Source organism: Homalodisca vitripennis, unplaced genomic scaffold (genome assembly GCF_021130785.1).
Source record: "Homalodisca vitripennis isolate AUS2020 unplaced genomic scaffold, UT_GWSS_2.1 ScUCBcl_5016;HRSCAF=11520, whole genome shotgun sequence".
Classification (NCBI taxonomy): domain Eukaryota; kingdom Metazoa; phylum Arthropoda; class Insecta; order Hemiptera; family Cicadellidae; genus Homalodisca; species Homalodisca vitripennis.
Genome location: NW_025781135.1, coordinates 1 through 58,397, shown reverse-complemented (window position 1 = coordinate 58,397; position 58,397 = coordinate 1). Strand labels below are relative to the sequence as shown.

The 58,397-nt window shown below is 34.7% G+C and overlaps 1 protein-coding gene across 1 annotated transcript; it reads right to left on the bottom strand.

Moving 5' to 3' along the window:
- Window positions 1-13,263: 13,263 nt before the first annotated feature.
- Window positions 13,264-45,493, bottom strand: LOC124373188 (glutamyl aminopeptidase-like; the record flags this gene model as incomplete). The annotated part of the gene is made up of 14 exons (XM_046831590.1): window positions 13,264-13,446; window positions 19,514-19,622; window positions 22,863-22,976; window positions 27,074-27,203; window positions 27,644-27,789; window positions 29,857-29,936; window positions 32,046-32,249; window positions 36,266-36,390; window positions 37,416-37,501; window positions 39,471-39,769; window positions 40,989-41,123; window positions 41,860-41,957; window positions 43,049-43,219; window positions 45,202-45,493. Coding segments are annotated over 14 exons (2,130 nt in total), but the record flags the coding sequence as incomplete, so codon positions are not given.
- Between the last annotated feature and the right edge of the window lie 12,904 nt (window positions 45,494-58,397).

Sequence of the window (58,397 nt, the reverse complement as noted above, 5' to 3'; positions counted from 1 at the left end):
TTTGCGTAATGCTTCTTAGCTGTCATCCGTGAATAAATGCAGCAGACTCATGGTGCTACATGAACATAAAGAAAATACTTGTAATACTACTGCAAGCAAAACACTATTTAAAACAAGTAAAATAATACATACGATCCTTGCTGGTCGCTGGCTGGGGTTCGAAAACATGATCGGGGGACAAATACCCCTATTTCAAATGGATGGCAAAAAAGACCATACCGGGGCTGGGGGATTTTTGGTTTTTCAGATGATAGAGAAGGAGCTAAATAGGTTCCAAAAAACAGAAGCGGAGAAGGCATTCAGTAGTTCTTAGAAAATGATGAGGTTACCACCATCCGGTTGAATGAAACCTGTGATGGGAGACCCTCCTACTAAGACACCAGAGAAAGTGAAAAAGGCTGCAGAAGTGCTAAAGACAGCTGAAAGAACGACTGCACAAGTAATGCCAGAGAAGAAGAGTGGGTACGGCACTGATGTAGGATATTGTGACATTATTGCCAGGAGATCCTAGAGTTGATTCACCAGGTCACCACAAAACAAAAATATATGTCTTGTGAAGTGAAGAACGGTGTTCTGATGCTGTGTGACACCATTGGTTGCTTGCAATATGACCAAAGAGTGGATCAGAGAGAGCAATTGGAAAGAAAAAGAACAGCTGATGTAGCAGTCTAGGTCACACATAAAATCGAAGCCTCGTTCACTCAAACACCTGTGCAAATGGCCTTGATGGTGGGATTACCCACATCTGTTATGAAACGAGGAGCAACTAGCTCAGTTAATAACAGCAAAGGTTTGAAGAAGAAAAGGACAGATGAGGCGAAGTGGAGATGATAGCGTCTCCTGAGAAATTCCCACAGCAACCTCCCTCTGACTCTCAGGTGTAATCACACCAATGGCTGGGCTACCCAACAAAATAAGAAGAGTTGGCAGAAGGCCAAAAAACTCTTGGTGATGGAAAAGCTCAGATCTCTGTCGCCCAGCCCCATGATGGATATTGAAAGGACCACTCTGGACATAAAGAATGCTTTTAATTCGGCAATATGGATTCACATGTTGGAGGCCTTGGACAAACATTTCAGGATCCCAGGGTATCTGCTTAGGATGGAGCAGAACTACGTGACAGATCGGCGGTTGGTCTTTTCTTTATGACATTAGATGGTGAACGCAGGATAGAGGACACAAGCGGGGCTGCTCAAGGTTCTATCTTGTGGAACGTTTCCTATGATGGAATTTTTTAATTGCAGATGCAGATGCCAGAGGCTTTCCTGGTGGGATATGCAGATGGCTTTGTTACAGTCATTGTTGCTCTTTGCACAGAAGTTGCAAAGTTAGTGCTGAACATGGTAATACGACACGTAAGCTCATGGCTACAAGAACAACATGGGGTTTAACAACACTAGTGACTGAAAAGACTGAGTTGGTTTTGCTTAGAAAAAAAAGAATTCCTACAGCCATTTGACTCCAAGTTGAAATACGAGGGCCATCCGGAAAGTAGTACCCGTTTCCGCCGCGTGAGGCACTGACGACGCGAGTAGCCGCCGGTCAAGGTCAGATCGCTTCAGTGGCTTGTCTGCCTTCTCTGTTACAAGTTCCGTGACGCTAGCATTGCCTGTGTTGTGTCTGTGGCAGTTCATAATGTTTAAAAAAATTGAAAACGCCGCCAGTTGTGAAGTGAGGGCTGTAATAAAATTTCTCAACGCAAGAAACGTTCGACCTTGTGATATTCATCGCCAATTAAAGGAAGTGTATGGAGACAATGTGATGGAAGAGTCATCTGTTCGGCGCTGGTGTCGTAATTTTAACTTGGGGAGGGGGAACACACGACGATGAGCGTTCAGGGAGACCATCTGTCATTACAGATCAACTGCTGAGGTCAGTAGACGAATTCGTGAGGAATGATCGGCGTGTCACAATTGATGACATCTGTGAACATTTCCCTAATGTTTCTCGAACAATTGTTCATGAAATTGTCAAAGACCATCTGCATTATTCAAAAATTTGTGCAAGGTGGGTCCCTCGCATGCTTACAGATGAGCACAAAACCAAGCGTATGGCTGCTGCATTCACATTTTTGGAACGTTATTCTGATGAAGCAGACACGTTCTTGAATCGCATAGTTACTGGTGATGAAACGTGGGTTTGTTATGCTTCACCTGAGAGTAAACGACAGTCAATGGAGTGGCATCATACTCATTCACCAAAGAAACCAAAAAAATTCAAGACTGTTCTGTCCACCAGGAAACTTATGGCAACCATTTTCTGGGATCGACGTGGTGTACTGCTTATTGATTTTATGGCCCGTGGAGACACTATTAACGCTAATGCGTATTGTGAAACATTAAAGAAATTACGGCGGGCAATACAAAATCGACGGAGAGGTTTATTGTCTGATGGCGTCATTCTCCTCCATGACAATGCCAGGCCTCATGCAGCGGGGATAACACAACAACTTCTGCAGCAATTCAATTGGGAAATTTTCGACCATCCACCATATAGCCCGGACTTGGCCCCTTCAGATTTTCATCTCTTTACAAAACTTAAAGAGTTTTTGGTGGGAAAAAGATTTGACAGCGATGAAGAACTTAAAGAAGGCGTGACTACGTATTTCAATCGGCTGGCGGCGGAGGAATATGACGCTGGAAAACAAAAACTCGTCACACGTTATGACAAATGCTTAAATTTGCTTGGAGATTATGTGGAGAAGTAGTTTAAGGTATGCTCTTTTCAATAAAAATGTTTATATTTGTTAATATTTACTTCTGTGTCTTTATTTCACAAACGGGTACTACTTTCCGGATGGCCCTTGTACCTACAAAGCCTGCAGTGGAGTATCTTGGTGTGTACCTGGATACCAAGCTCTCATTTTGGGAGCATATCTGGTATTTATCAGAAAAAGCTACCAAGGTAACTGCAGCGTTGAGCAGACTTATTGTGAATGTCGGGTACCTATCACAGGGCGAAGGCGACTCTTGATGTCGATTACCGACTCCATCCTACTCTATGGATGTGAGGTTTGGGCCGACACTCTAAGGAAAGGAAAGTATCGAAAGAGAATGGCTTCTGTTCAGAGAAAAGCCGCTTTGAGGGTCGCTAGCTCGTACCGGACAGTCTCTGAGCCAGCGTTCAGGATTTTTTGGATCTTACCTGCACAAGATGGGAAAATGGGAGTTACCCGCTTGCGTTTTTGGACATTCACTTCGGGATGATGCGGAACACACCTTCTTTAGGTACATACGAGGGACAGAAGAAAGGAATGAGTTGATGACACAGTTGCAGGAAGAAGATCTTCAACTGCAGGTTATCATTGGAGTTATGTTCCGAGGGAAGGAATGTGGTGGGCAAATACATGGAGAAAGTCCGAAGGGCAAAAAAGGTGATGCTAGGTCATGAACAACTAATTATAAAATTACAGGACAAGGAAACCGGATGAAAGCTCAACAAACAGGCCTAGCCCGAAGTATCGGGAATACCATTTCCAAGCTGGTCCAAGAAGAGGATGGGGTGTTCTTTTAGTGAGTATGCCTTCAGGAATAACCTGTTGGAGAGCCCCACAGATGTTCGCTTGGTTACGGTAAGGCCAAGCGTTCATGTAAAAATGCATTTATCAGATCCCCTCCAAAAAATAACAATATTTTGTCACTTAGATTATGTATTTACGTTTTTTTAAAAAACAAAGCATGGCAAAAAAGGTGTTATAGCGATTGATAATTTATGTACTATTGATCATAAAACATATCAAATATACCTGAAATATAACATATTATATATTTAAATGTTCACTATAATATGTACTAAATGGTAATGATACAGAAAAACTTACCAAGAAAATTTTTTCATTGTATTATTTACTAATGACCTTGAAGAACAAATTTTTCCAACAAAAATTATATTTTTGAGGCTATTTTTCACAATTTCCATAGTAACATATTTGAAATTCATTATATACAAAAGATTCACAATTTAAGTTTGAACACAAAGATGTATAACACTTGTAGTTTATATTTACATGAAAATTGATTCTGAATATGTTTTTCACCAGCATAAACAAATCGAAAACTGGCAAAAAATGTACTTTTCATCAACAAGTTCCATATAATGTTTATTTGTATCTGCTTGAAAATATACGACATAGAGTATCAAGTAAAGGAACTCTTTCTAAACCGTTTAGTATAAAATATAGCTGAATTCCGATACTAGTTATTATTTTACGTCGTTTTTCACGAACGGCTCGGACCGAGCCGTTATCGATTCAGACGGGGTCCCTAATGGCTCGGTCTGAGCCGCTATCACTTGGAGGGTTAATACAATTGTAATGATGTGGCGGATCTCTGCAGATTCGGTTTTCAAATTCCGTCAATGGATTCTCGAATCCAAATCTTTGTTGAAGATTCAGTGGATTTCAGATTCGAAAATGGCAAGTAATTAAATAGCTGAAGAAAATACCATGTAAGTACAAGCAATGCTCATGTTACCTAGCGGATAATATTGTGAATTCAATCGAGTGCTTGATCAACTTGAACATAATAATATACTGACGTAATCTTTTTGAAGTGTATGGTTTAGAAGCAGAAATTTGCAAATCATTTTTATATATTAAGTTGGTTAAAGGGTGTTGGATGATTCTCTCCCACCAATGTTAATTTGTTGAAGTTTATGTAAGATATCAATATAATTTTTATTTTATTTTTTGAATACACTTTTCTTAGGTTTTCACTTGGGGAGTTTAAATTTTTTTCAAAAATTACTAAACTTTTGAATTTTGTAGAAAATGCCCTATATACGCACTTTTTTACAAAAAATTAAATAAAATATTTCACCAAAAGCTCAAATCGAAATGTCTTAACATATCCACAGGATAAAAAAATTACAAAGATATCTTTAGTGGTTCTTGAGTAACAGGTACATAAGCGATATAAATCAAAACTTATTGGAAATTGAATTCAAAGTTAAATACTACACAAATGCAAATCATATATGTACCTCAGTGCATTCCAGCTCCATATACTGATTTTTCTGGGTCTTCCTCTGCTTCGTCCTCCAACTGCTTTTAGCTAGAACAGACTTTTGACAACACTTCATCCCCATTCATCTGTAGCTTTTCCTTCTTGCCTCGTTAAGTTTTTTGAGCACGCTAACAAAGTTCACTCCTGGAACAATACCTAGCTTTGCCAAGACTTTTCACTTAGCAATGTTTCCCAAATTGAAATAACTTAAAGTCTCATACACACCAAACCCAAGTGTATTCCTCGTGACAAATGTTTTGTTCGGTATGCAAGAGTAGATCATATTGTTTAGTGACTCGCTCGGGTTTTGTGTGGCACCATTTACACGTTTCTTGAGGAGTTCTGGAGACCAGTTTGTAAAAATAAGCTTTATTTCATACATGATAGTAACAGGCATATGAAAATGTTCATTATGATCATAACTAGCATTGTTTACTTTTTATTTCTGGAATTTGTCACTATGCAACCACTAAATAACTTTGTGCACTGCTTTATAAAAAGGTATGTAAAATGTATACTCAACAGATTTTCATGAAACTTAAAATTATTATTTTAAAATATCTTTGAATAGATCTAGAACAAATTTCTGCTAAAAAACTTGATTCATTACAGGGCAATGGTTCTAGGCAATACACTACAACAAGATGATGTACCATTAAGCGATCTGTAAACATTTTATGTATAATTTTTTTTATGTTTTTTCAGTTTTTAAAAGTTTATTCAATGTATTCTGAAAGAATGGTGAACACAGGACTTAGGTGTTCTTTATGCCTACACAAATTGTTTTTGAGATGTTTCACACGCTTTGTATTGTTCATGAATTATATAATTACACCCGTATGAAAATGGTTAATAGCATTAGCATTCTGAAGCTGTCCTATTCGCATCTGTGACCACATGATTCTATCTCCAGTTAAGATATATACAGTTATGAGAGTGTTATTTTATGTATATATAAAATATATAATATATTTTAAATATATATAACTTTATATATATATATATATATATATATTATATATATATATATATATATATAAATTTGGTTGTAAACCTTGCCAAAAACCTCATTGTGGAACCTGTAAGATCATGTCTACAAGTCAAAATTTCAAAAGTAATGTAACCAATCATGTACAGGGTGACAATTAAGTCTGGAACCTCTTTTTTAATTTTTGAACCACAATAGAAAGAAATACCAAAGTTCACACGTGCTTACTGGTGATAGTAACGCACACATCTGCCCAATTACCGAAGGGATAATACCTTTGGGGGACGGTCCACAAGGAGTCAGACAAAATTCTTAAATAGCAGCATAGGTCAAGTTTGGTATCAAATTAAAGGTCTTACTTAGCAGAGTACAGTGCCGCAAACCGGACTTCAAAAGGTGGATTCATTCGGTAGTTATAGCTATTTGAATTTTAAAACAATTGAACAATGTAAATTATTAAGTATTACAAGTAAACACCAATTTTTAAGTACCTGTGATCAAAGTAAGTGTTCAAAATGGTATTTGCACTGGGGTGGAACTTATCCTACAATATTGATGCCCTTACAATTAATGCAGAGATTTGCTGTTAGGAATGTATGTAATATGACTAGATATGAAAGTGTATCACATATGTTTATGGAAATAGGCATCTTAAATTTACAGCAACTCTATGTTTTTTTCTGTATTAATGTTTACAGTGAAGAATAGAGAAATGTTTGAAAATAAGGTTTTTCTCAGAAATACTCGAGCATCCGTTACAAATACTCTGGTTATGCCATTCTATAAACGGGAAATTTCCAGAAAACAACTGAATTATAAATTGTTAGAAATATTTAATAAATATTCAAATGTTCTGAATGTTGTCCGGGGCGGTACCTTGCCAATTCTGAAGAGGACAATTATTTAATTAAAAATTGATTTTCTTAACGTTTACGTACAATTTTTACTGGCTTATTTTACATCATTATCTTAAGAAATTAATTCTTTACAAGTTTTGTTAAAGAATTTTACGTGTTTGTTACACATTTAACAAAGTTAATCTACTTGAAACCTAAATGAAACTTGTTTTTGGACACCGAATTTTGCGTATTTCTTCAGATATCTTAAAAATTACTGCAACTAGAGGTCTGGTACCAATTTTATTCAAATTTTCAGTTCAATTTGCATAATATACATTAAACTTTACGTCCTGGGTAACGCCCAAAATAATTTAATAGGGCTCCCTTTTAACGGTGGCATTGAAATCTGGGCGAAATCTTTCACCCTGTATAGCTCGCTAACTAAGCGTTTCTGGACCTATGTGTATATGAACTTTTTTCGTTATTTTCACCGTAAGAGCAAGTCCTGACAGTTTCTCCGTTTCTTCACGGGACACCTGTATATATACACCACCAATTCTAAAAGAAAACTAAACTATATTCATTTTTACTATATTTGTTTCCAGGTATCTATACACCAAGAACAGAAGTTAAACTCCAGATCAGGCAACAAAAAGCATTCAAATCACCATAAATCTGAATGTAAAAGGAAGCCAAGGATGATCAAGAACAGGAAGAGAAAAAGAGCGATCCTAACAAGTTCTGATGATAATAGCAGTGATAATTCTGATTTTTAATTTTTAAATTGTAATAACATTTATTATATCAAATAACCAAAGTAGTATTATACATGTGTAAGATATACAAAGAAGTATACCAGTTACATGTTTAGTTTAATATATTGTAGACTTTATAGGTATGTATGGTTAACAAGCTCTAAAGCAGTAACAGTTATTTCACTTTATGAATAGCATGAAATGTTTATTCTCTGAATAAAACAATTTAGGTTCATAGTCAGTCAAGTAACATCTTGCAGGTAGTATCTAGTTATAGTTTTTTAGTAATTCTTTCATTTGTATGAGTAATAGGTTGTAAAGCAATGTTAGGTTATTGTATGAAATGTTCATTCTCTAAAGATAACAATTTGGGTTCATATTAAGTCAACTGACATCATGAAAATAGTATCTAATTGTAGTTTGTAGTGATTCTTTCTGGATCAAAATACAGCACCTGTAATGTCTGATTTCTTGTTTATAACATTTTATGAGATGTAGAATACTGTGTTGTGATTTTAATTTTCTTTTCTAATAATTAGATTTAAGACAATATTTTCTGTTATAAATTTGAGTGCAAACTTGAATGGATTACTATTTAAAATTAACTATATTACCAGTCTTTCAGATTATTAAGTAAAGAAATAAAGTTTGATTACAATTAAAGTCTAGATCATAATACCATTTTAAATATGTGCTACAAGATACATTCTTAAAAATATTTCTTTATATAAATAATAATGTAATAATTATTTATTATATTATCCTCTTTATCATGTATCTAGTACCCAATACAAAAATTCAAGATTAATTGAAAATAGAAGTGTGATATTGTGCATTTATGTATGAGTAATATTTATTGTATCTAAGAAAATTGTAATAAAAAGTAAACAATAAAAAAGTTTCTTAGTGTTTTATTTTAAAGTATGTAAAAGATTTGTATAGTAATCTTAAGTAAAACAATGAAGTTAAGTGGTATATTCAACTGCTAAAACCTATCAATACACCTGAAAACTGAGCCATACGCATAATAGGGGACAGTATTTTGATTTTTAGTGGGAATATCCTCTAGATAAAATTATAATCATAGTTTTACAAAAATAGACATTTGTATGCCAGCATCATTCAAGCTTACAAATTTCAAAAGGTTTTAATATTTTTTTTCTTAAATTATTAGTTTTTTTTATTCACTAACAAGAAACTGAGAAACCTCTCATTGCACTACTGGAGTTACTGGATATTCAGGATGGGTAAGGGTGGGGAGTAGGGACTGTTTCCAATTGAGCGAGCTCTGTTCCAGCTTCTCCAGTCAAAGTGGGCAAGATACAACACTACCTTGTTGGGGCTAGCAATAGCCTGTAACATTAAGGGAGCCCACCCACCCCAACAGTCAACTAAACCTATAAATTTACCCTTCCAACCTAATATCTCAACATTTGCGGTTCTCCTGGAAATCCACAGGATTATCCAGATAAGTGACACATCTGTTTTTGCTGTATTCATTTCAGTGTAGGTTCAACTAGAAGTTATAAACCAGCCAGAAGTGAACATTTCTTATGGGGAACAAAGTGTTCTAGCAATTTTGATTACATTTTTACTAATAACATCTCCTGAAAATGATCCTTAATGGCATGCTTAATTATACTGTCTCATCTGCCTATACAAATAACTATTCTACATAATTAACGATCTTGAAACAAGTTTTCCCTCAAAGTTTAGTTGGCAAAATAGAGAATTAAATGCCTTAATTGTGTTTGGAGTCTGGCAAAATGGGAGCTCTCTCTTGTAAGACACCTTAAGTGTACTTAATTGAAGATATTGTCTTTTACTGTAAAAGATTAAGGTGTTATTTTAGGGTTTAAACGAGTTTATTTTGGTAAGAATTAATAATTACATTTCATTTGCCATTACTGAGTATTCCTATACTCAACAGTCTGAATTTGAAGGAAATGAAAATGAGTTTGATATGGACTTAGAACATCCTTCACATGATTTATCAATTAATTAGACAAATTACTACTTGATACTGCTGCACCACCAACCTCCAGCAAAAACTTAACCCTTTGAGGGCCAGAGCATCGCTATTTGCGATCCTGCATTATATGCAAGAAATGCCAGAATTGCTATTTGCGACTTCTGCAGTAACGCTTATATTTTATATAGTATTTATCTAAATTGACTCAATGACTATACATATGCATTCCAAAGGCTTCAACGTAACTTTTGATGCAGGTTTTGTTGCATTCTGGTTAGATTTTGATATTTATGGCGGTTGTAGAGCGCCATTACATACGAGTTTAGAATCGACAGCTACAGGGACGAGCTGGCACATGTTTTGTTTGCGCTGGTGTTTATTTCACAAATGATTGTAAATATTGAAAGTTTTTAAGTGTAAATGGATTTGTAGTGTCAGTATCTTCGTATTATTTCGTTTGTGTATGTTGTTCTAGTCTGTGTGTAAGTAGAACAATGACTTGACCATGAGTTACAGTGATCGTAAGCAGTACTAAATACATACTAGTACTTTACTAAATACATTTGTATAGTTTTTATGTTTTTTGTGAGTCGTAAAAAACATTGCTGACAATGAAGACCTAGTATTTCAAGGCATTAGCAGTGTAGACAACACACAGTGTTGGGTTAGGTTAGAAAATTTCTAGTTTTGTAGCGGTTCATATTTTCATATTTATTTTCCAAAACTTTATTTATAAGTATAAAAAAAGTTTTTATACGTCATTTTGTAAAGAATTAAATGGAGTATAAGATAGAATAACTGAAAGTGAGTGAAAAAACAAAATATTTCAATAACTCTAAGTTGGGTCAAAATAAAAAACAAAATGTTTTTGCTCATAAAGTTTTTGTTTATGTTTTTGTGATTGGTATAAAAACGTAAAAAAACTAATCAATGTATTATATTTATAAAGAAAATATATTTATTTACAAAAAAAAAAAAAGAAAAAACAAAACACAGGACATTGTACCAATAAATAATTTTTTGATGAATTTTTAACCAGACCCTTGCAAAATCAGGCATTTTCGCTCAGCATTTTATGCATACTATGCTATATGTAGCAAAATGCTGCTGCACTCAAAGGGTTTAAACAATCATGTAATTGACATTAATGATAGCATTAGCCCCAATACAGATTTAAAAAAACAGTAGCAGTCGTGGGACTGCCGATAGAAGTGAAAACGGAACTATTAAGTTGAGAGTAATTAACAATACGTTATAGTAGCAGTACATCTGTAATTGTAAATGTGACGCGTTTTTAATTTTCCAATTTTAAAATCTACGAAAAAATATTATCAAATAACTAGAAATCTATTTTACCACGCTAGTAAGATAAATCTTATACCGTAATAATACTCATTTCATGATGAAGAGGTTAAATATTAAAAACATAATTAAAATGAATAATGCTTAATTTTAAATACAAATATTCGTACAAATATTAAAAATGTTTAAAAATATATTCGTTGTTTTCATTATTCATTTATCTGTATAAAAATATGTTGTAATTGCTCAATATTAATAGTTAGTTAAACATAGAATACAAGTGAGTAAACACCGAGTGAACAACAGTGAGTTGAACACCGTTGTAAATAATACAGTTATTGCTACGGATAAAGTATATAATTGCAATAACAATTAAACCCACAATATTTTTAAAACTAATAAATTAGTTAAATTAACTTGGTTCTTTCGTAAAGGTATTTTTATTGCACAATAAACTAATTTATTGAGTTAATACGGTATCAGTGAGCCAATGCGCCAACTACAGTTCCGGCAGAAACGTTCACTCATCACTTCATACGCTACTACAGGCTAAACTAAACTTCCAATAAAAAAATGATAAATTACAAAAAAGAATATTCATCTATTTTCACACAACTTTCTCGCTGACAAATTTTGTCTGACCAAAAAATAAAAAAAATCCTCGCTTACTACTTTTTTCTTGTCATTGTAAACGCTATGTAAAATGTAAACAATAATCAAAATTATTTCGAAATTTTTTTAATATTTAAAAAATGTAACCAATAGATTGCCCAATATTAAGAGCTTTAATTTGACGCATCTTACAGAATTGTACGACATTGGCTTCACTTTTAAATCGCGAGAGGAAGTCGTAAAGGTCACTGATTTTCGCAGTCTGTTTTCATACTCCGCCGGACAGTTTTAACACAGCGAGACTGACTTTTTCATGCAGGTTAGTAGTCCGCGGCCAAGTCTACGGTTAAAAAACACAGCGAGACTGACTTTTTCATGCAGGTTAGTATCATTAGCATGTCGGTGACGCGAACCGAGGATTTTACCCTCTACCAAAACGCGCCCTAAAGAAGTTTTCACTTCAAAAATAGTATTTATGGCGATGTAAATACTACTATTGATTATGATATGCAGATTGCCTATGACGACACTTCCTTTTTGGATCCTACAGTTGAAATACAGAGGGACAGAAACATACACAAAACAAAATGTGACTTACAAAAAGATTTCTTTGCCTATTATACAAAAATTCTAGATTGATTTACCAGATGACAGTGGACCAATTAAGTGTTATAACTTATTTGTCCCCAACAACGTTGTTAGTAGATCAGCTAAGGGTGATGACCTTATTTACTTGCTGAATGATGCTTACAGCAACATGAAAAGAGCAAAGAATCTTAACATAGATGAATCTACGATACCTTTTGGAGAGCAGTTGTACTACAGGCAGTATCTGCCAAAGCACTCCCATAAATACTGTATAGTATTAAATTATTTAAGCTATGTGACCAGCCAGACTATAAAGTCAAATTGTACTTCAGCAAAGGATCTAACCTACTCCCGAGTAATATTTGGGTACCTCTGTAGTTTTAGATCTACTAAGCTCTAAAACGGCTTGTTCAAGTCACATAACAATGTGACTCAAGTCGCTGTACTAACATATTCAATGGGCTTGGTTCTCGAACATTTTATATATGCCTTCAGATGATATGCAGTATTCAAGAATACAATTAAGGGCCTAAAACAATACAACTAGATATGTAATTCGTATGTGACTAACAGTAAGTACATCACTACCAGATAAAAATGACATCTTATGGATAAGAAGTAAACAGAAGAAAAGAAAGAAGTGTATGGAAGGCTGTGGTTTGGATTACAACTTGTTGATCATAGTCATGTACTGTGAACAGCTATGTAGTGATGCGATGTAAAGCTAGGGATATATCAATTCCACTTCATTAGTGGAGTCAAATGTTCAATTTACAACCGTCACAGGGCCTGAGTGTACATCATCAACTTGATCATACCATAGTTTGTCTCAATCAGGTTCACTGTCAATGCACTCTTGATTCATGGTGTAATCAACCACAAGTTTTAAAATACAATGACTGAAACTAATAAAATGTTATAAGGGGTGCTATATATTCCTTTTTAGAAGTTCTTGTAGAGAATGAAAATTATTTTTAAGATTTTCTCAGACCTACAATAGATTCCTAGATTATTCTTACTAGTCAGGTGGCCACCCTGTGAAATATCCAAATTTTATGAGAGTACTCAGTGTAATAATTTTGAACCTCATGTATTATTTAAGCATGAACGTCCCCTTATACAAATGGTAAAAATTTTACTAAACTTAACAGTTTAATTTTTATGTATATCCAAGTTTGAGAGGGTAAAAATAAAAATTGAAAGATGAATAATAAAATATATTTAATTGACACGGAATAATGTATTTTCATTGAGTTTCCAGCCAAGTAGTGAGTGTTGGCAAGTGTTTCTCAAGCCAACGGATGTTCAACTTGATGGCTTCGATAGCAGACTTTCGACCAGCACCACCTGCCCCCACTTCGGGGTTTTGTTCTAAAAATGTCTCCACCTGCAAGACATTATATTAGTATAAACAACCTTTTAAAACCAAGAGACTTGCATTGAAATCTCAAAAAAGTCAATACATATTGAAATAGCTACTTTTAACCTGTCCAGTGCCACAAATATTGCAAACATAAGCCGTCATGGTATAAAAATTAAGAGTCAACAATCAAAATAAATCAAAATTATACATAAAAACTATTGAAGATGAATCTTTTGTACTAGGTGAGTATGTTTAGAATGAGTGTGATGTACTGCGTGGTCTTGTAATTAAGTAAACTACAAAAGCCTAGTTGTGATTAAGTTACAGTACGTGACTTTTTAATTGTTTTAGATGAGATAGATATTTACAAAATGTTCTATAATAGAAACTTTTATTAGGGTTTTTAATGTATGTTTTATATATATATACATATATATATACTAGCAGTTACCCGTGGCTTCGCACGCATTTTCCTGTTGAAAACTCGGACAATATATTCATGTATTCTTTATCTATGACATAATAAACACTCCTGAGATAATCAATTGTTACTCAAAGCTATTCCAATCTCCTGATCCATTTCAGATTTAAGTTTAAAGAACAGTGTTTTGGGGTTAGTCTAAGAGCTAGTGGTCGGCTACCTGTATGTATTTGACGAGACCTGGGTTTTTGTACAGTGAGGCCCCTGTACCCCCTGTACATGAGTTGGGGAGTCACTAAGCTCCATGTGGCCGACTTGGCGGGCGCTCAGGTAAGACAGGTATCAATTTTTGGGCAATTTCGTAAGTATTTGATGATGTCTGCCGTTTTGTAATTTGAAAATATATTATTATTATTATCGGAAAATAACAATGGCAGACCATTATCGCGCGGATTTCATTGCGCAGACAATTTTGAAAGTGCTCAAAAAAATAAAATTTTGAAAGTAATTGACGAGATCTGCAATTGATATATTTTATTTATTAGGGTCTTAAAAACTTATATTGATCATGGCAGACGTCTATATAGCGGACATACTGTAGTAGAAAAGAAAATCTTAGCTACTCCCTGATTAAAAATATTGATTAAAAAAAAATTGGGTAAAGATCATCAATTGTTGAAATACCAGTTGGGGCAACAACTTTTTTTTGTTGGATGTCAAAATTTGAATTTTTTCGCCACATTTCTTGCTAAGTTTTTCTTCCAAATAAGATGCGTTAAATATTGATGCTGGGTCTGAGCTTTCACTTAATTCTTTAAATATTTCAAGATACTCTTTCTGCAAATAATTCAGAAAATAACAACGTCCTCGTTTTATCACATTATCTTCAACTAAATGACATATTTCTTTATAAACAGTTTCATGTACTTCTCGGGAGATGTGCCATGCAGTACGAACACGACTTTTCACGAGTGATCTTTATTGATACCTAAAATTTTGCCCGACAAATTTCATGGTAATGTACTTCAGATGCAAGTACACTTTCTATTTTTGTTTAAGTTTCTTGGTAAATTGTAGTATCTGGCTTAAAGTTTAATAGGATACTCTTTTTAAATTGATCCTTCTCTGAAGTCCGTAATGGGTCAATTTTATATCGAAATTGTTTCTTTTTTTGTTACAAAAAAAACACAGATTTGAGTTTGCAGAAGCTACAGTATCGGAAGTTACAGTATTCGAAAATTGAACATTCGATGATTTTGTTGAATCTGAAGATGATCCCTCCTCCAACGAAAGTTCAGCTTCAGCGTCGATTTCTTTTTCTGCTTCTTTTGTCTCAAGAATGTTTGCATTGTTTTCAAGGGAATCATGTACACGTGTATCCTCAATTATTGAACTATCAGCTGATGTAGATGGCTGTTCAATTGCAGACAAAGACTTTTTAGACTGTGATAGAACCTTTTTTTTCAACATCTGTCGTCAAATACTGCCTTTTTAATGCTGTAAATGTCTTATAACAACTACTATGATATGCTGAATCATAAGTTTCGTCCGGTAAAATAATTTCTTTATATTTTAATATGTGGAATTTTCTTAACCTCAAAATCCTTTTACATTTTGATATAGTATCTGATAATGAAATCCGCGCGATAATGGTCTGCCATTGTTATTTTCCGATAATAATAATAATATATTTTCAAATTACAAAACGGCAGACGTCATCAAATAGTTACGAAATTACCCAAAAATTGATACCTGTCTTACCTGAGCGCCCGCCAAGTCGGCCACCTGGAGCTTAGTGACTCCCCATCTCATGTACAGGGGGTACAAGGGCCTCACTGTACAAAAACCCAGGTCTCGTCAAATACATACAGGTAGCCGACCACTAGCTCTTAGACTAGGTCCTGAAGTCGTAAAGTGAAACAGTTATTATAAGATTCATACTCCCTCCAACATTCCATGATCATTTATTGAATTGCTCCAACGATTTCAGTAACAATAAGAGTTAGCCTTTTTATCCCAATGACGGAAGTGTATCGTCCAACTAAAAAGTTGCTGCGGTCAATATGAGTCTGTTCTGGCCTTTTAAATTCACTCCCGGTCTAATCTATTAATAGTTCCACAATTGATTTATGCTGTTGCACTAACCAAAACAATGGTCTCATATGGTGGTTTCGGAATTCAACTTATATAAAATTTTGGTGATTAAGTGATTTTTTATATTTTTACCGATCAATAAATATGTATAAGGGGTATATGCTTCTAGTATAAGGGCAAGAGTGTGTTATCCCCATTTACTTTTTCAATAACTACATTAAAAATACCAGACAAAATGTTAAAGGAGCTAACCAGATTCGATTACTTTATGTGCAAACATTCACAGCTTTGTTTAATGAGGTAGTTTTTATAACAGCATATAAATAGCATTTCCATGGCATTAGATGGATTATTGAGCAATGGCGCAATCAAAATTTAGAATTAGATAATAACTTCGTATCTGCAATCTGCATTACACTACTGATCAAGCAGTTTACAGTAATTTAATAGTTACTAAAATTTCAATGTAAACAAAAATGTTTCTGCCTCTTTGATGAACTTCAGCTGAAAGTGTTAACAGCTGAAAGCATCAGTTCACTTTGTATTACGTGTCGTAGCGCAATCTGCTGGATCCAATATAAAACACTCTAACATCAACAACAATTTATAAATAAAAAATTAATGAAATAAACTATTTAAATCGGACCAAATCATGAATCTAAACCATTCTCGAATCCCCTTCAACAGACACAAAATTTCATGAAAATCGGTCCAGTCGTTTAGGAGGAGTTCAGTCACATACACACGAACACAACAAATATATATACAAGGTGATTCAAAACTAAACGGCAATCTCTCGAGAGCTTATTCTATAGCTAAAAACAAGTAAAAAAGTTCATATAACCATATGCCCGGAAACGCTTCGTTAGCGAGTTACGCCTAGCGAAAGATTTCGCCCGGATTTCAGAACCCTTGGTGAAGTCAGGCCGTATAAAAATGGTAAAGGTAGTTACAAAGATACAAATACGATTGTTTTTTATGTTTTTATATCTGACAAATTTATTTAAATTCGTCCCAGAGCTGTAAATGCAATACTTTCAGAGATATCTTACGTAAAACACAAGAATTGGTGCAAAGAAATAACACATTTTTGTGTTTAACGTAAGATTACTTCCATAAATGTTAAATAAAGGTCATTTTTTTCTTAAACGGATTTGTAGAACATTTAATTCTGAAAAGATTCATGTGAATTACTTAGGAAAAAAATTAATAATAGGTATTGAAATTTAGCTTTATTTAAAAATAAAACAGACACACAAAAATGCATATTCTTATCTGCATAAAATATTAACTAATGTTTAGGTTGTGAGTAACAGCTGATCATTTATTCAACACTTTTTATCGTCATATTTTCTTTGCAAAGGTTGGCCATATCAGCTGATCAACAATTAAGTTCATGAAGTAATATTTGAATAACCTTTATGGAGGTTTTTGTATTGTGGCGTGTGAAGATTGTATTTTGTGAGATCCTGTGATTATTTGTGGATTATTTGTGATTATTATTTTATACAAGTGTATAAAATATTTTATTCAATATTTTTATAAAAGTGTATGTAATTATCTTAGTAAATAATGGCAGATAATGTAAATGGTATGTATTCGTTTGAAGAGTATACGGACATGATACCGATTTACGGCAAAGTTAACAAGAATGGTTTAGCTGCAGTTCAGGAATATCGTGATACTTTTCCACATCGAAGAACACCTGATCGCAAAACATTTGAAGCTGTGGAGAGACGACTTAGAGAAACTGGTAGCTTTAAATCGAAGCGAATAGATACTGGTCGTCAACGTAGCGCAAGGAACTATAATAATGAACAAGCAATAATAAATGCTGTAGAATTATCACCAACCACAAGCACCAGACGATTATCACGTCAGTTAAATATTTGCCAGTCAAGCGTATGGCGGACACTTCATGAAGCACAGTTGTATCCATTCCATATAACACGTGTTCAAGACTTATTACCGCAAGATCTTAATAAACGGAAGATGTTCTGCCGCTGGTTAAGAAGAAATTGTTTACGACATCAGTATTTTCTTCGGCGTATTCTCGTTACTGATGAATCCTGTTTTACTAGAAATGGAATTGTAAATTTTCGTAATACCCATACTTGGGCGTACGACAACCCACATGAAACTGCGACGAGGCATTTTCAACATACATTTTCAGTCAATGTATGGCTTGGTGTTCTGGGTGATAATTTGATTGGTCCATTTTTTCCTCCCTAATCGACTTAATGGAGTAGCGTACTTAAATTTTTTAAGAACAAACCTGCCTACCCTCTTGGAAGATATTCCTGTTCAAAACAGAATAAATGCATGGTTTATGCACGACGGAGCACCTCCACATTTTTCTAATGATGTGAAAACTATTTAAATGATACATACGGTAGACAATGGATTGGTCGAAATGGACCAGTAAAATGGCCACCACGTTCTCCTGACCTCACGCCAGCAGACATTTTCTTATGGGGTTGGATGAAGTCAATTGTTTATTCAAAACGGATTAACACCATAGAGGAGTTACGTAATCGCATTACAGAGGCGGCAGAAACTATCAAGAATGCTCCAAACGTTATGAAACGCGATAGAAAAGAGTGGATTCGTCGTGCGAAAACGTGCATTGCTAACAACGGAGGACACTTTGAGCAACTATTATAGGTGATTATTACAGTTTTATAAAGGTAAATACATTTTATATTAATGTTCAGTCTAGAGTAAATGATCAGCTGTTACTCACAACCTAAACATTAGTTAATATTTTATGCAGATAAGAATATGCATTTTTGTGTGTCTGTTTTATTTTTAAATAAAGCTAAATTTCAATACCTATTATTAATTTTTTTCCTAAGTAATTCACATGAATCTTTTCAGAATTAAATGTTCTACAAATCCGTTTAAGAAAAAAAATGACCTTTATTTTAACATTTATGGAAGTAATCTTACGTTAAACACAAAAATGTGTTATTTCTTTGCACCAATTCTTGTGTTTTACGTAAGATATCTCTGAAAGTATTGCATTTACAGCTCTGGGACGAATTTAAATAAATTTGTCAGATATAAAAACATAAAAAAACAATCGTATTTGTATCTTTGTAACTACCTTTACCATTTTTATACGGCCTGACTTCACCAAGGGTTCTGAAATCCGGGCGAAATCTTTCGCTAGGCGTAACTCGTTAACGAAGCGTTTCCGGGCATATGGTTATATGAACTTTTTTACTTGTTTTTAGCTATAGAATAAGCTCCCGAGAGATTGCCGTTTAGTTTTGAATCACCCTGTATATATATATATAAAGATAGTAATGCTTACTTTAAAACTAAACTGTTGTAAAATTTGGGTAACAGAGTAATAGCTCAATATTATGTGAACACTGACATATAATGCGTAAAGTTACCATAAGAACAACTTAGTATGTGCACTATTCCTAATAACCACTAAAAAACTCCCATTACTAGATCAGGAATAATGAATAAATATGCAAGTTCCAATTATGAAGATTTCTTCACGACGCTTCAAATGATTAATTTCCATCGTCTCAATCTATAGATCCATACATTTTCTCTGTTTACCTCTTTCAATTTTACATCCGTTGAGTATGATCCAACAACTGAAGGCAGCAGCCGACCAAGCATTCGATTGTTGAGGGTGAAACGATCCACCAAGTACTGCCAGTTAGCCCTGAAACAAACCACATTAATGCTATCATACGGTACAAAGTATTGGTATGATAATATACAATTTTGGTTGTATCTGAATGCAAATATAGAAGGGTATTTAGTTTGATTAAGCACTAGAAAAATAATTTATAGTTTGATTGCTAAGAGTTTAATTCTGTTAAAAGGGGTCTGAATTTTTTTCAAATTTTAAGTTTACTCCCTTTTCTTTATATAGACACACTAAATTAACACCAGTAGATCAAAATCATGCCCACTGGGCACTTTATCAAACACAGAAGAGAGATTAAATAAGTGTGCAGTGTTGCTTAATTGTAGGAGCAAAAACGCCGCACTTTCACTCATGTCTACTCACGTTAGTATTGTATATAGTGATATACTATACTAAAAAACAACACTACACACAAACGTGATTAATGTACAGTCTTAAAGTTGATGGTTTGAATTCTTAAGTAAGGTTACAAACAAAGGACAGCATCAGAAAAATGTTTAGGATATGTGGCTCTTTGGATTTGGTTATCCACTGGTAGGCTAAAGACCCGTCCAAGCTGGACGGCAAGGGCGACGCGATCAACATGGATGACGAACGCTGCAGTCAGCGGCAAAATATGTGTCCACACTGAGCAGCATGACAACTAAAAATAAATTTTCTTCAACGTTAAGTAGTTTACAAATGCTATAATTTACAGTGAACATTAGAGCAAACAACGTATGGTATAATTTTTTTGTCATATTGTTTTTGGACTAAAACAGTCTCAGTCTTGTTTATCATACATTCAATGAAAAAACTGAAAAATGAATCAATCACTATTTTTCTACATAATTTCCACTTTTGTTTAAACACTTGTCATAACGATCTACAAGTTTTTGATTGCCGGTGTCATAGAAGTCGGCCGCCTGCGACGATTACCAGTCTTGTACTGCTTCTTTCACCTCGTCATCAGTGTCGTCAAGCGCTTACCGCCTAGGAACTCTTTTAGGTAGCGAAACAAGTCGCTCGGCGCCAAGTCTGGGCTGTATGGCGGGTGTTCTAGCTGTTTCCAACCAAACAATTTGATGAGATTTTGGGTTTGGTTGGCAGAGTGGGGTCTGGCATTGCCATGCAACAACAAAACTCCAGCTGTCAATAGGCCACGTCGCTTGTTCTGTATTGCTCGTCTAAGGTTAGTCAGAGTGTTGCAATAAGTGGCCGCATTTATTGTTGTTCCTCGCTCCATGAACTCGACTAGCAATATCCCACGTCTATCCCAAAACACTGTCGCCATAACCTTGCGTGTGGACAATGTTTGTTTTGCTTTCACTTTAACCGGTGACGTTGAGTGACGCTACTCCATCGACTGGCGTTTCGTTTCTGGGGTTATGTGGGAAACCCATGTCTCGTCACCCGTCACAATGTGGTCTAAAAGGTTATCACCTTCCTGATGATATTGGATCAAAAATTCAAGAGCAATACCCATTCTTCTTTTTTTGTGTTCCTCAGTAAGCAACCTGGGAACCCAACATGAGCACAATTTGCGAAAATCCAAAATTTCAGAAACAATTTTAAACAATGTGGTTCTACTCACGTTTGGAAATTCTATTGCTAATGAAGAAACAGGGAATCGCCGATCTTCACGAATTTTTTCATAGACGGCTTTCACCAAATCTTCGGTGATCACTGACGGGCTGACCAGATCGTGGTTTGTCATGGACATTTTCCCGTCCATCTTTAAAAGCTCTAAACTTCCGCACTTTGCTGTCACTCATTGCATTTGGACCGTACACTTCACTTATCTGTCGATGAATATCCGCTGCTGAAAACGTTCCTTGCTGTCAAAAAACCGTATCACAGACCGTATTTCACAGTCAGCGGGACGTTCAATAGTTTTAAACATTTTAAAAAGGCACAGACAACAGCAGACTACAACGATTTCACTGCAAATGGCGTCGTTCGTCAGGGTGCATGCGCATTTCGCTGCTCGCTTACTGTTTGTCTGGTTAACGCGAATCGGACCTTACTTTCCAAATTACCCTCGTATTTACTGTATAAGAGTGTTTTGTTATTTTTACTGCCATAGCTTAATTATTAACCGAGTTTTTCTGTATCAGAGGTAGTGTCATTCATAACTACCACAGATAATCATGCATCAAACTATACAACCTTATCTCATTTGTAATAAAATCAAATAACTTGGTAAATTCACTACCTCTCCCATTGAAGCCCAAAATCGATCATTCATCAGCATGTTTTGGTAGTTTATGTTGTTCAAATTCCATAAACTGGGGTGCTTCTGCACGTCTGATATGAATAATTCACTAGATATAACCAGAGCCATAACAAAACGACTCACACCGAAGATGATGTGACAAAGACTGAGGCAGATGACGATGTCACTCTGTCATATCACAGGTGTAGTGCTACCAAATAAAAACCTGTTTTGTATCTGAAGCGCTTGTAGCATGACCGACAACAGCGACTGTCGCCCCTGCTGCTCAGGTAAGACACTCACATTACTTACTATGTGTTTGTATCTGTCGTGCTAGTCGGGTCGCATCGCTCTTGCCGTCCAGCTAGAACGGGGAACCTAACTCAGGGTAGGTCTTTAACTACTTTTATTCTGAAACTATTATTGAAAGAGGTTATATAGTAGGCTTGATAGGTGTTGGGTAATATATTCGTCTTTGTATTTGTTTTTTACATCTTCTTGTCCATTCATGATGCATAGGTCTTTGGTTATTAAGCCTACTGGTACATTTGATGTACCTTTATTTGGTAGGCTTACATCGTAGTAAAAGTATTTGGACTGCTGGGGTGACAGAGCTCTTAAACTACCTTATAGGCTCTCACAAGTCTTAATCGGGATTCTTACTCTCATAGGCAATTGAAGATAGATTAGATTTTTATTCTCGATTTAATGCACGACTGTACAAAGAGAGTTGTCTGTTGTTCCATAGTTTTGTGGCAATAGTTCTGTACGGTTCGGTACCTAGCAACGAAGATTGTTATTAGTAAGACAGTTTGTTTGTTTACTTCGCAATATTTCAAACAGTCTATTATTGTACTAAATAAAATACACATCTCATTAATCTGTATATACAAGTTTTATTATTCAATAGGAATCAACCCAACCTTCCATATAGTTGTTACAAAGATGATTGTTTAAGTATTACAAGAACTAATAAAATTTAAAATTACAAAAAATAATGACTGTAAGATCCAGGACAATAACTTACATAAACATTGATACAGTGCTTCAATAATTACCTGACCCAATCCCAGAGGAGACCATTTCCAACTGGATTGTTGGCTATGGAGCTGAGCAGTATGAAGTAGTCCTGGGATCTGACGTAGTCCTCATTTTTAGCTCGTTCTATCAACCTAAAATAAATTTTAAAATTCCATTTCAAAATCATACTACCCTTATTTTATACATTATTAGTTCTAAAAGATTTAGATGTTACCATAAATATGAGTTATATCTAATATAATAAAGTCACTGAAAAACAAATTGTGTACATACAACACACGCAAATACTTAAAAATAAACATTGTATGAATGAATAAAATATACTTTTTCTGCGTATGAATGACTTAAAACATTTGTATGTCTAACCCTCAAAAGTGAATTCGATTTTCATGAGGTTACCAAAAAAAGGTTTTCATTATGTAAATTAAAAATTTAAATGTTTTTCCTGTTTTTTGCAAAAGAAATATTAAAATTGATGTTGGACAATTACTTTTAAAGTAAAACAATATGACTGTGCGAAATTAATTTCTACGCACTATTATAGGTATTGTTTTGTTTAAAATAGCAAATAATATATATGCATCTGATACATCTGTTGATGATAAAAGTTGGAAGTTATGGACATTTGCATGTACCCTATGTACAAAAGATTCTTATCAAAATATTATATATTTCTGATTGCCATTGGATCTAAGTTTAATGTACAAAACCATTAGTGAAACACAACTGTATTAAAACATATATTAACACTTTGAGTGCTGGCTGTTAGTAGTGTTTTTTATAATCATAACTTAGAAAGTAGTTGTTATAAAAACTACATACTTAAATTGTTAAAATCCCTGAGTCTTATTCTTTATTATGACATAGAACTTAATATTTATTTTTTATTATTGTTATAGTATATAAAAAAGTTTGATATTCTTAAAAAAAAATGTAATTGATTATTAATCAAAGTTTGTTATACAAATAAAAAGCAAACAATTCCAGTTTACAATATCTTTTAGGTTAATTTACACACAAAACAGCCTAGTCATACAATAAGTACAACTTTATTTATTTGGAAATGTTTTTGTGTGATATACTTTAAAATATGGAGTTTTACACAACAGAATTTTGCTTTCACAATACCAGAAGAAGTTTCTCTTGGCCTTCCCACACCCCACCAAAACCCCTTGCAGAGCAAACTGTGCATGTCTTTTGTATTTTAGTTTTTCATGGTGGTACTGGAAGTTTCGTTACAAACAACAAAATAGACTTAACAGAGTAAGTGGAGCTTATAATACTAGTGATTACGGGATATCCACTCAAACTGTTAAATTTTGCTAGAAAACAATCCCACTATCAACTGACCCTCCTCTTTTATGGAATTGATAGTTTATGAGTAATGGAGTACAAAGGTATTTTTAGTTATTAATAGAATTTTCAATATCAGAATAGGCCTGTATTTTAATTTTAGAGTAACAGTACAACCTCAATTATTGGAAAATATCTGAACACGTTTCAGATTACCAAACTTTCCGATAATACAAGGTTATGTTAACCATTTAAGTACCGAGTTTTCATTGGCATTGTTATAGAAAAAAACACACACACAGTTGCTCCACAGCCAACACAAATGTAGCGTATTTCTCGCCCACCATGATCAACTTTAGTGATATAACAGGATTTCGGACATTTGCCATCGTTATCGCTACATAAGGTATAACACAACATTTCGAGGATTGGAATCTATCCTTTTTGTCAGATGGGGGAGATATTAGTAAACACAAAAATAAAGAATAGAAAGAAGGGAAAGAAAAGGGTTCAGACATATCAAAAAGCTGCTTGGAGTCTAGTCCAGGCGTTGTCACTGCAAGTCCCAAGTACAAGTCACGAGTACAAGAAACACAATCATAAATCACACAGGCACAGATGAAAGTGGGACACTAAAAACGAAAATCGATGTCGGCTCTTTCTTTAGCACAGCGTGATCTGAAACAATGGGACAGGAAGGTGATAGTCAGGACGAGTAAAGACAAGCTGCTTCCAGCCCTATGTTTTGATCCTACACCATGACACCAGAGTCCTCCATCTAAAACTCTGCCAACTAACTCAGCTGGAACATGGCAACGCAGATTACCTTCATTATTTCAAATCAACCAATTGGAAAATCTGAATCTAAATCATAAAGTAATAAATTACTGAAGAAACAAAGAAAGATGTTAACTTAAGTCTAATATTGGAAGCACTACAACATGGACTGTCTGTTGAAACATATGGGTATCATGATAATGAATTAACCATTCAGGACAGGTGTTTACTCAAAGGCTGGAAAGTGATGATTCCAAACTCTCTTGTTAAACATGTACTACATGGATTGCATATAGCACATATTGGCCAAACAAAGATGAACGCTTTAGCACAGAGTTATTGTTCATGGAAAAATAGGGAGAAGGAAATTGGGGATATGGTAACTTCTTGTCCACAATGTGTGGAAACTAAGAATGTGCCACCTCAAATTGTTCATACATGGGAACAGCCCTCAAGCCCTTGAGAAAGAATACATATTGAATATGCAGGTCCTACTGATGGCCTACAATACCTGATAGTTGTGGATGCCTTCACTAGATGGGTTGCAGTAGTGCCATAAGAAAACAGTATAGTATCATCCTAACTTGAATGCACAAGTGGAAAGATACGTCCAAACACTGAAGAAGAGCATACTCGCTATGGCAGGAGAGAAGGGAACTTTACAATTTAAAATAAGCTAATTTCTTATGCAACTTCGACAATCTCCAACACGACTAACACTTCATCATATCACCTAATGTGTGGAAGAAGAGTGAAAACAAATCTTTTTCACTCAAACCAGAGTTAAAAACAACTAGTAATTATGAAGATATCACAATTGAATTTGGAGAGTTCTAATGGTTGAAGATAGAGTCCAAGTGAGAGACTACAGGAATGAAGAAGAAAAATGGAACTTCGAACGAATAGAATCTAGGGAAGGGCGTGTTACCTACAGAGTCAGAATGGATGATGGACAGTTATGGAGAAGACATATTGACCAGGTAATTAAGTGCAATATACCACAACAACATTAGAGAGGGAGGTGTTACCAGCTACTTTAAAAGTTTATTGTTGTTGTAATCACATGTGGTTTTGTTTTTGTAATTTACTCAGAATAGAATTAACCATAAATATGTTACATTCACATTATTAGTGTTCTATTTTTACATTAAGTATATAAAAACTGGACCGAGGAAGTAGTAGGATATTGCAAGCAATGATATGAACAACGGTATGATATTGGGAAGCAAGAACATTTAATTACTGTACATGGAATCCTCTTTACATATAGATGATAACTATCAGAATGTAAGTATTGAAATGTGCATTTTTGATGTTGATTTTAGTTTTAATTTTTAATAACAATATCTATATCCAAACAATTTTGAATACTATAATGTTTTGAATCTAACCTCATTAAAAAATTATATATAGGTCTATTTATATTGTTTCTCGGGACAAAATAGCAAACTCCAAACTTTGCTTTGGAAATATAATTAATTTGAACTTGAAATGCAAAACATGAAATAAAAATTACTCACAATTTTGCTTAACTTCTGGTCCTCTTAATCATGAATGAAAAATACAAACCTGAAGCATAACATATGACTAATTCATTTTAAAATTATCATAGGACCATATCATATTACATCACAAGTGCTTTCACTAAGAAAGCTATGAACTTCGACTATGGAATTTCTCTACATTGATATAGGTGAAACAGGTTTAGCTGCTGCCAGCAGGGTTGGCGAGCATTGACATTCCAAGATAAGATGTGTAAGGGATGATGGTGGCAGCGTGGGTCGTATGTAGGGGGAAGGATGGTAACTCATTCACTGAGGGTACAGTTATGACTAAGTGCCCCGCTAATGAAAGGTCAGATGGCATTGAGGAGAGAGTTTTTATTGCAGCTTTTTGCGAACATCAGTTCGGAAAACAAGGCAGTTGTGTTCTATTGACAGCCCTCGCAATAAATATTTTGAGTAGTGTCAATGCAATATTGGGGTTGCTGCTTGCCCAAATTATTTTCCTTTCTGCAACTTCTCGAAATTGTTTTCACTACTTCACAAGTTGTTTCCAATAACCCGGGTTTCTGATAATCAAAGTTCTGATAATTGGAGTTTTATTGCAATACAATAAAATTGAAATCATTGTTATAATATGCTGCAAAATGTTTCACCTTGCCAGTATCCAAGGCTCCTTTACTGCACATAAGGCAGTCCTGAGCCTGACTTTCTCCTGGGGGTCTGACTCTGCCAGGTAGAGTGTCCACACTTTGTCCCACTCGTCCTCTCCACTCTCTGCGATACCTGCATCATCATTCACTCTACAGATTTTATATTCTCAAAGAAATATCCTCTGTTTCACTTTCCAATGCCTACATTAAGTTTTGTTTTTATGGATATGAAGAGTACACTGACTGCAGTTCATAGTCAGCATATATACCGTTAACACATAAACTGACTTGAAAATTTGCAACCATAAACCTGCCACATTGACAACATTGTTGGTTGAATCTATGTAAAAAAAGGTTAAACGTAGAAAATTCATTTCTCTACCGCCAAAAGTGACAAAAACTACTCCCTCAAAATTGATTACTCAAAAAGGATTTAAGAGTACCTTCATTTGAACAAAATTGTCAGAAAAATATTGAACATTGAGACAATAGCAAATAATGAAACATTTTCAATAAGTAAATGTGATTAACTAATTGGAATCAAAATTACTAAAAAATAGAAACTTTACTTACCATAGTAATAGACCAGGTTTCTAATCTCTACATGAGGTTTAGGACCATTATTCTGTAGCCAGTCAGTGAATAGCTGCTTGGCCTTGTCCAAACATGTAGGAACCCCCACTCTGCAGCCCAGTCCAATCATGCGTACCTGTTGTGACCTGATAACAGTTTAAATACAGTTCAAACACAACACACAACTGGCCACCCAACTATACTACTATTATACAGTTTTTTTGTAGAGCACATCATTCCTTTCCATGACTTAAAATTCCCTTGTACTATTTTGAGTTTCCTAAAATATACTTCAATTATCCATTAGGTGTCGTCTGACATTTACATACTTTTATGGAAATAGTTTAATTCAAATTTGTCAAAATGCTCACTCTGTGGATGACACTGAAATTTAAATGAATTTTTATAAATCTAACAAAATAATATTAACACAATAACCATTCCTTTTCTATGTCAATGAAGAGAACATATGGAGAAAGGAAAAAACATTTGATTTTCCAACAAATACATTTTTTGGAATACATTTTAGTTAATTTGACTTTCTTTCTCTACTACTAACTGTGATAGTAAAGTTACACAAATTAGTTGTATTTTTTAAAATTTTTCACAAGCATAAACATGAGGGAGTTTAATTTCCCCTGGTCTAGACTACACTTCTGAGACAGTGCCCACAACCCCAACTCATGGTGGATATTATATGGGATCTTGGTAGAAGCCAGAAGGCTAACTCAACCCCTATCGTTACACCATCCTAAATATTTTGCCAATCCAGAACCATCACAAAGGTCCTTATACATGAAGTGGAATGAGGCGTTTCCTCAGTTTCTTGTCTTAAATAAACAAAACAGACAAAAATAAATAGATAGGACAACATTCTATGCAACGATAAAAATACTTTTTACCAATGATAATGTTTTTTTCAATAGTAATGTATTCTGTGAATGCAATTATTCAGCATTTCCTGTTTCATATAAAATCTATTAGTTGATGCACTGACATTAAAAGTAAACTACAACAACTTTTCATTAGTTGCTGTATGAGATGAACCAGGTAGAAGCGACCAAAAGAATCACCTCTGGGATCAATTTTTGAGCCCAGATCTTTGGAATGTTTCATACGAAAGTCAGCTCCACTTAAAGATGCTCTATGGTGCTTTTCCTTGTTGACTAATCAGACAATATTGCTGCAGTCATTATCGTTAGATTATCATTCTCACAGGATAATTCTAACTATAGTACCTATGAGAGTGAGGGCGGATCCCCAATGTTCCCCCTTTGAATATTATTTTATCAATCTACTAAACAACACGTGTTTCTGAGTATAATGCTGCTCCGCAGTGACACATCATAGACTTCCATTTGCAAGTTATTTGTAATACAAATTTTACATTGATATATTATTACTATAAAAATGAAATTACAGCCTATTATTTGTCATACCAATTTTAAATCAATGTATATTATTATAGCATATAGAAAAATAGATTGCAGCTTACCATTTCTACTTAAAACATATTTCACCATTCATTGTCATTAATATTTACAGAAACTTTTTGTTAATCAAATATAAGTAAGTTTTGATTATTTGTTTTAACAGCAAAAATACTTATGAGGTTTTAGGAAACATGATCAAAGCCTTTTTTTAGTTATATTAAATACAATAAAACACGTTTTAAAAGTTCATTCTATTACGTTTTATTTGCAGATGATTTCCTAAAGAACTGGTAAGAATTGGATTGAACAATATTGATGATTAGGTGACGGAATGGAAGAAAAAAGTACAAGGGGGAAAATCAAATAATTTTTTAAATTACACATGATGTCACAGTTATCAACAGGGGAAAATTCAGCTCTCTATTAATTACTTGTAGCATATAGAATTTGAAATGACATATTTGCTCCAGAGTCACATCATGTCATTGTGCCTTGCATCAACCCATTGGCATGTAGTACGTTTTGATTTCCTTTAATTATAAAATAACGCAAAATGTACATAATCATCAGATAATAATTTTTATATTCATAACCTCACAAACAAAAAAGACTTGTAGCAATTAGAAAATAATATTTAAATAAATGGATGGTATTTACAGGTATTAACAACACAAACGTGTAGGAAGACAACTACCCAAATATGCTTACAGACAACTTTTTCGACACTCATTATACACAAATTTTTGTAACTTTAGGTTATTTTATCTTTGTAGGTCTTACTTTTGAAGGAAAGTCGCATCCAGTGGGAAACTCCAGAGAGAATCATTGAAATGGGGAGTTATCAATTTTCTCAGGTATCTCTATAACAACAAAACAGCATCAGAATAATTGATTGGTACAGAGTATAAAGGCCAAGGTATGCAGTAAATGGTGTACAGTATGTGGTATATGGCACAGACCAAAGAAAGAAGTGTACTGGGTATTCTCATATAAGGATTATTACAGAAGTTAAAACAGAACCACACACCCTTATTGGTACTTTCCTTGCACCAATTTCCGACAATTGAGGTTGAGTAAAGCTCGGAAGTGGATGACTCGTGCATTTTTCCCCACTCCTCATTAGTGCCACCGAGCTGAGCTGGCTTCACTCGTCGCTCATCTGTGCCCAGTCTATTTCTTTGGTCTGTGGGTTTGTAGTAGAAGTTACTCTGTTTGATCAACTTGTACATAATTAGGGATATTTTAGTCGGAGCTTGCAGCCATAGGAGCATGAGACTGCTAAACTGTATTCAATTCCTAGCAAAACACAATATGGCAATTCTGGACTGGGAATATACATGTACAGTTTCAACTTCGTATATATGGTAGAGTGGTATCAACAGCTAACATATCATTTTTTTAACTAAAACAAACTACACCATTCCAAAAATTATATGATTATTCAAAATATTTAGATAGACATACGAGGTGTGATCAAAAAGTTCCAGGACTGAATTTTTATACATTTATTCATACAACATACAGGTTATTCGAATTTGTCTCCTTCAAAGTACTCCCCTTGGGAAGCTACACACTTTTCCCACTGGTTTTTTCCACTGATCAAAGGCCCCAGAAAACTCTTCTTTTGTAAAGGTGTTTAGCAGCTCTGTGGTTTTTTCTTTTATTTCGTCAACTGTTTGAAATCTTCGTCCTTTCAGGGGTCTCTTGAGCTTCGGGAAGAGAAAAAAGTCTGCTGGAGCCAGGTCAGGTGAGTAGGGGGGCTGAGGAATGACAGTCATTGCGTTTTTTACCCAAAAGTCACGGATAACTAATGCAGAGTGAACAGGAGCATTGTCATGATGAAGGACCCAATCACCACTTTGCCACAGCTCAGGTCTCTTTCTTCTCACAGCATTACGCAATTTTCTGAGGGTTTCAAGATAAACAAAACGATTAATTGTTTGACCTTGTGGAAGGAATTCATAATAGACGACACCTTTACAGTCAAAGAAAACCGTAAGCATGACCTTCACATTTGATTTGACTTGACGTGCTTTCTTAGGTCTTGGAGAGCCTTTTGATGTCCATTGTGATGATTGGGCTTTTGTTTCCACATAATGACATTCTCCCGTAATGACATGATCCAAGAAGCTTTCGTCGTCATTTGCCTTTTGAAGAAGTTCCTCAGAAACATGAATTCGGTGTTGTTTTTGGTCTTCAGTCAACAGTTTTGGCACAAACTTTGCTGCAACACGACGCATTTGAAGTTTTTCAGCTAAAATTTCCTGACATGATCCAAATGAAATGTTACACTCTTCTGCCATTTCACGGATTGTTAGTTGACGGTCTGATCGTACGAGAGCGTTCACTTTAGCAACATTATCATCATTGATTGACGTTGAAGGGCGTTCGGAACGAGCATCGTCGTCTGTGGATGTTCGGCCATCTTTAAACCTCTTGAACCACTGATGGCAGCATGATCAGCTTAGACATTCTTCACCAAAAGCCTCTTGTAACATCAAAAAGATTTCAGAAAATGCTTTGTTCAGTTTCACACAAAACTTCACACAAACACGTTGCTCTTCTTTCACATTCATTTTCATTAAACAAAAAATAGCCAAACTCTATAAAACTAATCTCAAACAAACTGTGCTAATGTTACTTTCAGTGATGTTATGATTGATCTGCAAACACAGCTGTGTTACTGTTGAGTCTGGGAATACAATGCTGCTAACCGCATTGCTGTGAGACATTGCATTCCCATAGTATATAAAATCCTGGAACTTTTTGATCACACCTCGTAAATCTTTAGCGTACCAGTGTCCCAACATCCACTTATGTAAAATATCAAAGACAAAATTAACTTTTATTTTTCAAGAAATAGTTTAACCAAACGTAAACATATATTTTAAGTAATTTTACACAGAATAACCTAAACACCATTCAGTCAGTAGATTTAAAAATTTTAGCTTCCTGGTTTAGTGACTCACCCTGTAGTTGGAGTAGGCGGGAGTGAGTCGCAGGTGAGTGTCAATAGACAGCAAGTTGTTAGCAGCTATAGTCCACACCACCATGTGATCTTCGTGGTGCAGGAACGTGGTGAGAGACAATGCCACACTGTAGTCCAGGTGACCACTCTCTGCAAGGTTGAACACGTCGTCCATCAGGTTGGCTCGGTCCGCAGCATCCATTGCCTGTCATAAATGTGCAAAAATTTGTGTATATGCAAACAGTTCAGTAAATTTCTAAGTAAATAAAGCAACTTAGAAATCAGATAATCTTTAAGAAATGTAATGGCGTACAGTTTACAATAAATTAGATTGACTTCAAAGCATTTTTCCTTGTAGGCATTTCAGGTTCTCTGGTAGTGAATTGGAAAATTTTTATCCTGCATAAGATGGTTTTTTTTTGTATATTTAGTAGTATGATGAGGAGGACGTTGGTAGTCAGTAACTCTTCAAATGTTGTAGACATGGGTGTTTCTTACCTCTTGGCAGTTCCAATTGATCAATATGCATAACCACTGCATGAATATACAGAACCGTGACTGTCAAGATTTTGAGAGTTTTGTAAGCCTCTCTACAGCTTTCCATTGGTGTGAGACTGGCAATTGCTCTTATAGCTTTTTACTGAAGGACAAGTATTCTTTTGAGGTTGTGTTTGGAGGTCCTCCTTACACAATCACGCCATATCTAATGTAGGATTCTACTGGTCTTTGCTGCCACCTATCCATTTCATTCTGCCTACTATGTAGACTCCAGAGCTAAGTTTCTTACTTAGTACGTCAACATGAGCGGTCCAGGAAAGGTCAGCATCTATTGTTAAAACGAGAAATTTAGTTTGCTGTTCTGTACAGATGTTAAGAATTTTTTGTATTTTGTCATGTTTGCGGCTACACACTTTAATGTTGAATTCATTTCTGTACGCTAAAATAGTTACAATCCTACTAAATGTTGTCTGATTATTTAAAAAAATCACAAATTACAGTTATTTAAGCAAATCAACATCTGAGTTTTGTGTTACAGTAGCATATGATTTTAGATTGCTTAAGAATCAGCTGTAGTGGCTAACATCTTGATTTTAGCTCCACAAAAATAAGGTTAAACCTCAAACACTTATACTTTTATTTTTGGCTGTAGAATGTGGGAGATATTTAATTTTAAATATATAATTATTACACATCTGGATATTTTTCAGTAACAGAAATATTTGTTTATTTTTTTAAAATTGTAACTTTTTGTACTTTATTGTTTAAATAATTTTTTTAATTAACTCATTATAAAAAAAATTTGGATGTGTGTGACGTATCTTTTATAGCCCTACAACTAAAAATAAGGGTATAAAGTGCTTAAAATTGTTTTTAGAGTAAAACTCAAGGTTGTTTCACTATAGTTAGCCCTTAAATAAAATACATATTGCTGTTTATATTTCACATAGCCAATACATACTGAGTTTTTCGAATAATACAGTATTAGCCAAAATAAACAGTACTGAAGGGGTAATATTTTTTATGGTAAAAACAATAACATTACATATAGTTTATCCAATAAATGCAAGTTAAAGGAAGCAAAATAGGTTTACACTCAGGTATTAACATGTTCAATATGACTCCCGTTCAGTTTGAGGCAACACTCGTACCGTTTATGTAGGTTTTGCCACTCTCCTAATACACATGGTTAGTTTTTCTTTGAGTTGAACGATGGCAGATGGTGGGTCCTCGTGGAAAATGTTTTCTTTCAACATTCCCCCAGACATAGGCATCCGGTGTTGTAATGTGGAGGGAGTGGGCTGGGTAAGGAAAGTTTTTTTCTAAGGAAGATGAGACGGTTTGCCAAAGGTTTGTTGGAGGAAAGCAATGTTGTTAACGGCAGTGTTACTGGTGGCGCCACTGTGAACTGAACGGCAGGTTTCGTCGTGGACGACAAAATCTCCTGAGGTCTCTAACAAAACGATCAAGAATGGCCCTATATCGATACTGATTTACAGTAAGAGTCTCTCCATTGTTGCCTAAAAAAAGTATGGTCCCACTATACCCCTCCCAAAACACAGTGCACCAAATGGTTACATGCTTACTATGCTGTGGCCTCTCTACAACAATGTCAGGATGTTTAAATCCAAGGAAACGTGTTGTCTGCTTGTTTATGAAACCATTAAGGTGCACATAACATCATCTGTAAATCATACATCACTCAGAAACTCAGGTTCTTCATAGCATATTGCTAACATTTAAGCACAGTACTGAACTCTGGCTAGTTTGTTTCTACAGTTCAAAGCTTGTCCAGTTTGTATTCTGTAGGGAAAAACCACCAATGGTTTTTAAAAATCCTTGACATTGACGTATTGCTAATATTCAGGTTAAGAGAAGCTCGCATTAGGCTTCTTTTCGGTGACTGTAACACTTGCTGCAACATTCTTCCGTGGTTTTCATTTGTACAGACAGTAGTTGGGCGACCTGAAAAGTCCTTTCGTTGTGTCAAAACACTACCCGTTCTTCAAAATTGTTCAACAACACTAAGAATTACAGCATTACTAGGCGGGTTGTTGTGGAAATGTTCCTGAAAACGTAATGCAGTGTATGACAAGCTTGGCCCACCCGCACGTCCAATTCCGTATGAGCGAAAATAATGCTCTACAATAATAGCTTTCTCTACCGTTGTTAACACCATGTTAGCAAAAACTAGGTTCAAATAAGAAAGAAGTAATGAACACAAAGCCGTGGCAATAATCGACAATTGAATCAGATGATCGAGAAGGCAACTACAGCTAATTCAGTTTCAGTACTGTTTATTATGGCTAATGCTGTATAATCAGACAAAACAAATTTAAAAAGTATCAAGAGATATGAATCTTTTACTTTGGAATGACAATAATTTTAGAGGGGAGTGCAACCATACTATTAAGTAAATGTTTTCTTCAAAGTCTGTCAACTATTTTCCATTTTGGTGATGATAAAATTGCTGTTGATTGGCTAATTTACAAATAGTAAAATAACTAACTACTAGGTCTTCCTGAGGTAACTCACCATCTTCATCCAAATTGCCAAAAAAATAACAACAACATTCCAGGCTAACACAGGACAGCCAATAGAAAGCGTTACACAGTGTGTTCTTGCTTACTGCTAAACTTACACAATGGATTTCCTCTCAGACTATACACTTTGTAAAATGAACCCTCGGATATCCAAGCTCAATGTTAGGGCCACTAACCGAGAGATAACATCTCCTTGAAGAAAGAAAATGAGATGACACCCTTTGGGAAGGTGAATGAAGAACACGCTTAATCATCTTAAGTTTGAAAGAGTTCTAAAGGTAACTATGATTGATTTCAAAGTTCACAAATAAGTGTAATTTTTATGTCAAAAATAGACTAATATGCAACCAACTAGTTTAAACTAAAAACCTTGGGGTTGGCGGGGACAGGTCCTGTTGTTGCCTTCACCCCCATCTGTGAGACCTTGCTGTGGAATGATCAGTTTAGTAACGATAAATAATATATAAACATTCGCTGAATATTCAGTAGGATATCAGTTTTTAATTAAAGTCTTTTGAACAGGTAAAACAAATGCATGACAGCGCCATTGATTGGCAGTTTGAATATAATCTCTTTTATTAGTATCATCCAAATAAAAAATACAGATGTATGTTTTAATTTTGTTTAACTCAATGTGCTTCCTAATTGGGCCTTGGGGATAAAAAGTATATAAACTTAAAGAAAAGTAATGTCTTATTTTACCAGGCGAAGTAAGGGCTAAGAAACCCTCTCTAACACATAACCTGAGGACCAATGGCTTAAAGGTGACTTCCGAACCACCACCAATGGCCGGGCAGGCGGGCTGCTTGCAAAGACAGGATCGCTCAGGGGTCACCCATCCAAGCAGCAGCCACGCTCGACGTTGCTTGATTCGGTTATCTCGCGATAACCGCTGTACCCGCAACACTGCGCCATTGGCAGTAGCATTTTTTACAAAATAGTTTTTTGATAAATCTACGTTAATACTCTTAATGACTAACTTCTTCTAAATACTTCAATAAAATGTTAAAATCTCAATAAAAAATAAGGGGTATCACTAAATTGAGTATAATTGTGAATTAAAAAGAATGGTTTAAAGAAAACCAGAACATATTCTAATACCTGTGAAATAATCTATTGGACTCTGATTACTTTAAAAACAATTTATTTATATTTTTAGTTAATATTAAAAACAACTGACCTTGATATCATTGTTAAGTACATTGGTGAGTGTAGTCCAATGTTCAAGAGGGTACTTGACTCTATAGTAGCCCATGAAGTGCCAGTTGAGTTTGTACCACTGGGCATTGCCAATCTTGATACTTACTGCAACATTTAAACTTGTTATTTATAAATGAGAATGATTCTTTGTCAAATTATCCCATGTTATCTATCCCAGTGGAAATTATTATTTTATAAAAATCTTGTAATAGTTTAGTAATGATATATATGCATATTTTACTTTTCAGATTAATATTAAATAGTTTATTAAACCTAAAATATGTTTCACAACACTCCCTTGTAGAGAGATGCATAACCTGGATCTACATTCAACATGAATGAATGAATGTTTATTCCAGCAACTGTACATGAAATACATTTACAAATTACAATAGTAATGCACTAAACAGAATTATTTTGAAAACAATAGTTTTACTAGTTATCTAGCTTATTAATAAGGAATAAAGCCTGCATGGGCATTCAGCCTGTGCGCAGGCTTCAGCTGATCGTCCGCCACGATAACTTAAAATGAAGAACTTGATATCTTTCATAGCATTTAATAGATTGTGCTAGAATTTTTAACATAAAATTTATAATTTTAAATAAAATAAAGAAAAACAATTTAATATGAGAACTGGCTTGTTACATTTAATAAAAAAATAAGTTAGTATTAGTATATTTATAATAATGCAATGGCATCATCACATCATTGTGCTTGGCCCAAAGGAGATCAAGTCAGCATGGTTCTACGTAATAATAGTAGAGTAGTGTGTGTACATATCACATGGATTAAAAAAATCCTGTGAAAAGTGTCTTTAAAATAAGTTATGAATTTTAATTATTTATGTTACATAATCAAGTTCCTTTAACAAAACTTACAATAGCCTAGACCAAATTGTGAGTAGAATTTTTTAAGGAAACATTACTAATAAATAGTCAATAGTCTTTATTACAATTCCTTTGAGAAATGGACATTCGTCAAAATTCTTGTCTGGCATTGAAAGGATTAACTGTAGCTCTTAGCCATCCTTATATTTAAAGAATATTTATAAATTAAAACTTGAGTTTTTGTACCCAACTCACGTTGCATACTAATACAGATAATATTAAAGTAAGAGCAAGGGACTTACAGGAGGGCTGTTCCGTCAATAGCCAGTTGAGAGTGGATTGTTTGTTATCTGAGGTAAAGTGTGTAACTGGTACATCCCATTTGTATCTGTTAACAACAACAACAAACAAATTAATTACTTTTGTATTTTTTTTTATAAATGAGACGTAATAAAGAAGAATATTGTAACAAGATTTACAGCCTCCTTCTATTTTTATTTTACTGTCATGGTATTTTCGTGGTTTAATTTGATGCTATTTGTATTTTTGCCGACGTTTCTGCGGCTTCTTTGATATGATGTATTGAAGCATGCGAACAAACTAGAAAAACACCTGTCTGGAGACCAAAAATTCATTCATTGAAGGAAGTAATAGTGTGTTTAAAAATTTCAACCATTACACTCTATAAATAGTATATTGCAATTTTCACAGATGAACCACACATATATGTTAAATCTACGTCTAGATGGTACAATTTGTATTTTAACACAAATTAAAATAAAATATTATTCTGAAACATAACTTTTATGCATAAGTAATTTTCATTTCATTCCATTTCAATTCCAAAAGTATTTGGAAAGATTATAAACTTTTTTTAATGGAGGATTATAGATATATCAGTTTAAATTACTTTATTTTTTAATGGATTGTATGATAAAAAATTAAATCTGTCATTAAAAACGGTGATAACCCTTTGGAGACCAGTCTATAATACAAGAAGTACACCAGAAATATCAAGCTATTTCAATGGGATTTGCAGAATTTTGGGGAAATAGCTATTTCTTTACGGCAATAACTGGGTTATCAGAGTATATGTCATTTACTTGCAAAAAACATATTAGTATGAATTTGTAATATTATCCATTACATGGATAACATATTCCATGCAATCCTCTTTCATACTTCTTGCAAGCTGTTCTAGATTTGTTCATCTTACCACCACTTTTTAGGCACTTTTTGCTGCAAACAGCACAACATCTTTCCTTATTTCTTGGCAGTTTGAACACTCATTGTTCTTCATGTAAATCAAACGAAGCAGCATAAGTGAGGCTATTTACAATTTAAACATATCTTAGCAATTATCTGGGTACATTGGTATTATCCAGAGGCCACTATTTTTGGACAAGTTTTCCTTATCGAGTACCAAAATAAACTTCATTATAATGTTACTAATACTTTCCTTATTTCACAATGAATTGAAAAATACCTGATGAGTCATAATTCCTGACACCAAAACATCTCAAAATAAGCCACACAAATCACCTGTAAATTTCAAATAATTAATTGTTGTTCTTTTAGTTTTTGTTTTCACTAACTTTTGTTTGCTTGATTAATTTAATTTCAACATGAATAAATATGTTTACCTCTGGGATTTACCTCAAACAGAAGAGGAAAGTTTTTTATTGGCAAAATACATGTGGCGATCAGAAATAGCAACAACTGGAATTTAACTCAATTCTCACCAACATCCCTTCCTTTTGGGAGGCAGAATAGGATAATCATATAATCATCGTAATGACTTGTGAATTTCTATTCTTTTTAATACTGCAATTTATTTTGGTCCCAGAAAAGGAAAACTCGTCCAAAAATAGTGGCCTCCCAGGAAGCAGCAACTGGCACGTAATCTGAAGAAGCAGACGGGCAATATTGCATGTATGCAGACATATAATAAACAAATGAAAAGACAAATACTATTTACAAAACCATTATATTTTGTTACTTTGGTTATCTCTTTAGACTTTTTTCACAAAAATTGGATCAAAATTTGTTACTGAATAAATTAAAAACATTTATTACATCACTTTCGATATTTGAATTCCGAAGTTTTCCGTATTCGCTAATAGTCTCCAAAGGGATAAGATCCGTGCCAAACAATTAAATGCCAGATTAGTGGAGGTTTACTGAACACACAGCTGACTACCTCTGTAAGGGTGGCTGTAGCTACCTAAAAAATATAAGTACACAGCAAACCGGTGCCAAATGCTGCCTAAATAGTTCTTGAAATAAGTGGAAATCACGAGATAGGTCAGGAAACTTGAATTTCTGAACTAAAAGAACTAGTAGTTGTCTTCACTTACTTATATGGTGACTCGTTAGGATCATAACTAGCGTTCTGGTCAGCGGTGAAGCGCTGCTGGGTAAGGGTTATCGTGTCACCCGCCTGGGTAACAGTCAGTACGGGATACCCCATCTGACGTGTCCATGTATCCATCACGTGCGGGATGTTTTTATCGACTGTAGAATACCGCTGTAGACAGCTCCACAGATCGTTGGTCTCTGCGTTCCTGAACTGGAAGTTTATCAGGTACGCCTTCACACCTTCACGGAAATTTTCCTCTCCCATGAACCCTTCCAGCATTCGGATCACAGATGCTCCCTTTACACAATAAGTTAATTCAAATTTCAAGATTCAAGATTTTATTCATCATTAAACATACAGTGATGCAATAGATTTTGTCAATAGCAATATAACACGATTTTAATTTTTCATCATTTGTTGCATTCTGTTTGTAACTATTATAAATTAAAATAAATATAGAATAACATTATATAAACTATATTGTAATAGTTTTAACAATAAAACGTAAATTACTAACAGATTAAAAGACATACATTTACAAATAAATAATTAGACAACAGTTAACAACATAAAAAACAATAAACTAACAAAATTTAAAACAATAAACAATTAATAGCCTATATACATTACATCAACATTTATAAAAATACATACATTTAACTATCTAGTCTGAATTTAGCCTCCAATTCAAAATTAATAAAAAATTTGTTTTAATTTACCATAATCAGTAGCTATATATATAGTCGTCAACCTTGTAGAAAACCTTCCTTTAATGGTTCCTTTAACCATTTTTTCAAGCAATTTTTGAATTTATTAACAGTGACAGTGTGAGCGGATTGTGGCAATTTGTTGAATAATCTATTTGTCGTGCAAAATATACTGTTATTTATTTTTGTAACTTTAGCAGGTAGTAAATCTAGGGCATAGTTATTTCTTGTGTTAAATTATGTATTTCAGATCTAATTTTATATTTATGCATATTTTCTTTTAACAAAGAAGAAAATAAGATTTACGATTGTCCAGTCCTTTAATGATCCGTATAGCATATTTTTGCCATCAAAAAACTTCTTTCATATAAGTACTATTTCTCCATAAAGGAATACCATATACAATCTGAGAGTGCAAAAAAGCATAATATGCATTAATCAACATATCACTACTAACACACAGTTTAAGTTTTCTTGGTAAATGTAAGTAAATCTTAGTGATTCTAGATAGCTTTTTGCATAGTTATTGTATACGTACAGTCTATTTCAAACATAAAATAAATCAAACATCCCATTTCACTAAATAATATTATGAATTTTATTACGGTACTTTAACTTGTCTTCAGATACAACATTACAACTTGACGGAAACTGTCCTCTCCCATGAACCTTTCCAGCATTCAGATCACAGATACTCCCTTTATACAGTAATTTAATTCAAATTTCAATAAATATTACTACGAATGTTATTACTTTAACTTGTATTATTCATTCGACATGTATATACTTAGGAGTTCAGATAATCTTACCTTAGCATATGATATCCGATCAAATATCTCTGTTATCTGGTCAGGGTGTGAGACATGTTTTACGATCGGGTGGGAGCTGAGAGTTGAATCCAGCGCCAGAGCATCAATCAAGTCTTCAATCAAGAAAACTGTATCCTTAACAACGATATTGAAACATTAGTGAGATCTGACCACTGTCTGTTTATTTCTAAAATAAATTATCTTCAGGATGAAATTTTAACAATCTTTAAATTATTATAAGAATCCAAGGTTAAATTTGTATCTTTTTATTTTAAATCTTATGTATCTGAATAATTATTTCTAAGAATAGTAGGATTTATGCAGACTTCATGTACATAATTGTTTATATCTGTAGCTTGAAACTTTGAATAAACTTTACCAGCCAAAATTTATTAAAACACTTTCCTCATAGATGTTAGTTACTGAACTTGGTAATAAACATAAAAAACAAGTATTATCAAAATTGTTAAAAACATCAATTCCTACTTTGAGTTCGACTAATATAGTAAAGAAAATTAACACACATACACAGAGAAAACTCAGATTAAACAATAATAAATAAAATCAATAGACCGCTGTTGTAATTAATCGAGTAATTGTTAATTTTTCTTAAAAATAACATGTCACGGGATTTGAGTTTTTATGTAAAATTTCAGCTCAATCTAGTAATGAAACATGGTTCAGTTTAAGCAATGTATTTTTTATTCAATACACAGAGAGATAGTTTGCAATCTAACAGTAGGAATAGAATAAACTTCAATCTTTCATTTAGTGTAGGACTAGGACAGGTGACGCTACAACTATTGCGTTTACTACACGAGTAAACTCAGTTAATGGTAATTTGTACGCTCAGCGTAACGCTGATCCTCACCATATCCCAATCAGGATGATTGTGAGCGGAGGCTTTGGCAGCCATGAAAGTTGCAAATCCCTCATTGAGCCAAAGATCATCCCACCACTTCATTGTTACTAAAACAATATAAAAATAAAACAATAGGAATAATAGAAAATAAAATGCTATAATATTAAATCGAGCCTTTATAAAGGATTGTCAGCTACGTTAACTACTTCATAGATTGGCATTTACTTACTAAATTAATAGTGCTGTAAGATATTAAATAAAATGTAGAATTGTAAAAACAATTTAAAATAAATTATTCAAGTAATAAAACAATATTGCCTGCTGTATAAAAACGACTTACTGATGTAACATCTAAACTAAAAAATCTCTAAATCAGTTTATGAACCCTTTTATTTTACTCATTAAATCAAGAGATTGTTTTAATCATAGAAGAAGCTTCTAATTCCAGTAGTTATACTAAATATCAAATTCTTCTTGAATAGCAAAATTTACTAGCCCTAATTGCCTTAATATATCAAAATGTAAAATAAAATTCTTCAAAATTACAAGATAATATAAAAAGTTCTCAAAATATATACAGTAAAATTGTACTTCTAGTTCAAATTTTATTCAAGCTACAGATTAAGAATTATACTCAATAATAAAACAATGTTGTGAAGGAAACAGGATTTTTCCGGACATTATTATTTATTATATTTATTAGGTAATAACTAACCTAATAAATGTATTAGTAACCTAACTAACCTAATAACTAACCTAATAAACGTGTATATAAATAACAGATCAAAATAGTATATATCAACAGCAGAATGCTGCACAACCCTTTGGGTCTAGCCAGAAGAGTGGATGTGTGCGTGGCACATCGCTGTATAGCGACTTGCTGGGCAAATAATGTGTCCTTGAAATGATTCACCCTCTCCCTCCTTCATTAACTGCTGCTAGTTATGCCATGCCAACGCCTGCTGACTCACGCTGCTGCTATTACAATAGTTAACTATCTCCCTTGCTCCTGCCATCATCCCTCAAAGTATAATGTACATAATTCATTTCCCCTACACTACAATACTAATAGGTTATTTTTAGATGTAATTTGGTTAACCAAAAATTTGGTTTTCCGAAATTCTTTTTTGGTTAACCTGGGTTTCACGCTACTTATAAATGGAAACTTAATATTTATAATGGTAAAAATTTGAATTACCTAAATCTCCAAACCACATATGTGCAAGTTCATGATTTGTAGTTAAAGTCACTCCAAGATGGTTTGAGGTTGAACTAAAGTCGGGATCGTACAAAATACTAGTTTCTCTGAAAGTTATCAGACCCCAGTTTTCCATAGCTCCAGAAACAAAATCAGGGATAGCGATGAGATCTGAAAAATAAAAGTTTTGTTTATAGTTTTTACATTAAACTTCAAACACAACAGTTTAAGAGATAAAATAAACTCAAAGCCCTCATGCAAAATATAAAAAATAATATTGAAGAAATATTTTTGAAGTCGGTAGCTATAACTGCTTTTTCACTATAAAGATGCAGTGAGGGTGTTCTCTTACATTTACATGTCTCATTCTGTATACAAGCGGCAGACAGTGCATAACTGTTAGTTATTTGTCTAATTTATTTTTTGTCCACAGTAAACAAGCCCCAAAAAGTGAATTTTTTGTTTATGTTGGTTATTTCAGGTTTGCTAAATAGATTGGCTATAATATAGAAGGACAAAAATACACTGTATTTAAAATCAAATAAATTTGTTTTAAAAATAGGAATTACTCACATAGTCACATGAAAAAAATTAGTAATAACAATAGTAACCTTCTTTCTTAAAAATCTCCATTAAAATTGTATTTGAATATTTTCTTGTAATTTGATATGTATTAATCGTATTTTTCAAAAGAGCCATCAACTATTATTCCATGTCCAAAATTAAGAAAGTTTTTGAGGTTAATCTTATGTATTAATGATATTATGGGGTAAGTCTGAAGGCCATTTCACTACATGTGACTCTTAGTACAAGTTGGATTTCTAATTCATAATTTCTTAAATTTAAATCAGCTAATGAATTATTTTCACAGCATTCCTTATTTATGATGTAGGGTCTTCGACAAATGTTTGTAGTATTTGTAAGGCTTTGCTTTAATTTGCAGCATATAAGGGTCTTCCACTTCTTTGTCAGTCTATAATACTGCCAGTCGCTCAAAACGCTGTACTATTTTGAATGCAGTAGATGTAATAAGAGAGATCTGCGTTAAACAAATGAGCAACTTCTTCAAAAGGTTGTACCTGGTCACCAAACCCTCTCATCATAAGTATAACAAGGTTCAATTTTGAGCATAGTTTTTGAGTTTATAACAACCCTCAAAACCTTTTTATTGTTATAAATAAAAGGCAACTGGGTTTATTAATCCCTATGTTTAATTGAAAGTGGTGACAGGCCATTGTAACTTGTAAGGAATTTTTCTGCCCAATGTAGTTCTTGAGATAAAATCTACATATTAGTTGGAAAATTTAATTCTTCATTTACAGTATACTTCAATTCACTAACTATTGCATAAGATTTTTGTATAACACTCACTACTTTTGAAGTAACTGATGTTACTACTATTTACAATGCACATTGTTTATTACATAGTTTATAGATAAAAGACAAATTTTTAAGACAAATTATTTCTAATGCCATTTTGGGCCTTCAAACATATTCTTTAAATTTTGAGATTTCTTAAATACTAGTCTTAGTGGTCTGGACAGTTATTTGTCTGGCCTATCAAAATGTTATAGCCAATGTAATAACACTATGGAATTTCTGTAAATCAGGAAAGGGCTTAATTATACATCTTTGGTTATTCTTGAAGTGGTATGAATCGTTTTTAGTATTTATAATAAAAATAGCAAATATTGGAATAACTGATGAATAACAGTGTGTTAAAATAACGTTGCTGAGAAAGCTGGAAAATAATTTTTTTCCTCTTTCTTCTTTTAAAGGGCGGCCTATTGCCAAGCACTTAAGCCTCCATAGTCTATCGTGCACCTCTGGAGCAGCAGTTTCCTTCAGCTTATTACATAATTTACAAATCAGATTATTCTAAAAATGCTGACTGTGTGAAGATGTTTCTTCAGATTCTCATGTTCCATAATCAGATCTACAGCCTGATATCTGATATGACAAAAATCTACTGAAGGAGAGAATATCAGGTGCTATCCTGAGAGAAGATGACATACAGTAGAACCATGAAAACTACTTAAAAATAAATTTCCCTCATTTGTAATAAACTATTTCATTGAAGAGAAGGAAAATGTGTTAGTATGGTGATATTTATTTCACTAGTTTAATCAATGACTGTTATACCAACAACTAACCTAACTTAGGAAGTGAATAAGGAACCCCAAAATAATCAATGTAGTAGTTGATGCTGGAAACAGCAATCTGCTGGGAGTATTCCATTTTCCGTATTTGATCTCTTCTGGCATACACTGAGACATCGAAACCACTTTTACTCTTTATTGGTGGCAGATGATCGAAGTCACAGACAATAAAGCACACCAGGTACGTAGACATTGGTACAGAACGAGCGAACTGTACAGTCGTCAGGCCTGGGCCAGGAGAGTTAGCAACCTCACTCTGTTCAACAGAAAAGAGAAACAAACTAATGTATACCAATTAACAGAAAGCTTTCATAACATTAAAATGTATCACAGCAATTGATGATATTAACAAATACAATTTTTGAAGGCATCACTGTATACAAGAACCTTTTAAAACAATCATGTGTCCACTGATTAAAACAAATAGCTTCTAGTAAAATTTGAACCTTATTATTATTTTAATACAAATTAATAATCTTTCAAAAGAAACATGTAACTGGAGTCAAATATTGCACTGAAATGAATTTTATTGTAAATTATTTATACTTTTTATACAATTCAGAGTAAGCGTGTAACACTAAACAGTTTACTACCAAACTCAAGTGGTATCGAGGTGGAGTTAGTCCATCCTACATCCTAAAGACGTCATACTTAGTATACTATGTAACATTGACCTAAAGTAGAAAGGACTAAATGGGCTACCTCTTTTAAACCCTTTATATCACAGGGGGGTGGACGGAATCTTTCTGATCTTATTATAGGAATCTCCTTTAAATAATCTATTAACCCTCTACAGAAGCAGGGCTTAATTTTAAAGAACTGGAGGAGAGTATTGATGTTTGTGGTCAAAAAAGGTCGAGACTTATCTCAGCCATACAGGCTAATCAGCCTGACCTCCTTCGTGGTAAAAAAAGAAGGGATGAAACCTTGTTGGTATGCCCATAGTCTATTATAACATGCACTCGCCTTCTGCTCGCTGGGGGCTACGCCCCCAGGCCCCCATGATGTACGCTTGCAAAATCGGGGATAAGTGGAATTTGGTAATTGGTTAAATTCAGACATGAGGTTTCCAAATATCATGAATCCGTTCTCGAGAATCGTACAGGTCGTAATGCTTCGCTAACGCTCAGCCAATTGATGTGTGGTGTATAATATAATCAATAGATATCGTAGAACAGTTAAGTTATGTGTTTGCGAAATTAGAAGACAAGAAGAATTTGATGGTATTTAAAGTCAGAGATTATGTTTGTATATTATCATAGTTTAATTTTCCGGATTTACCCAAACTTTTGAATTTGAGAGCGCTTTACGGCTTAACCGTTAGAGATACGACAAAAAGTGACTGGACCTTTCTTGTCGAAAATTTAATTTTGTTTTTCGATTCCATTGTTTGATTTGAAGTACGACATCTGGTTTAGGTGGTACAACGCTTGGGATAAAAGTCTGCACTGGCCAACTATGGTGAATTGTTTAGTGTAAACAAAATAAAAACTACCTTTATCAGATTATTAGGTTGATCAGGGGGTCTAATTTAATCAGTAATTCATCTACCAGAAAATTCGCAGGAGGGGTGTTATGTTATCGGGGGTTATAAGAACGCGTGGTACTTTTCTGGGAAATGTTTGTCTGTGCTAAAAAAGTATGTGTACAGAAAATTTTATAAAAAAAAAAAAACGTTGATCAGAGGTTACATTTATTTAGGAAATTATCATTCCATACCAGAGTGTTGATAAGGAATCACTATTTCATTATAAATTAATTTTATTAAAAAGCACTCTGTCCCTATCTACTATTGACGCTTAGCTAACTCTTAGCCAATTTCAAATCTGGGGTTGTATTCACTCGTTAACCTAGCAAAGCAAGTGCAATCGGAACCTGGAATGAATTACACAAATATTAGTCGTATATAAATTAAAACCTCCAAAAATTGCCAATTCACAACAAATATTTTACTATTTAAGGCGATTTTCGGGCTTGCGAAAGGATATATGACAATAAGCTACTACATCTTTTTTGTACACCTTGTCATTTTATATTAGTACAAACTTTTATATTTAATCTAAGACTGAAGGTTTGACCGCTATTCACCCCAGAAACAAAATTATCACGTCAAAATTACGTAATATTAGCATTTATAAGCCAAAAAAATAAAGATAGAGCAAAAAACTACTGAACCTTTTTTGTAGATCGCTTCAATTACTAATCAAAACAATTTTTAGATTTAAGCTAGAACCAACAGTTCGGTCACTATCGAGCCAGGCAGGTAAGTTTTTAAGTACAATTCTCAACATGATCACGTTTTACAGCTAAACCAATGAAGATAGAGTAAAATGTCACTGAGTCTTTTTTGTAGATCGCCTTATTTTGTATTGAAATCATATTTTTAAATTTGTGCTAAACTTAAACTGCTGGCTGCAATGCCCAGAATCACAATTTTAACGGAAAACTTAAAAAAGTAATGCGTTTAACCCTCCGTGAGTCGCATCACGGAAGTAACCTCCGGGTAGCTACGATTTTCAGTATAAATGACATTTGTGAGGTTGTGTGGTGTCGGCGCTCCGCCGTACCTCACGAGCCTCCTTCCTGGAACTAAAGACAACAACCCCAACCCTGCCGGACTTTCTCTTATTAGTTCAGTTCAGTTTTCGTAGTGGACTGGAGGTAACCTCCGTGTGCGACTTCTCGTGTATTGTCCTCACCCGGAGGCAACTTCCGTATGCGACTTCTCGCGCACTGGTGCTAAATAGGACTAAACTTCAAAGCGTGCTGTTTGCTTTTACTGTTTTGTATATAATTTAGTCTATGTGTATATATTGTTAGTTTTTTTTTGTATAGTCATTTTTTATATAATTTTTTTATCGTTGTGGAAATGGAATCAGACGAAGAAAGAAGAATTGCTCGCCTTTTGGCAAGTGTGGAACGAGAAGAATTACAAGTTCAACGACCCACAGGAGTGTTTCCTAGAGTATTGGTTTTTGACGATGACGCGGCAGTCAACGATGGAATTATTGATGATCCTGATGAATCTGGAGATGAGGTAAATGATAATATTCCAAATGACTTAGAAAATAACTTAGGTGATGATAGTGAAATAGAACTAGACGATGATGACTTTTCTGATTTAGAAGCTTTACCAATTGCTGAAAGATTAAACGGTGAAATTGTACGCAGACAAAACAATAAGTTAGCTTTCATGAGTAAAAATCGTAAGATGTTATGGGATGTAGAACCCAAGCCACAAAATCGCAACAGACAAAGGAATATTATTCTGATGAGAATGGGACACGTCAGTAATGCTGCAAAAAATGCTAATACTCCTCTGGAAGTGTGGAGTTTGTTTTTTAGTAATGAAATGATTGAAGAAATTACTGAGTGCACGAACATTTGGATTGATAAAAATAAAAGTAATTACAACAGAGAAAGAGACTGTACCAATACAAACACCTCAAGAAATAAAATGTGTTATTGGTTTGTTGTATTTAGCTGGCTTATACAAAGCCTCTCATTTAAATTTGGATGACCTATGGGCAGCAGATGGTAGCGGAATTGAATTCTTTAGACTAGCCATGAGTCTTAGGCGTTTCAAATTACTGCTTTAGAGCATTGAGGTTCGATGATATTCGTACCAGGCCACGAAGGAAAGTCAATGATAAACTGGCTCCAGTAAGAAGAGTTTTCGAACAGTTTGTGCAAAAATGTCAAGAAAATTATGTCGTCAGCGAGTTTGTCACTGTTGACGAAATGCTACTAAAATTCAGGGGCAAATGTTCTTTCAGGCAATATATAAAAAACAAGCCTGCAAAGTACGGAGTTAAGGTTTTTTCATCTGTTTGTGCCAAATCATTTTACACCAACAATTTAGAAATCTACCCTGGAAAACAACCAGACGGTCCATACCAGGTCAATAACGCTGGAAAGTCTGTCGTTGAACGTATTGTAGCACCAATATCAGGCAGTAAACGTAATGTTACGGTCGACAACTGGTTTTGCTCCATACCTCTTTGTGTCGACCTTTTGAGGAATCACCAACTAACACTTGTTGGTACGTTGAGGATAAATAAAAAAGAACTCCCCCCAGCTTTTGTGGACAAAAAACAAGGAGACGTAGGAAGCTCTAAATTTGGTTTCAAAAAAGACATGACTTTAGTGTCTTACAAAGCAAAACAAAATAAAAAGGTTGTTTTGTTATCATCCATGCATGACGACGCAGCTGTAGACAGAGATGAAGCTTCAGCTACCTATGGCAAGCCAGAGGTAATACTCTTCTATAACTGTAGCAAAGGAGGAGTTGATACAGTGGATAAATACGTTTCACATTACGATGTAGCAAGAATCTCAAACAGATGGTCTATGGTGATCTTTTATTCAATGCTGAATGTAGGTGGATTGAACTCATTCATTATTCACAAAGAAAATGTGAACTCTCCTGTGGCTAAGCGAAGACTTTTTTTTACGAACTTTAGCCAAAGAACTATGCAGAGAACACATGGCAACAAGAATAACTGTAATAAGTACTCCAACTGCAACCAAGAAAAGGCTTCGACAGATGTTGGACTTGAATGAAGAAGAGGCACGACCCGCACCCGCTGATGAGGACACTTCAGGTAGATGCTACTCATGCAACTGGAGGAAAAACCGTTTGTCCAAAACAAGATGTAACAGCTGCAAAAACTTCATCTGTCGTGAGCACTCTGCACCAGTGATGTGTGTCAACTGCGCAGTAAGTGAGGAAGAAGTTCACACAGACTCAGAATAAGCTCTGATTTAGTAGTCAGAAAAAGTGTATCAATCTTCTTTGTTTTTATTATATAATTTTTTGTACTTTTCTTTTTTATTGTATTCTTTTCATGATTAGTATGTTATCAGAAACTTCGTTAACAAACGACATTTTTTGTATATACAGTATCAGGGTTACATTTGTTAATTTATTTGATTTAAAATGTATTGTAATTTCAACACTCACATACATATTTTTTTTACTATAATTTTGGTACTAAAATAAGTTTTACCTTTTTTATATGATTCTACATACTGTTTTGAAATTACTGTAAATAAAAGTATTAAGTTTCGTGAAAATAACATTTAATTTAGTCACCTGGAAGTAACCTCCGTGTGCGACCTCTCGCGTTTTGAAATTCATGCGACTCACGGAGGGTTAAACGCGTTTTCCGGCCAAACCATTGAGAATAGGGCAAAATGTTACTAAACCTTTTTTGTAGAACGCGCTCTTTCCTAAATCCCAGTGAAAATTTGTTTTGAGCTGCGACCAACGGTTTAGCCGCTATCAAGCACGGAAGGTAAATTGTTATGCGAAAATTTCCAAATATTTCCATTTAATCGCATTTTGCGGCCAAACCAATAGAAATAGAGTACAAAGTTACTGAACATTTTTTGTAGATCACGTTATTTCCTAAATCTAACCTTTGTTTTATTTTGACCTCCGACCAATGGTTTCACCGCTATCGACCCCAAAAACAAAAGTTTCACGTAAAAATTACAAAAAAATTGCACATAATCACGTTTTTCGGCCGAACCACTGGAGGTAGAGCAAAAAGTCTCGGGACCTTTTCTGTAGATCGCACAATTTTCTAATTTGATGTGTCAATCAGATTTGAGCTATGACCTACCGTTCGGCGGCCGCTATCAGGCTCGAAAAATTATTTTCGGCGGAAAAATCTCTGGAATGTCAAATATTCGAGTGTTTTGCCGCTTAACCATGGAAGATAGAGCAAAAAGTCACTGGACCTTTTTTGTAGTGCACTTCATTCCTGACTAACGATTTTTCGTCAGATCCGAGCTAGCTCCAATGGTTCGCCCACTATCTGGCGTACAAAAAAGGCCTGCAAGGGTAAAAAAAAATGTGCGTTTTTTGTGAATCTTTTTGAGGGGTTTAAAATGAAAAATTCCCGGTTTTCAGACTTTTCCTGTTGGTTATACGGCAAAAGGTACCTGCATGCAAAATTTAAAGTTTCTAGCACTACTAGAAGTAGGTTAGAATTTGTATACATATATATGTCAGTCAGTCCAGTTTCACATGCGGCTGTATAGTATATCAGATAGATTAGATATGTTGCAGACAAGAACTACTACCACTGCTCTCCACAGTTTAGTGGAGGAAGTGTTAGACACCTCCAAGGAAAAGCAAGCACTATTTCATGTCTTTATGGACATTGAAGGAGCTTTCGATAGAGTAGCTTACGATTCCATAAAGGCAGTATTAAAAACGATAGGAGTTTCTTCAGATGCTAACTTGTTAGTTCTAGATTACAGCACTCTTAAAGTTTTCATATAAGATTAAAACTCGGGAGAAGAAACTGCAATAGTTATGGCCGGAAAAGGTTTACCCTCAAGGAGGGATACTGTCCTTTTTTTTATGGGATTTGGTGGTGAATAATCTTGATTGAAGCAGAAGAAGGGTACATTACAAACCATGAACAAAATAAAAAGTTGTACTGATGACCTAGTGCTTATGGTAAGAGGTTGAAATCAAGGTGCTTAACCCATTGCAGATCACTGACGAGCTGGGCTCATCACGCAGCGGCTGGGCCTAACGAGCTCAGGTCGCAAAAGAGGTCTGCTTTTAAGTTTCCCTCCAAATAGTTCTATTAACGTCTGATAGATCGGGCGATCGTCTTCGCTTTTCAACTAAGAGTGTATAACAACGGTCTATGTTTAGAGTTTTCAAAAGTTTTATAAATATCCTACAGATCATAGTTGTATATCGAAGTTGAAAAATCATTCATATGAGTTTAATCTGCTTTTTTAGCGCTTCTGATTGGATGTTTTCCTCAGTTGTTATTATAATACTTTTGAGGTTAGTGACACAGAACTAAATGATGCAGACGTACATATTGGCGAGTGGTTTAGTCTAGACAATGGCCCAAATGTTGTAATCGCTTCGCCCGAGCCACTTTGAAAATTGCTCGCGTGTTATCGTTCCTACATCAAGGATACCCCAGCAGGCCCATGTTCCACCTGAACGAATACCTTCACAGCTGAATTTTATAGTATACAATAGCGAACAATACTGTGGCGCACCATTGCTGTTCGTGCAGCTGCTGATCGTAACTTAATTCGTGCCCACCCGCCAAAACAATACAATCCGCAATGGGTTAAGAGTACCTCACTCAAGAATCCTTAACTTTTTTAAGCAACTGGTGTCATATAGAGGGTCTGAGGATTAGCCCATCAAAAAAGTACAATAACCTTCAACCAGAAAAAAGATCTTATTATTAGCTCAACCTGTTCTGGAAGGTACTAGAATAATATATTTCAATATGGTGAAGTATTTAGGACTAGTTTTAGACAATAAGCTCACGTGGAACACTGTGATGGAAAATTGTATCCAAAGCAACAAAAGCTCATGATACTTGTAATAGACTCTTTGGATATAAATGGGAACTAAAATCCAACATTATATATTGGATCTATGAAGCCATAATAAAACCAATGGTCACATATGCAGCAGTTGTGTAGTGGCAAAAAGCAGAACAAGATAAAACAGCTGAGAGGCTACAGATTCTTCAGAAGCTAGCATGCATAAGCATTACTGGGCAATGAGCTCTGATCCAACTTTGGCACTTAAAGCAGTGCTTGGGTACATTCTTCTGAGACAGGAAGTGAAGAAGACAACCAAATAAAGACTCATGGCAATAATAAAGGCATTTTCTTATGCCAAAATAGTAACTAACATGTCTGAGTACGTAGTAAAAAATACTTTTTTGATAAACCATATTTCATCTTCGAAGAAAGTAGATAAATAGAATACAAAGTAGGCCTACCCTGATAAAATAACTGAAGATTTATAGTGATTCATTCCTGGACTCCAGGGCAAGGTTTAGCATTTATGGACCAGGAGCCAGACTGGCTTAGGTAAATATGCCAAGGTTTTACAAAAATTCATAGTAATTGAAGCATGCACCTGACGACTCACAAAGAGGACACCTGAAGGTCGGAATATCTAATACTATCAGATAATCAGGCAGCATTGATGCCGCTTGACGCCTGCTTCTTTGACTCAAAGGTAGTATGGATATAAAGGAATGCACTACTGTAATGAAACTGGTAAAGAAGAACAAAGTTGTCCATGGGTGCCAGGTTATGGGAATGAAATAGCAGACGCCTTAGCCAAGATAAGTTCTGAAAGGTTTTGTGGTAGGGCCAGAGCCAGGTTTTGGAGTGGCTTTCTTCTATCATAAAGCTCTAGTAAATGCCTGGGAAAACAGGACCAGATCTGAGACTTCGTGAAAGGCTTCAGAACTTAGACAAACAAAAATTATTATCTTTCCACATACTAAAAGGTGATCTAGACTCCTAGAACTAATATATGATTAGGTCTTGGGATGCGAACTGGACATGCGCCTCTTTGAAAACATCTGATGAAGGTGGGTTTAAGCCAGACTGATGGAATACAGACTTTGCGGAGAGACAAAAGATTATGTAGAGCACATATGGTTGAATATCCTGCTATTTGTAAAGCCAGGGAAACATTCTACCTCTTGAGGACAAAGGACATCACAAAACTCACAAAAATAATTAGTTTTAGAAGAAGCCTCAGATTCGAGTGTTATATACAAGTATAGAAGGCGCAAAGGTAACACAGCCACCACCGACGCCACGGACTGTGAAGACGGACCCGAGATCGTGGAGGCCTTGCTACGAAGGACGTGACAATCCAGTTCGCCACGCTCTCGCCGACTTACCGACCAATCTCATCAAGTAATAACCTCCTGAAGAAGATCACACCGAGATGGCGCTTCACGGCGGCTCTTGACTTTCGTGTCGTTGCCCCAGTTCAACCATCGGAGTCAATACAGTTTTTGTTCCCTTACAATTAACCTTTCTCATGATTGAACTGTTATGCGATATCCACGCTGAAAGCGTCGCCATGGACTTGGACCATTTATCGGCCACCTAGATTTGACATTGGATACAAACAAGCAAGCACAAACTGGATCTGTTTTTAGCTTTCAAAATCACTATGGACCATGAAGAATGTGATAGAGAACATTCTTCAAATCGTTTAACGCTGAGTTTAATATTAACTCTAAACAAATACTAAAGAGACGGTTTTTAGTGTTATCCCATAAGAACGCCTGTTAAACCTCAAACCATATGCTCTTATTCTTGGTTGTAGAATAATGAATGCTGTCTCATATTTGAAGCAGTAAGACTGTGTATTTGCTTTATCTTCATTAGTAAGGATGATCCACGTTGGCCAGTACTCGTATGTTGGAAATGTATACCGAATAATGCTTTTTCTTATAACAAATTTCATAGTACATATTATCTTAAGACCAAGTGCAAAGTCTAAGATCTTTTCCAAAAATAACTGTAACATTTTTTTTGTGAACCTTAAATTTTATAACAGAGAGTAAGAATTAGATTTTATTAACTTTGGCAGACAGGCCTGATCAACCTGGAAAATCCATATCAGCTGGCTATTAAACAGCTGCAGCTCCAGCTGGCCAAACAACAATTGACTCCTACTTCCTGTTGGACTTTGTTACTGACTGTCAGGCTTCACGAGGCTTATTCTCTCTCTCTCATGGCGATAGTTTGAAGATTGTTCAGTTGGAAATTGAGTCTCCACGAGGTTATATATAATGTCTTTACCTACATTGCTCCCTTCCTGGCCCATTACTGGATTGTTGCCAAGGTGAGGTATTTTAATATTCTTTTAAGTCAAATAATGTGTGCTACCAAGAAATTATAAATACTTTTGAATACAGATACTTGGAATTAATTTTTCTTTTCTCAACCAACCAGAGTAAATATATTAGTGAAATTAAGAAGCAGAAATTACTTGAGCCTTTATTAATTTGTAAGTTGTACTCATAAATATAAATCCTTTCAGATTGTAAATATTATCATAGTGTTTTAATGGTTCATATTTTCTTAGATCCAAACATATGTTGTTGCAATGGTTAGAACTTTTATTTTAAATAATGCATTTGAAATAACAACAAAATGTACTTTAGGTAATAAATAGTGTTGTGTGGCCTATAAGTTAAAAATTATCTGTTAGTCTGTTTTATTTTTGCTGTTGTTTGTAAATTCAGGATAATAAATGTTGGTAATTTATGCTACGTGCTTTGTCAAAATGTAAGTAAGAAAAGGCATTTTTAGAATAGGAAACAAATATGAAAAGATGTTTTCAAGTGAATTCTATTTAAAGCTTATTTTAGTTAATAATTTATTGTTGGAATTTAATTAACTATATCTCATTATATTGACTACTGTACATTGAGTAATTGACTAATAGTTAATTTTTGGGGTTATTTACATTACAAACCGATTATATATCTCTCAAAATACTTCATGTTAAGATTATTTCACGGAATATTTAGGTTTCATTGTTATTATTGTTAACATAAGGTAAGGGCTCACGGTCAGGGAGGAAGGCACAGTAGCAGGTATAGCACGGGCACTGGGTGGGTAGTGGTACGCAGACCTATGTGGAGGCACACAAACCGCTCCCGAACAAATCCCTGAGCACAATTCAGACAATAGAATCTACAAAAATATTTGACACTAAAAGATGTATAATAGTTGCTTCAGAATAGCACGTAAAATTTTATGTTAACAATAATAACAATGAAACCTAAATATTCCGTGAAATAATCTTAACATGAAGTATTTTGAGAGATATATAATCGGTTTGTAATGTAAAATAACCCCAAAAATTAACTATTAGTCAATTACTCAATGTACAGTAGTCAATATAATGAGATATAGTTAATTAAATTCCAACAATAAATTATTAACTAAAATAAGCTTTAAATAGAAATTCACTTGAAAACATCTTTTCATATTTGTTTCCTATTCTAAAAATGAATGGCCTTTTCTTACTTACATTTTGACAAAGCACGTAGCATAAATTAACCAACATTTATTATCCTGAATTTACAAACAACAGCAAAAATAAAACAGAACTAACAGATAATTTTTAACTTATAGGCCACACAAACACTATTTATTACCTAAAGTACATTTTGTTGTTATTTCAAATGCATTATTTAAAATAAAAGTTCTAACCATTGCAACAACATATGTTTGGATCTAAGAAAATATGAACCATTAAAACACTATGATAATATTTACAATCTGAAAGGATTTATATTTATGAGTACAACTTACAAATTAATAAAGGCTCAAGTAATTTCTGCTTCTTAATTTCACTAATATATTTACTCTGGTTGGTTGAGAAAAGAAAAATTAATTCCAAGTATCTGTATTCAAAAGTATTTATAATTTCTTGGTAGCACACATTATTTGACTTAAAAGAATATTAAAATACCTCACCTTGGCAACAATCCAGTAATGGGCCAGGAAGGGAGCAATGTAGGTAAAGACATTATATATAAACCTCGTGGAGACTCAATTTTCCAACTGAACAATCTTCAAACTATCGCCATGAGAGAGAGAGAATAAGCCTCGTGAAGCCTGACAGTCAGTAACAAAGTCCAACAGGAAGTAGGAGTCAATTGTTTGTTTGGCCAGCTGGAGCTGCAGCTGTTTAATAGCCAGCTGATATGGATTTTCCAGGTTGATCAGGCCTGTCTGCCAAAGTTAATAAAATCTAATTCTTACTCTCTGTTATAAAATTTAAGGTTCACAAAAAAAATGTTACACCACCCCCTCTCTCATGAGAAAATTTCCCAAATTTTCATCCGTTACTGAAGATAAGGTTTTTAAGTCCGAGGTATGCCAGGTGCCCATGAATTGCCCATCTTCTGATTGGAGCTGATAGGTCACTGGAGATATTTTCTTCTTAATTCGGTAAGGCCCAACAAATTTTTGGAAAGAGTTTGGATGACTTGTAGTTGACTGCATCCGCTTGGGTGAAGTTCCTCTTCCATACAAGTTGACCTGCTTTAAAACTGCTGCTCTCTCCTCCGCAGGTTTGTATCGTTGAGCATTAATCTCATGTGCCCTCTTCATCCTTTCTTTGATCTCCTTAAAAACTTCATTCAAGCGCGTCAGTTTCTGAAGGTGATCACCTGCACCGGAAAGCTGAGGCAAATTCTTCATCACCAAGATTCCCAGATCCCTCACACCCCCGATAAGTTGATCTCATGTCCGAATACAAGAAAGGCTGGGGAATGACCAGTGGTCTCATGTACTGCCGTTCGTAAGGGCACACCCTATCTGAGGTAACTTAATATCCCAATTGCGGTGATTATCCCCAACATAAGATCTCAACATGTTCCCTAATAGTTCGGTTCAACACCGCTCCGTTGGGTTTGCTTGAGATGATGACTAGGAGTGTAGATAGTCTTCACTTTATATTCCTTGAGCAAATCTCGAAATGGTTGACCAATGAATTCAGATCCATTGTCGCAAATCACAATGTTAGGAACCCCATAATACCAAGAATACATCTTCCTCCAAATGTTTAGCAACAAGTCTTGCAGTTGCTGCTCTTAATGGAAACAGAAGGGTATACCTGCTGAAGTAATCCACCACTACCATCAGGTACTTGTAACCTCTTGATGATCTTACAAAAGGTCCCATCAGATCCAGACTTATTGTCTGCCACGGTCGGGTCCCACTACTCTCTGAGACCCCATAAGTCCTGCTGGCCTTTAAAGTGTAGCAGACTTAGCTTGCTGACACACCCTACAGCGAGAGACATATGTTTGCGGTGTCCTTCCTCATCTTAGGCCAATAGTACTTCTGTAAGAGTCTGTGGTAGGTTTTATACGTGCCCAAGTGTCCAGATGTAGGAGCGTCAATGAAATTGTTTTGAAGAGTTTCCCACGCTGATCCTTGGGTACAACTAGCTTCCAATCTTCTTGCTCATCACCAACCGAAGTAGATGAAGGGACACACTTCCAGAGCTGATTATCGACAACTTTCCATGAAGAGTAAAGGTCAGGCTTTTCTTTTACTGAGTCGATCATCTTCAGATACCACTTGTCCCCAATCGGAAAACAGTTAGTGAGGGAATCAACGATAAATTCCTGCAGGTACAGATTCTAATGGGTTCCTAGATAAAAGATCCCCGGAACGACGTGTTCTTTACCTTTGCGATGCAGCAAAGTGAAGTTAAAAGGTTGAAGACGTAATGCCCACCGTGCCAATCTTCCTTGAGGATCTTTTTAAATTATGAAGCCATAACAAACTGTGATGGTCAGTTACAAACAACAAAGTGAACTCCTTTCTATATAAGGGCGGAAAATATTCAA